General features: G+C 42.3%; 1 protein-coding gene across 3 annotated transcripts; it reads right to left on the bottom strand.

Moving 5' to 3' along the window:
• Positions 1-15,160: 15,160 nt before the first annotated feature.
• Positions 15,161-71,220, bottom strand: OCRL (OCRL inositol polyphosphate-5-phosphatase). Of its 3 annotated transcripts, none has more exons than XM_036840444.1 (24): positions 70,992-71,220; positions 70,646-70,716; positions 65,341-65,420; positions 62,633-62,671; positions 48,911-49,021; positions 48,412-48,501; positions 47,590-47,710; positions 47,333-47,494; positions 46,034-46,135; positions 45,394-45,508; positions 44,163-44,279; positions 43,871-44,058; positions 41,046-41,157; positions 39,308-39,417; positions 37,637-37,772; positions 32,662-32,772; positions 31,865-32,030; positions 31,377-31,612; positions 23,358-23,381; positions 20,425-20,541; positions 19,412-19,496; positions 18,693-18,820; positions 17,827-17,938; positions 15,161-17,613 (listed from the first exon to the last, which is right to left on the bottom strand). In XM_036840444.1, the coding sequence occupies exons 1-24, from the start codon at positions 71,028-71,030 to the stop codon at positions 17,489-17,491; spliced, it is 2,697 nt and encodes an 898-aa protein (XP_036696339.1). In that variant the 5' UTR covers positions 71,031-71,220; the 3' UTR covers positions 15,161-17,488. The 3 variants fall into 3 exon arrangements, with proteins under 3 accessions (XP_036696339.1, XP_036696341.1, XP_036696340.1); XM_036840446.1 differs by having other exon boundaries at positions 48,412-48,477; XM_036840445.1 differs by lacking the exon at positions 23,358-23,381.
• Between the last annotated feature and the right edge of the window lie 869 nt (positions 71,221-72,089).

The following is a 72,089-nucleotide window of genomic DNA, read 5'->3' as shown; positions in this document are numbered from 1 at the left end:
AAAGCTGGTTGTTTGCTGAACGCGCGTCAGCCATGACATTCTGGGTGCAAAGGTTCACGGTTGTTTTGGATTCCGTTGGGCTCTCATTAAAAAAGTTTTTCTGCGCGGGTCTGATGCGTGGGAAGTAAGGGGCTCGTTTGCGGCCTGGAAGCACTTTGCGTGCCACCACCATGATTCGGTGTAAGTGGAACTGAAAAGAAACCTGGCAAGAAGTTAACAGGGACTTAGAAGTTAGAGCGACACGTTTCTACTGGAAGCGCCGCGGGTTTCACCTAGGGTTCGCGAGGTGCACTTCTTTTTCTGCTTATGGGGTGTTTTATGTGGTGTTTGGAGAAGTGGTTTTTTTTAACTCTGCAGCCGTAGTACTGGTTTTCGTGGTTCTTGACGTCCGGGATTTGATTTTTCGTATGAGGTCGTTTGCTTGGCGTGTAAGACTATGTAGATAGGTGTACTGGTTTTTTTGTTATTTTCCGCAAGATGTAATGATCGCGAGACCCACAGATGTTCTCGCGTTACTGTGGGTGCTGTTGTTCGGTGTGCTCTTCGGCTCATCACGGACTGTTGTATTTCCGTTTTCCGTTAAGAAACGTTCGGCTTCAGTGCAGCCTGAGGTCCTCTGATCGCTATTGTTCTTGCACGTCCCACCTAGCTGGATGTGGGACATGACCTTCGATTCACCTCTCATTTTACTACGTAATGGTGATTTTCTTCCTAAGTAGTCATATCATTTTAGACTCCCTATGAGAAAAATTGATCAAAGTGTATATAGTTCACGTTTCATTTCCGTAATGCCAATTTTTGCTTTTTTGTCCAAAGTGATTGTAGCAGCGTTCACTCGCCAGCACTATCACATGCTGAGCAGCTCCTGTTTTCAGGCTTTTACAGTTTAAAAAAAAAATAAATTTATATATTTGCTTATTTGTGGCTGCGTTGGGTCTTCGTTGCGGTACGCGATATTCTCATTCCGGTGGCTTCTCTTGTTGCGGAGCTGGGGCTCTCAGCGCGGGGGCTTCAGTAGTTGTGGCTCACGGGCTCTAGAGCGTGGGCTCAGTAGTTGTGGCGCACAGGCTTAGTTGCTTCAGGGCATGAGGGCTCTTCCCTGACCAGGGCACGAACCTGTGTCCCTTGCATTGCCAGGTGGATTTCTAAGCACTGCGCAACCGGGGAAGTCCCTCGGGCTTTTTACAAGTTTTGACCATCTGGTAGGTATGAAATCCGTCGTTTAAAGCACCGGCATAGAATTGCACTGTGTGGATTGAGCCATCACTTGTTCAAATCAAGGTTCCGGTCCAGGGCATGTAGATAGTTTTCCAATTTTTACATTTCATAACCAAAGCAGTGGTTGTCCAGTTACTTCCTTAGAATAAGTTCCAGGAGTGGAACTACGACTGAATGTTCCCACACATTAAAATTTTTGATCCGTATTACCCAGCTGCCATTCGGCAAGCTTTTACAAGTTTATATTCCCATCTACAGTATTTGCATGCCTTTCCCCCCATACCCGTTTCAAAAGCAGCTTTAAAAAAAAAATCTAAGTGATGTATATACCTAATTTTAAAGGTCAAATGACACAAGGCTTTCAGAGGAGCAAAACTCCGAACTGCTTTTCCCTATCCCAATGCCCACTTCCCAGAAACCACCGTTTTACAGCCTTAGCAGTTTCAACTGTTTGCTTCTCTATCTCATAATACGCTTATACTGCTCTTTCTTCATTTTGTTATAAACTGTGGCAGACTCAGCTAGTTGCCCACCCTGATACCAATTTCTTCCTCAGCCTTCAGAGGTAGCTCAGAATTCCTGAGCCTTCCCAGGGTTCTGAAGCATTAAAATGTCCTGGTAATCACCTGGCTGCTGTTAGCTGCTCTCCTGTTTTGGGGTTTTTTTTGTTTTTTAATAAATTTTATTTATCTATCTATCTATCTATCTATCTATTCATTTTTGGCTGCATTGGGTCTTCGTTGCTGTGCGCGGACTGTCTCTAGTTGCGGTGAGCGGGGGCTACTCTTCGTTGCGGCGCGCGGGCTTCTCACTGCAGTGGCTTCTCTTGTTGCGTGCAGAGCAGAGACCGTAGGCGCGCGGGCTTCAGTAGTCGTGGCACGCGGGCTCAGTAGTTGTGGCTCGCGGGCTCTAGAGCACAGGCTCAGTAGTTGTGGCGCACGGGCTTACTTGCTCCAGGGCCTGTGGGATCTTCCCGGACCAGGGCTGGAACCTGTGTTCCCTGCATTGGCAGGCGGATCCTTAACCACTGCGCCACCAGGGAAGCCCTGCTCTCCCCCTTTTGTCAATATGAATTTATCATTTTTCTTTTTATTCCTTTACTGTCATTTAGTGGGGTTTTGTGGATGCCGTGGAGATAAATGGATGTATTTAATCTACCATTTTCAACCTGAAATCCCAAGATCCTGTAGATTTCATTTCTTAGTTTATTGTTATGATTTTTTTTTTTTTTTGGCCGCGCCGCACAACTTGCGGGATCTCAGTTCCCCGACGACGGATGGAACCCGTGCCCCCTGAAGTGGAAGCTCAGAGTCCCAACCACCGGACGGCCAGGGAATTCCCGATACTGTAGATTTTAGAAAATTGAAAAGAAACCCTCTGAAAACGATTAGAATAGTATGCATTTTACAAAGGCCCCTCTGAAAATAGGATAACATTTGGGACACGGCATGGACCTTAAACAACATGCAATCCCACCCTTTTATTTTTCTAAGGACGCAGCCGAGCGCCCCCTCGTGGAGTATGTCGCCCAAGCCAGTCTGACTTGTCCCTCGGGCCTCTTTGCCCTGGGCCCAGAGCCTCACAATCCTGGCGGTCCACCAAGGGACTCGGGGAGTTTCTAAAAATCCCATGCCCAGGACTCCACCCTGGGCCAATTAAATTATTCTCTCACGGTGTGGGGATTGGGCATCAGCGTTTTTTAAGCTCTCAAGTGGTTCTCAAGTGCAGGATCACTGCCCTAGGCCAAGAAACTCACTGATTTAGCCCATTTGTAACAGCACGGTAATAATTGGGCAGTAAGACGTCCAGCCCGTGCTCTTGTTATGCAATTACTTTTGTGTGTTGTCCAGATTCTGAATGGTGTCTATTTTCATGCCTTAACTTCACAAGCCTGTATTCTGTTAATTTGATTAACACAGAACACTTTACGCTAACTTTGCTGGCGGCATTAATATCGCATTCTCGTGTGCCACACTCCTCTAGTAGAGGCATACGATTTAGCTTAGTCCTCACATCACATTTGTACCCTGCGGTAAGACTTCATGAGAGAGTGAAAATTGTCGAGTGATGCGGCCACTTTTCTGTATCTGGAGTTTTGCATTGTCGGAGTGCAGCAATGGCAGAGAATATTATGCACTTAATGGCTATTATTGTGATTATAATGTGGATACTGCAGTCGTAGTCACCAAAATCTGCCATTATGATGAACTGATCTAATATCTCTATTTAAAGTCACAGGCTGGGCTCCATTCCCCCCGCCCCACCTCCAGCGTGATTGAGAACAGGCTTAATTCCTAGAGGGGCTCGTCAGCCTTGCTGAGGTTTAGCTCTAGCCCGCAGATAGCATAGTCATCACTCATCAGGGTTATCAGAGGAAAACAAGATGGATCAATATATATCATCACTACTGGAGGAGGGGAAAATCCAACAGGTTTAGAGTAAACGATGTGCTGAAGGGATTCCCTGACGGTCCAGTGGTTCGGACTCCTTGCTTTCACTGCAAGGGGCATGGGTTCAATCCCTGGTCGGGGAACTACGATCCCACATGCCAAGCGGCATGGCCAAAAAGTAAAAATAAATAAATTCTGCAGAAAAAAAAAAAGAAGAAATCTTGCCATTTGCGACAACATGGATGAACCTTGACAGTATTACACTAAGTGAAATAAGTCAGACAGAGAAAGACAATACCGTATGATTTTACTCATATATGGAATATAAGAAACAAACAAACAAAATGAGAGAAATGGACAGACCAATCCAAACAAAAACAGACGCGTGGATACAGAGAACAGAGTAGTGGTTACCAGAGGGGAAGTAGGAGGAGGGCAGAATAGGTAAAGGGGATCAACTGTATGGTGATGATTGGAAACTAAAGTTTTGGTGGTGAGCACGCTGTAGTGTGTACAGAAGTTGAAATATACTGTTGTCGATGTGAAACTTATATAATGTTATAAGCCAGTGTTATCTCAATGAAAAATACAATACAACAACCCCTCGAGGGAGCCGAGGACTGGAGGGAGCCTGAGTCCCTGGCTGCTTCTTGGAGCACGCGCCTCGCTCACCTTCCTCTGGACTTCATCGACGTGAAACAGAATAAGTGTCCAGTTTAGACCACTGTAACTTTGGGTTTTCTGTCACATGCCATCCAACTTATTCCTGAAACATAGACATTATATATAGCTTTGCTTCTAGGGAAGAAGAGGGTCTGCTGGTCTGATGCTTTTTCACCCGCCCTCCCACACCCCAGGGACAAGAGGAGAATCCTCAAAGCTTCCGGAGAGAAAAGGCAGGAAACATACCAAGATCCAAGAGTCAGAATTGCATGAGTTCCCCAACAGCGACACTAAAAGGTAGAAGGCAATACAGCAATGCATTCAAAATGCTGAAGGAAAACTTCCTCCAAACCAGAATTTTATACCCAACCGAAGTTTAGATATGGAATGAACTTAAGAGTTCATTGGCTACATGACCTGCTTTGGTCATTGGAATGCGGGCAGAAGAGACACGTGTCACTTTGGAGCAGGAGCATGAGGGTCATCTCTGGTGAGCCGCATCCTCTTCTCCTCTGGCTTGAGACTGGTGATGTTCCAGACAAAAGCTGCTCCATCCCCTGGGTCCTGGGGAAAGGACGAGGCACAGCACAGAGCTACAGGCAACCCATGAGGGACATGTAACAGGCCGGAGAAATGTTTCTTGTTGGAAGCCAGCGAGGTGTTGGGGCCATATGTTACCACACCGTAACTTAACCTCGGGTGACATACAAAGGGGTGACCTAGAAAAGAGAAAAATATGAGATAAAGGAAAAGGGACCCAACAGAGGAAAAAGAAGGAAGATCCCGGCGCAAGAGAACAGATGGTCCATATTGGAGCAGGAGGGCGTAGGATTCCTGGAGGGATGTTTAATGAAGTAGATAAAATGACTCAGTTACCTGAGGTGCTGGAATATATTGAGAGTAGAGTAACATTTCTAGCAGAGACTCTGGAAAAGACATGGGTAATAGGTGTATAGATAATCGAGCAAATAAAGACTAAGACAATTATCAACTCAGAGACAAAAGAAAAGTTGAAGCAAAGTAATGTATTCATAGGACACTGGATGGCTAGGTTGTGAAAAATATTCTCATGGAAATAATGTAAATATAGATTAAATTAACAAAATTAAAACAACTATATCAGGGGAAATGCTTCCGTGCGTGTGTGTGCGTGTGTGTGTGTGCATGTGTGTGTGTGTGCTGGAAAAGTTTCTGTAATTTTTTTTTAACATCTTCATTGGAGTATAATTGCTTTACAATGGTGTGTTAGTTTCTGCTTTATAACAAAGTGAATCAGCTGTACGTATACATACATCCCCATATCTCCTCCCTCTTGCGTCTCCCTCCCACCCCTCCCTATCCCACCCCTCTAGGTGGTCACAAAGCACCGAGCTGATCTCCCTGTGCTATGCGGCTGCTTCCCACTAGCTATCTATTTTGCACCCTAATTCTTTCCTAATTTTCTCCTTTCCATTTTGTTTTCGCTTTCTGGACTCCCTTTAGTTAGGTGTAGTACGTTCTGGAACGAACCCCTAACTTTTCTCTTTTCGCTCCCATTTTTCTACCTCCTGTTTGGCTCTGTTTTCTAGAAGATGGTCTCGACTGTATCTTCCAATACTTCTAAGGAAGGTTTGACCTATGACCTCACGTTGCTGCCCCTTATAATGCAGACACTCAGTAGGGAGGAAGGAGAGAAATGGTACTGGATATGGAGCCTGCCTGGCGGGCCGCACTTTTGTATCTTTGCTTACATCCCATATCTCACTCCTAGTGTTATTCGCACCTTCCTCTTTTCCTTGATGAAATCTTTAAAAAAAAAATCATTTGCGGGGGATGTGTTGGCAGATTGCGGTGGACATATACACACTACTATATATAAAACAGATAACTAACGAAGACCTACTGTATAGCACAGGGCACTCTACTCCATACTCTGTCATGGCCTATATGGGAAAAGAATCTAAAAAAGAGTGGATATATGTATATGTATAACTGACTCACTTTGCTGTACCCCTGAAACTAACGCAACATTGGACATCAACTATAGTCCCATAAAAATGGTTTAAAACTCATTTTGGCTTCCTTGATTCTTTGTCTTGTATTTCTGCTATGCTTATTATTCTTTCCTTCTAATTCCTTTATCTTTGCTTACTATGAAATCTTTTTTATTGATTTTCCTTATTTTTTCTCCATACGTCAAGCACAGAAATTTCTGAAAACATAGACAAAAATAGAGAGTTAACAAAAGGCATGACGGCCAGTAATATTTTAGTGTAAGCATAATTTTGGTGTAAGCACTCTTCTGTGCATACACATGCCCAACGCACACACAGACATCTCTTTTTGGAAGAAAAAGTGTAATGTTAAATATAGTTTTGTAGTTGTCTTTTACCTTTCATTTGATATTATGTTGTGAACCGTGTCTCGTGTCAAATGCAGAGCCCCGACGTTTTCTTAAGCAGTCAGCAAAATCCTTTACCCCAAAGAAATCACACTCAGAGCCTCGAGGAGCAGAAGACACGTAGTCAGGGTCCCGGGTAGACGCCACTGCAAGCGGCTTCGGCCGACGCTGGGCGTGAATCTCGGGGGCGGGGACTCAGCGTTCATTTGCATAAGCAGAATGAAATGCAAACAATATATGTTCAAGTAAAGGCATAGTTTTCCTTTAAGCCTATTATTTCAAAGAATGAGACTCCAGTCACTTAACTGGAAAGAACTGTTGCAAGCTCTTGACCCGAGTTTACGTTCACCCTCACTGTACAAGGTGTCCCAATCTCCTTGGCATTGTCTCCCAAGACCCCTTGCGTTAGATACCGCTATCTGCTTCTCAGCATGGGTGAATCTTTTGAGTTTTTCAGAAGATTTACCGGCTGAGGAGCAGACCGGGTTGCAAGTTGCCTAATTTTTGGAAGCCTTGCGTTAGTAAGCAAGGCTGATCTGCGTGTAAAAAGAATAGACTCAAAGAGAAAGCTGGTTGTTTGCTGAACGCGCGTCACCCATGACATTCTGGGTGCAAAAGTTCACGGTTGTTTTGGATTCCGTTGGGCTCTCATTAAAAAAGTTTTTCTGCGCGGGTCTGATGCGTGGGAAGTAAGGGGCTCGTTTGCGGCCTGGAAGCACTTTGCGTGCCACCACCATGATTCGGTGTAAGTGGAACTGAAAAGAAACCTGGCAAGAAGTTAACAGGGACTTAGAAGTTAGAGCGACACGTTTCTACTGGAAGCGCCGCCGGTTTCACCTAGGGTTCGCGAGGTGCACTTCTTTTTCTGCTTATGGGGTGTTTTATGTGGTGTTTGGAGAAGTGGTTTTTTTTAACTCTGCAGCCGTAGTACTGGTTTTCGTGGTTCTTGACGTCCGGGGTTTGATTTTTCGTATGAGGTCGTTTGCTTGGCGTGTAAGGCTATGTAGATAGGTGTACTGGTTTTTTTTGTTATTTTCCGCAAGATGTAATGATCGCGAGACCCACAGATGTTCTCGCGTTACTGTGGGTGCTGTTGTTCGGTGTGCTCTTCGGCTCATCACGGACTGTTGTATTTCCGTTTTCCGTTAAGAAACGTTCGGCTTCAGTGCAGCCTGAGGTCCTCTGATCGCTATTGTTCTTGCACGTCCCACCTAGCTGGATGTGGGACATGACCTTCGATTCACCTCTCATTTTACTACGTAATGGTGATTTTCTTCCTAAGTAGTCATATCATTTTAGACTCCCTATGAGAAAAATTGATCAAAGTGTATATAGTTCACGTTTCATTTCCGTAATGCCAATTTTTGCTTTTTTGTCCAAAGTGATTGTAGCAGCGTTCACTCGCCAGCACTATCACATGCTGAGCAGCTCCTGTTTTCAGGCTTTTACAGTTTAAAAAAAAATAAATTTATATATTTGCTTATTTGTGGCTGCGTTGGGTCTTCGTTGCGGTACGCGATATTCTCATTCCGGTGGCTTCTCTTGTTGCGGAGCTGGGGCTCTCAGCGCGGGGGCTTCAGTAGTTGTGGCTCACGGGCTCTAGAGCGTGGGCTCAGTAGTTGTGGCGCACAGGCTTAGTTGCTTCAGGGCATGAGGGCTCTTCCCTGACCAGGGCACGAACCTGTGTCCCTTGCATTGCCAGGTGGATTTCTAAGCACTGCGCAACCGGGGAAGTCCCTCGGGCTTTTTACAAGTTTTGACCATCTGGTAGGTATGAAATCCGTCGTTTAAAGCACCGGCATAGAATTGCACTGTGTGGATTGAGCCATCACTTGTTCAAATCAAGGTTCCGGTCCAGGGCATGTAGATAGTTTTCCAATTTTTACATTTCATAACCAAAGCAGTGGTTGTCCAGTTACTTCCTTAGAATAAGTTCCAGGAGTGGAACTACGACTGAATGTTCCCACACATTAAAATTTTTGATCCGTATTACCCAGCTGCCATTCGGCAAGCTTTTACAAGTTTATATTCCCATCTACAGTATTTGCATGCCTTTCCCCCCATACCCGTTTCAAAAGCAGCTTTAAAAAAAAAATCTAAGTGATGTATATACCTAATTTTAAAGGTCAAATGACACAAGGCTTTCAGAGGAGCAAAACTCCGAACTGCTTTTCCCTATCCCAATGCCCACTTCCCAGAAACCACCGTTTTACAGCCTTAGCAGTTTCAACTGTTTGCTTCTCTATCTCATAATACGCTTATACTGCTCTTTCTTCATTTTGTTATAAACTGTGGCAGACTCAGCTAGTTGCCCACCCTGATACCAATTTCTTCCTCAGCCTTCAGAGGTAGCTCAGAATTCCTGAGCCTTCCCAGGGTTCTGAAGCATTAAAATGTCCTGGTAATCACCTGGCTGCTGTTAGCTGCTCTCCTGTTTTGGGGTTTTTTTTGTTTTTTAATAAATTTTATTTATCTATCTATCTATCTATCTATCTATTCATTTTTGGCTGCATTGGGTCTTCGTTGCTGTGCGCGGACTGTCTCTAGTTGCGGTGAGCGGGGGCTACTCTTCGTTGCGGCGCGCGGGCTTCTCACTGCAGTGGCTTCTCTTGTTGCGTGCAGAGCAGAGACCGTAGGCGCGCGGGCTTCAGTAGTCGTGGCACGCGGGCTCAGTAGTTGTGGCTCGCGGGCTCTAGAGCACAGGCTCAGTAGTTGTGGCGCACGGGCTTACTTGCTCCAGGGCCTGTGGGATCTTCCCGGACCAGGGCTGGAACCTGTGTTCCCTGCATTGGCAGGCGGATCCTTAACCACTGCGCCACCAGGGAAGCCCTGCTCTCCCCCTTTTGTCAATATGAATTTATCATTTTTCTTTTTATTCCTTTACTGTCATTTAGTGGGGTTTTGTGGATGCCGTGGAGATAAATGGATGTATTTAATCTACCATTTTCAACCTGAAATCCCAAGATCCTGTAGATTTCATTTCTTAGTTTATTGTTATGATTTTTTTTTTTTTTGGCCGCGCCGCACAACTTGCGGGATCTCAGTTCCCCGACGACGGATGGAACCCGTGCCCCCTGAAGTGGAAGCTCAGAGTCCCAACCACCGGACGGCCAGGGAATTCCCGATACTGTAGATTTTAGAAAATTGAAAAGAAACCCTCTGAAAACGATTAGAATAGTATGCATTTTACAAAGGCCCCTCTGAAAATAGGATAACATTTGGGACACGGCATGGACCTTAAACAACATGCAATCCCACCCTTTTATTTTTCTAAGGACGCAGCCGAGCGCCCCCTCGTGGAGTATGTCGCCCAAGCCAGTCTGACTTGTCCCTCGGGCCTCTTTGCCCTGGGCCCAGAGCCTCACAATCCTGGCGGTCCACCAAGGGACTCGGGGAGTTTCTAAAAATCCCATGCCCAGGACTCCACCCTGGGCCAATTAAATTATTCTCTCACGGTGTGGGGATTGGGCATCAGCGTTTTTTAAGCTCTCAAGTGGTTCTCAAGTGCAGGATCACTGCCCTAGGCCAAGAAACTCACTGATTTAGCCCATTTGTAACAGCACGGTAATAATTGGGCAGTAAGACGTCCAGCCCGTGCTCTTGTTATGCAATTACTTTTGTGTGTTGTCCAGATTCTGAATGGTGTCTATTTTCATGCCTTAACTTCACAAGCCTGTATTCTGTTAATTTGATTAACACAGAACACTTTACGCTAACTTTGCTGGCGGCATTAATATCGCATTCTCGTGTGCCACACTCCTCTAGTAGAGGCATACGATTTAGCTTAGTCCTCACATCACATTTGTACCCTGCGGTAAGACTTCATGAGAGAGTGAAAATTGTCGAGTGATGCGGCCACTTTTCTGTATCTGGAGTTTTGCATTGTCGGAGTGCAGCAATGGCAGAGAATATTATGCACTTAATGGCTATTATTGTGATTATAATGTGGATACTGCAGTCGTAGTCACCAAAATCTGCCATTATGATGAACTGATCTAATATCTCTATTTAAAGTCACAGGCTGGGCTCCATTCCCCCCCGCCCCACCTCCAGCGTGATTGAGAACAGGCTTAATTCCTAGAGGGGCTCGTCAGCCTTGCTGAGGTTTAGCTCTAGCCCGCAGATAGCATAGTCATCACTCATCAGGGTTATCAGAGGAAAACAAGATGGATCAATATATATCATCACTACTGGAGGAGGGGAAAATCCAACAGGTTTAGAGTAAAGGATGTGCTGAGGGGATTCCCTGATGGTCACGCCCCGGTGGCTGTGTTTCAGAACACAAATTTTGGTCTCGGGTCATATTCTGGTCTGCCACTAGCCAAGTACCAAGTTAGGTAGGCTCTCTGAGCCTCAGTTTTTTTCACCTGTGAAAGTGGGATAACGTGGTACCCTATAAGGTGGTTGTCAAGGCTAAAGGTGAGGTTAAGTGTTTTCGTACAGCATCTGGGATGAATGATAGCTATAGTTATTAGTTATTATTACTGTTATTAAGATTTGGAGAGGGAGCATAAATCATATGACTCCCGAATAAAGCCATGAATCATGCCTTCCTGCTGCACGGCGAATAAAAGGCAGCCTCCTTCCCCGGGCTCTGTACGTGATCAGCTCCCTGCCTGCCTCTTGCCCAGCACGCCTCGTACCCCAAACTGTGTTTTGCCTGGCTGTTCCCTGAACTCGGCAAGCTCCTTTGCTGCCTTAGGACCTTTGCATTTGCTCTTTCCTTTGTTTGGAAGGTTTTTTGCCAGATCTTGTGCAGCTAGCTTTTTTGTGGGACAGGTGGGTGTATATACTGTGTAATCTTCATTCAAATCAATATATGGGATCTTTTGGCTTCCTGAGATTTAGGTCTCAGCTCAAACATCACCACCTCAAAGCAACCATCCCTGACCAAGTCACCTTGCCGTGCCCTCTGGCACATCACCCTGCTTTATTCTCTCCAGAGCTCTCATCATGATCTCCAGTTACCTTGTGCACGGTTTATTTTTATGTCTGTCTACCCCATCCCGCCCCACCCTCCTAGAGAAAGCACCGAGAGAGCAGCCACTTTACTGTGTTTACTTCTATATCCTCAGCACCTTGAACAGCATCTGGCGCACAGGAGACACTCAACAAATACTTGAATGAATAGTTGATGTAGAAGATGCAAAAGGAGGGGTGATGGTGACAGGAGCACGGCCAGTAAGGGTGGGAGGAGGTGGGGTGGAGGAGCTGGCCTTGGCAGGGAGGACCACTTACTTCCAAGACAGGCGGGAAGGGGGAGGGATGAGGGGAAGCTGGAGACATTTTGATATGCAGCGCAGGGCTTCGAGAGGGCTGCTTCGGCTGACCGCTTTGACATTTTCACAGACGAAAGGGTGCAGTCACCTGCTGGGAGCTGAAGGGCAGCGGAAGAGGGGTCTGGCCTTTGAGGCGAGTAGAGGGTTTTGGAATAATTATACTAGCTGCCATTTATTTAGCACTTATGCACCAGGCACTGTTCCAAGCCGTTTAAACATATTAGCTGATTTCATCTCTTGACAATTCTATGAGGAGAGGCACTATCATTACTTCCATTTTAAGATGTGGAAATTGAGGTCCAGGGAAGTCAATTAACTTTTTCCCAAGGTCAGACATCTAAGATGTAGCAGAGCTGGGATTTGAACCCAGGCTGTCTGGCTGTTGGAGCCTGTGTGAAAAACCACTACAATTCCCTGCCTCCCTGGTCCCTGAGGTGCGGGTCTATGAAGGGTCAGCTAGAGATGAAGAGGAGGACTGTGGAGTGAATGGTACATGGCAGGCCCGGGGGCAGCCAGCCAGCCAGCCAGCATGCTGTGCCAGGAACCCAGGAATGGGAGCAAAGAGAGTGAATGGGTCGGGAGAGGGGGGTGGTGGTGACTCAGGGTTAAGCATGGCAAAGACGGAGGCTGAGGCATTCTGAAGTGCGCGAGGGAAGGGGTTTCTGGGGAGAGAAAACAGTATGTGCAAAGGCCCTGAGGTGGGAAAGAGCTTAGCCCATTGGGAGGAGTGAAAGGACAGCATCAGAGTACAGTGGCAGGGGGCAGGGGAGGGTGGCTGGGAGGCATTCCAACAGTCCACGGTGGAGCCGAGGCATTGGTACTTTGTAAAGTACCCCAGGTTATGCAGCCAGAGTTGAGAACCACTGATTTAGACCTATTTCCAGGTGATGCTGGTTTGGGGCGCACATTTTGAGAAACATGCTCTAGATGATTCTAATGAGTAGCCAAGGTTGAGAACCATTCACTGAACAGCACAGAGCCATGGCTTCAAAGTGTGACTGAGGAACAGGCAAGGCCCTGGTCTCCTCTCAGGGAACCGGGGCATGGGAGTAGCTTCCACAGGACCGAGGCGAGGGAGAACGGAGCATTGGTTGGGAAAGAATGAACTTGGGTGAGGAGCAGCAAAGGTGGAAACTAAAGGGGGGCTTTATCCAAGGGGCAGGCGAAGGAAGAAGGGCTAGAAACCAGGCACTGAGGCCAGGGCACAGTGGCGCAGGAAGGAGCAAAAGGAGGCTGATGGGGAGAGGGGGGGACGGGCAGAACTGCAGGTGGGGTTCCCGAGGTTCAAGGCTCACAGCAGCCAGCTGTCCCATGCTGGTGATGGCAGCTCATTATTCATCGTTTAGTTTACACTTCACCCCCACTCTCCAAAAGATGGGTGGCCAAACTCTGAAATACGGAAGTATGGAAGGTGACGCGATGGCGTGTGGTGGGGGAAGGGGGACAGGCTGAGCACGGGGTCAGAATTTACTGAGCTGACAAGGTTGTCAACATCAAGTGAGATCCCGAAAGCCTAAGGCAGTGCGGCAGAGCCAGGGTCATACAGTATGGTGCGGAGCTAGGGGCAGCGGGGACTGGTTAACGTCTCCCCAGCACCCACTACGTGCCGGGTAGCATGCTTGCCACTTCCTTTCTTTCTCATTTAATAATGCAAGGCCTGGTGGGCCATGGGAAAGTTTGGATTTTCTTCTTAAATGCACTGGGAAGTCACTGGAGGGTTTTTAAGAGGGAAGTGGTGAGACTGACGTAGCTAAGTCATATAAGATCAGTACTACGCCCACTCCATCTGACAGGCCAGGAAACTAGAAGTTAGCTAGTCCAGGATCATGCGTAAGGAGGCGGCGGCAGAACCCAGATTGAAACCAGGCCCCTCTGAGATAAAGCAATTCGGGTAAAGTGTTAACAGTTGGTGAGCACAGGTTAGAGGTCTAGGGTGTTCACTGTTCCCTTCTTTCAATTTTTCTATATGTTTGAAAAATTTTGTAAAAAAAGTAGAAAAAAGAACCAGGTCTAACTCCAAAGCTGAAGCTCTTTTTTCCCACTATGCCATGCCATGTCACTAACCTAAGTGACATTAAGTCACTCATTGTCCCCTCTGAGCCTGACTTTGCCCATCAGAACAACGAGATTGGATCAGATCACCACCAAGTTTCTCTCCCTAACATTTCATGGTGATCTCGCCATGGCAGCATGTGGCTTTAGATCATTAGGCTACACTAAGAGCCAGGTCTTCAACCTGCCCTGTGGTCAGGAAGGCCCTCCCGGGTCTCCTGTAACAGCAGCCAGGGACGCGGTTTCTAACCTCTGGGAAGGCAGTCACTGGGGCTGCTCTGCCACACCGCCCGCTGCTGTGTACAAACTGCTGGCCGTCAGTCTCCGTCCACTGGGGGGAATCACTCACAAAAGGAAACACCTTCTTCTGCCAAGGCTTCGGGTGGGGCTAGAAAAACCGTTCATGACAACACTGAATCAGCACATGCATCAGGGTCAAGTTCACAGTCAGAGGGGACTGGAAAAGGGCCCTGGTTGACAAGCAGCCTCCAGCTGAGGCCCCTTCAGTCTCGAAGGGAAAGGAATCAGAACGCCCAAATCCATACTAGAGACCGGCGGCGGCAGGGGAATAAGCACCGTGCTCCAATTAGGGATCTCCTCTTAAAGTCTCAGAGTTCAGATTAGAGCCAAAAAAGAAAAAGCACAATTAAATTTATGGACTTTGTCACCCCAAGAGGTAATATAAGTTCAAAACTGATTTTTCAAAAGTTGCAAAATGAATTACGTGAAAACAGGCTCTTCGGGAGGCATGTCTACACTACGGAGGCTATGTTGCCAAGGCCAACTGGGTTCTCCCAAAATGTGGACAGCGAAGTTTGTCAGATTCCTGGGGCTGGCGCGATCATGGATCTGACCCAGTGTGACATTTATGGGCATTAAGAATCAACATCTTTTCTCCTAACAGTGTTATTTTGTTGCCTGAATCCCCAGGGTCAAAACAAGAATCCTTGGCTGGCCTCTGAAAGCACTGTGACTGCTTTATTAATCTCTGAAAATATGTGGCTTCTTCTCCTCTCCAAGGGCAAATATACTGAGAATTCTTACGGTATTTCCCTGTAAGACAGGAAATGACAGTCCAGGCGTAGCGGTGGGGACTGCAGCAGTCGAGTGGGACCCAGTGACATAAGCCTCCCTCCTCAGTTCTTCCTAAGATCACATTTAGGTTTTTCACACAACATATATTTATTCAGAAAAAAAAATTTGCAATAAATTATAATAAAAAAGATGACATGAAATACAGAATCCCACTAGCAGCTTTGCCTAGTGACCAAGACATTTGGGGGAAATACAACAAACAATTACAGAGTAAGAATCAGGAAACAGTGAAAGGGAGACTAATAGCAACATCACCACGTGGGGTTGAACTGCTTCTTCCCTAAAACGATAGATGCAGAGTCCTTCCCTACCAGCTGGATCTAAACTCCTTACTTCAGAGGCGCTAGGAAATAGTACATGAGAGGTACTTAGGAATTAGAGGATGGGGCTGGAGTAGGCACAGCAGGGAAGCAGATTTCTTATGTCTGTGCTCTATTTCTTGTCCCCCCTCCCTAGAGATTGTCTAAAATCCTCAACCCTGTGTACATCCCGGGACCAGAGCTGGAAGGAAGGTTGAGGCAGGAAAGCAACTGAGTGCATCTGCCTTCTGGAGAGTGAGCCGGATGCCGCACACAGCCCCACTAACCACATCCCTGACCACCTGAAGGCCCCAGGTGGCAGCAGACTGGAAATGTGTCTAGGACAGGCGTTTCCCTGTCTGTGTGCTACGACCTTGCCCCAGCTTCTACCATCTGCCTCTCCAGCGACCCCTTTCTGGACTAATGGAGATGACAACGCTGTTCTGCTCAGTCTGCCATTAACTAAGCTCAACACCCAGCCCCTGGCCTAACAGATCTGCAGCTATTTGGCAACCAGTAACTTGACTCCTACTTCTGTAATTCCCAATCAGGAGAGGGTTTAGCCAGAATATCACAGGATACATACCTTTTCTTCCCCCAAAGGACTCAACGCATAAGAGATGGGGGAATTGGAGAACCACTCATGGCGGTGCTTCCGCGGCTCTCTCCTTTGATGCTCTAGAAGAGTCAATGCCCAAGACCACACACAGAGCCTATACATGAGGCTCCTGGGATTTCATGTGAACATGTGACAGTGAGTCAACTCAGGGTGGTTTTAATGAAAGAAAACCAGGAGGAAGCTAACTGCATCAGGCAGTTTTGCAGTCAGTGGCTGGTGGCTGGTTTGCCAACCAACATAGATTAATTTTTTTTAAAAAGGGCTGCCCCGCAGGAGCTTGAGTAAATGACAAGCTCAGAGGGTTGTCTTGGGCGGGAGAGAAGGTGCTTGGTTCATCCTACTGCACAGTCTCTTTTACACAGCACTGGAGAAGGTGACTGGGAGCTAAGGGCAGCTGGTTGTAGAGCCCAGAGTCAGTCCTGATGAGGGAGCGGGTGCCATCTGCCCCTGGTACTTCAGAAGACCGGAGAGGGGGGTTCTAAGGGTTATCCTCAATGCCCCTGCTGGGGGAAGGAGCAGTTTCCACAGAGAGGCCCACTTGACGTGCAGCCTCCCTTTTTGACTGTGGTACAAGTGTTGCTCTGGAGGTGGATTTCTAAGTGGGGGATGGGCCCCACAGACACCCAGGATCGGTTCTCGTGTAAAATTTGAATAAGAACCAAAATGGATGGTAGGAAGCAGGACCTGTTGAGCATGAATATTCTCACTCTTGAAACACTCAAAGTGCTTCCACTCTGACTGTGATTCTCTCACATCAATGAGATGTCATCTCTAACAGTCCCTAACATTCTGCTACTAAGTGTGGTCTGAGACAAGAGAATATGGTTCCACCCATTGCACATCCATAATAGGCCAATGTTAGAGAAATGTACAGATGCCATTGTAGTAGAGATGCACAAATGCATGTAACAACTACATGGAGATGGTTATCTCACTTTTGGAGACACCCAAGGAGTCACTAGCCTCACCCAGACTTCTTTTGACATGATAGTATTAGCAGAGTAGAGGGCAAAGGGGTGATAAGGGGAGGGGGTGGGGCCAAAGTGCTTTAGACGAAGGACTACAGACAAGTCTGAGCTACAGCAAGTAGTGCTTGTAGGCCTAGAATGGGAACATCTCAGAGTTTAGGCCTCGGGTGCTAAGGACAATCATGACAGCTGGGCAGGAGGGCAACAAACACATCCCCAGGTAAAGGAGTGTAAATACAGATTTCTTTGCCTTACAAAGAGGGAACACAAAAACACCAAAATATGGTAACTTTGGCTTGGCAATATAAGTCTAAAAGTATCTTGCTGCGTAGGATATGGTAAGGGAGGGATTAGGAAAATCGCTTCCTTTCGCACTAGAAACAGAACTTTTTCATGCCAACAGCCTCAAAATTCTGCAACAGACCCTTCCTGTGGCGTATCTTTTCAAAACATTCTGAAATACTTGGTGCCCAAGATCTTCCGCCTCTAGAATCTTGGAGAGTAGTAAGAGGAAAAGGCTTATTATTAGTCTTCATCACTCCCAAGCAGAAAACTCAGAAGGAACTGGGTAGCACGCTGGCGGTCACTTGGAGTCTGTCTTGCCATAAGGTTGGGTGGAGGCCTTAGGAGGAGACTAGTGAAGAGAGTAGCTAGAGGGCGAGAGAAAGAAAAGGGGAAAACCCTTGGTCAGACACAACCTAAGCGAAGCCTCAGGGATGGGGGCTGGGGGGCCAGGGAATGAGGGCAGTGGGAGGAAGTGACTGGCGCGGGCCTGGACACTAGGGAGGGAATACACGTGTGCACCGTACACGGACCGTCCCGACCAACGCCCCCGTGTGGCTGTTCTTGGGAAGTGCTCTTACCGATCATGTTGGCGCTGACGTTGTTGTACTCAGAGAATTTTAACAGTTCTCGAAGGAATGCCATCAAGTAACGAAAAACATTTCTGTGGCATCCTGGAAGCTGGGAAATCACCTGTTTTTTAAAAAAGGGGGTGGGCAGTGAGGATAACAGGTGGAGGAAGGGAGTAAGAAGAGCTCACAGCTGCCATAAAAGTAGTTTATAATCCAACCCTTACAGGACTCCTCCTTTATTTACTCATGACCAATATAGTACCTGTCAAATGATAACTCCTGAGGCAGAATGCTCATACTGTTTGGCCCCTGTCCACTCAATGAGCAGGTCACGCAGTTATCACACATTCGCATGCACGCCCTACCTCAGGAGCAGATGGGTGTTAGCCTAGTCTTTTCCCATCTCCCTAGGCAGGTGGCTGTGGTTTTCTCTGCAATGCCATTTAGCATGGGTGGCAGCACCTCCCAATACTCACTAGTCTGATTCAGAGGTATTCTCAGCTATTGTGCATCAATATCATTTCAAGATTAAAAACAAACACCAAGAAGACAAAAAGAAAGGCTCACAAGTGTCACCCACCCTTCCTGGTCATGTCATCCAGAATCCCATGTACGATCTGTTTCACTAATCTTACCCCAGAGTAGAGGTATCCACCCTACTCAATAGGTCAACAGGAAAAGGGTGGCAAATATAATAGGAAATAACACAACCTAAAATTTAAGGGTCCCAACTCTCAGTGCTGGTGCCCTGCCATGAACAACAGAGCCAGACCCACCCTATCACACAGCTGGCTGCCCGGCTGGTTTGGTAAAACTCAATGATTTCTCTGTGGGGGAACATGCCTCAAACACATTCTCGGAGCAATAAAGTTCACCTGTCGGCAGATCCGGGGATCCTGAGCAGAGTCGAGGCATCGCTGATAGAGCTCATAACAGATGACAGGCTCTGGCAGGGCTTCCAGGAAAATGAGCAGCGCCTCAGCCACTGAGTGATTACTGCCAGCTGGATTGACTCCCATCAAGGGAAAGAGGCTCCAAGGAAAAGGCCACACTTAGACCCGATTTGCTCCCTTCCTCAAGCTCCCTCAGGGATGGTTTCCTTCCTCTTATTCAGAGCGCCCTGATCCTAATTGGGGTTTGATATTTTATTGGTCCAGGTATGCTGCAGCTGAGTTGTTACAGAATTGATCAAAGACTCTTGGGAGGTTTGGCCCAACTTGAAGGTCAAGGGAATGTGGCCTGCAGAATGACAGTTCACACTAGAAACTAGTCACCAACGTTTCCCATCCTCCTCCCTGTCCTGGTGACAGGAGTGATCATTGGCTTAAAGCAGAACAGCACCATGGCTGTGGGCCCTATGTCCCATGCCAATTAAAAGTCGTCATTATCTAACCCTTGATTCCTTTTAGTAAGAGTCTGATAAGGAGAGAGGTCGAAAGTTTCTGAGAGGAATTAACTGTATAGTCAATGATTACCTTATAATAAAAGAGAGCTACAAAGAAAATAAAGATGGAAAAAAAAATCAAATGTAGGTGGGAAGAAGAGTTTGGGCAAGTACACATCCAGCTTCCTAAGCCTTTGTCGAAAAGGATACGGATTGTCTTGGGAATGCTGGTATCCAGACAATCAATGATCTGCTGTAACTCCTCCTGCATTCCAGGGGTTTGGAACAGGTCCTCCTACCAAAGAGGTCACAATGAATGGAACATGGCAAAATGATCAGCACTAAGGTTCTGACGATCACCCAGGGCTCAGGAGAGCAGCAGGAAGCAAAGGGCAGGGTGAGGTGCATATTCGTGATTAGGAACACGAATATGTTCCTAATACATAAAAGGTGTGACAATGGCCCCTTTTCCCTTTATCATCTCTATAATCTGTCTGAAATTTTATTTCAAACTAGAAAATTATCTTCAAAGGTTTCAGCCTGCACCTGATGTGGCAGGGGCTAGAGGACTCCATGGGGAGACCGGGTGCTCCCGCTTCTAGCCTCCTGACAAGTAGAAGGCACAGTCCAAACATGGAACCACATTCGAATACCGATACACAGAATGCTAGGGCAGGAGTAAAAGGGCATGTCCATACCAAACCTTGCCTTCAAGTTCTTCACTTTTCCATAGGTAAGACAACATTATCTTTCAACTTAGTCCCAAGAAAGTTTTCTTTTTTGGAAGAATGGGTTAGGGGTGGCAGGTATTTTTAGATAGGATTGAAAAGTGAGGACCAAATTAAAGAAATGGGCTTGAAGTTTGCTTTGGACTTTGAAATCTGCAATGCCTCCATGACAGCTAAAGCAGGCGTTACAGATTCAGGTGCTCAGCAGTCCAGGGGAAAGCATGTGTAGCCAGGAGACAGGGGAGGAGTTCGGCCCTGCTCCGCCATTACTCTTATGCCGTGGTCTTAGGTAAATCACCTAGCTTGCATGCTTCAGCTCTCACATCTGTAAACGGGGATACTTCCATCTGCCCAGGCAATCTGATATGACAGTGCTGCTCTGCGGAGGTGGCTTGGGAAAGTTAAAAGCACTGTATATACTGACGTGAGGTATTATCATTTCCCACTGGACTCACACACCTTCCAAAGTTGCAGGGCAGGCCCACTCTCACTCACCTGGTGACAGGCGTGTCTGAATAAGTGATCTACCAGGAGCCAGATCTCCTTGGGGACCTTAAGAGGTTTCTCACTGGCACCTTCATCCAAGGGAACCATCTGCAGCAGGGATTTCTCCTAATAGATAAAAAGGGGTGAGAATCCAAAGGGTCTCAATGAAAACTTCTGTGTGTAACAATCTCCCTCAAATTCTGCTTATGTGGGTATAATCTCATCTTCACCTCTTAAGACTTTTCATATTTTCTCACTGGGACACTCCTGGTCAGAAGGCATTCGATACGGATTCCCACAGTTAAATGATCTCCTTTTCTAGATGTTTCACTTAACCGTTAAGCATTCCACTTGGGTTTATTATGTTTATCACATGGATGCATTGTGTGCTGTAAATCCTTTCAAGGGTGACACTGAGAACCAGCAATACAGTCACGGTAGAGCCCACACACCACCGGAGACTCATGGACCATTAAATTACAATTGTCAACAGAGCACTTTGAGAGAGAGCAGCATCTACTTAGGTTTTTGTTGACTTTTTTTTGTTGTTGACTTTTAAACTATTCTTCTTTCAGGTCTTACCACAAATATCAGAGCTTGCATTGTTGATTTAAATGAGGTTCTCTGGTCCTCAGGAATGAAAGACAATTCACATTAGACCTACATACATGAATATTTCAGGCTTGATAGAAGGTCTAATCTTAAGGCACTAAAACTCAAAGTCTTAAGATCCAAAAATAGTAAACTGAATACAGCATACCAAGAGCCAGAAATACCACGAAAAGTCTAGGCTCTGAGTCCAGAAGTTATTCTTTATAGTAATAGCTCAGCAAAGATTTCTTGGGGCTTTGACTCCTTTCACCTAACTTTCTACTCTATGTTAGATTCTCCTGAAAGAATCTCAGAGGAAAACCCAGAAGTGACATAAATTAGATCACTAACTAAATCTGAACTTGAAAATGGGGAATAAATTCAATTATCTTATGTTTATATAGTCAAATATAAATTATACCAAAAAGATATCTGAAATAGTTTAAAAGGCATCTGAAGGCAGCCTTCATAAAAAATCTAGTGGAGAAAATGGTGACGAATTTTTGGCATCTTCCCCCTCCTACACCTCCGGCTTAAGGTCATATATGATATATGTTCAAATTTAGGAAATGCTGTAAATTCGATCCACAACCCTTATTTAGCCGTGTCACTTTAAGGGAAAGAAGAGAAGCATTTCATTACTTCCAGATAGTGTGTACGCTAGAACAGAGCAGAGGGTTCTTCTTGACGTTCTGTTCTTCAGTACGCACTGGTGACCTTTTAAAGCCACTGTGCGCCTTTCTAAGGGAATAAGGAAGAGAAGGCAGCATGACAGTTGGTTATCATTTAAAATCTATCTTCTTCACATTCGTTTTGCTTCCTTTCTTTCCTTCCCTGGGAATCTATCACTTGATATTCACGTTTCCTATAGTTGCCAGACCTTCTATCAGTGGCTCACCCACTAACTTCTTTCCAGTTGCTAGTATTAAATCCAGGCATCCAGATGATATCTGAGCCAAGACACTGTCCATAATGCACTCTGCTCACTTTCTGGACCAAGTGCAACACAGGTACAGATTCCTTAGCAGACACCTTCAAGCTTACCATATATAAATTATTCAGCACTGATTCATGTACTTTTTAAAAATCTGACATCCAATTAGCACTTTTCCTGTACTAAGGCATTAAGGCAACACAAGGCACTGTTCAAGATGAAAAGACACATGGCCTGCTATTAACAGGGAAGGGCTGGGAAGCAGAGCCGTCTCAATCCTCAGTGGTTTCAAAAGGTTAATAATATGCCAGTAGGTTATATACACCATCCACTATCCATTTTCAAATTCATGTGTGATAATATGAAATGTCATACTTGTATCTCTGAAGTCTAGAGAAAGATTATGCACAAGAAACAATACTTTTTAAAAAGTCCACAAATTATCCTGAACTCTAATTTTCAAAGGGAAACCAGGCATGCTTTGTCTTCTTCTTTCAATGGGACACATTTAGTGCCTGATAAGCTCACACTCTGTAACGTTAGCGCTATTAACTGAAGCACAAAAACAGTACACCATCTCCACCAACAAACTGCATTAAACTCCACCAAGTGGGGAGGTCACGTTAGATACTGTGTGAAAGTGCTTTAGGAATGTTTTCAAGCCCACGTTTCTCTACCGGATGGCCCTGTGCGGAGCCAGGCAGCCTCCAGCCTGAAGATGGAGAGGTGGCAAAGCACCGCAGAAGGAGCGTTCGCTCGGTTCCTTCACTGGGTATTCAGAAGACCCGGGTTCTAGTCCCCTCTGCCTCATGCCCCTGATGTCAGGAGCAGTATAACTTCAGCGAGGTTTTGAACCTTCTTGGGCCTTGGTTGTCTATTAGAATGGAGAAGACACCTTACCCTGTCTGAAGGCAGGGAGCTCTACCAGATGATCCCTTATGATCTCATTCAGCTCTAGGATTCTAGTCTATGATCTATTTCTTGATCGTACCTGTGTATTCTTTCAGTAATTAATCACTATTATCACTTCCCCCAAATTACTCTTAATGCAACAGAAATTCACTTCTGCTTTTACTATCATCGGAAATGGAAAATGGCAAACGGTACCCTCCTCCATCTCACAAGCTTTCACATACATCAAGACAGCTCTTTAGTTACTTCTTATTTCAAAAATACAAATCTGGAACCTTGAGTCCTATTGCTTTTATGTACTGGGTCTCAATGACTTGACTGGTGCAGTAAAATAAATATCTTTCCTGTACTTCAGACACACTTAAAGACAGCTGGCAGGACTTTGGGGGATTCTCATGGAGTCAGAGGTGTCTGATGTGGGAAAGCCTCGGGATAAATTCCAGGGACCATGGCTAAATGTTAATCAAGCACAGGGAAACACAGAACCGCCAATGGATTGCATTACCTTTTCTAGGAAGCTGTCTTCTTCCTGAGAGCAAAGCAGGAAAAGAAAGTCATTGACAGATAGAAAATGATTAGAATTAATTAACAGAATTAGAAACAGATCAGTATTATTAGAACGCACTACCTCACTAGATACATATACTTTAAACAGCTTTAAATTCTTCAAATAAATCATGATTGTTGAAAATGGAACATATTCTCATATGCAAAGTTCTCTATCATGCATATTCAAATTTTGTGCAGCATATTGAGACTATCACTCCAGAAACATACATGTCCAGTCCTAGACTTTTGTGTCCTTTGGCAGCTGCCAGCTGAGCCAGCCAAACACCCACTGATATTTCCTTTTCCCGTGCTGCCTGGAGGCAGGCCCTACCGCTGTGCTGTGTGGCACCTCGCTCACCCTGACACCACTTCAGTGGAAGAATTTGGTTGTGAGCCCGACAGCGGTCATTCAGGAGATGGTAAGCTTCTCTCCTCTCCACTGCCATACCTCTCACCCTAGCTAGCCTCCCAAGCAGTATCTCACACTCCTTTCCATCGCCCGGTACCCTCTCCCCTCCTCAAGGGCCCCTAGAGTCCTCAAATATGGAAGTCCCTCTGAAATGCAAATTCATTTCATTTCAGACCTTTGTGGACCATAAGATCCATCATTATCCCCTACTGTGTTTTCCTATAGAGTATAAGAGAAAAAAGAGAAGCAGGGGAGAGGGAAGAAGGTACCTTTTTAATCGCCTCTGTCTTTTGTGCTATTATTACAATGTAACAATGACAACAGTGACAGTAACTACTGCCACCACTTAGGGGGCATCTGCCATGGAGCAGTAACTGCAATGTCATTTAGTCTGCACATATGCACAAAGTAGATATTATTCCCGTTTTACAGATGAGGAAACTGAGGCTCTGGGAGATTAAATCATTTGCCCACAGTCACACTATTATGTATTAAGTGGCAGAATCAGGATTAGAACTCAGGTCTGACTGACTCCACAGTCATTACCACTATGCTCCCTTAGATAACTCAAAACGGATAAACTGACTGCTTCTTAAACAGAGAGGCAGGGGAAAGCTTGGAGAATGTATTCTACTCCCAGCAGGCTAAAGACAGTTATAAAGCAGCAGGGTTAGTGGAAAGAGTACAGGCATGGGTGTCAGACGGTCCTGGGTACAAATCTTCATGCTACCTCTTATTATTTCATACAGACTGCAGGCAAGTTAGTAAACTTCATAGAGCCTCAGTTTCTTCATCTCTAAAACAGGGATAATAACATTTACCTCACAGGGACAGGGAAGCAGTCTAAAACACAGGGGGTGTGGGGCAGTGGTGGCGCAGTATGCCAGCAGCAGGCCTGGTCTCTCAAAGCTCCCTGCACCTCCCCAGCAACTCCCAATCCCGCCATGGGCCGCCAAGAACTTGGATATAAATCCCACGTCTCGGTCTGAGAGTAAAAGGAAAAATCCTGATCTTACCGTCACAGATGTGCAGGAGGTTGGAGGTGGGGAAATATGTGTTCCCTGATACTCCAAGTAGTAACGCTGAATGCATTTGTCCCAAATGACTGTTATATATGCTGGGTAGGGTTTTTAGTATTATTAGGTACATTATGAATTAAACATGCTTTTGTAGGTTTACCTAGACTTTTAAATACCATATATAGAATGAAATAAAAATAATCAGAGTAACAGTGCTTTAAAAAGTATACAATATTCATAGTATTGTAATTATAACACTTTTTAATGTGGAAGTTAATTCTGAGTGCCAAACACCTAATTTAACTAAATTTTGGAGCACAACCTTTTTTAAAATTTAGAACTACTTATTAACAAATAGAGAATCTGCTTGTCTGACAGACTTCTCTATTTTCCCTCCTATGAATATGTGCCACATGATATGATGAGTAAAACCAGGCAGAGTTTTTATATACTAACCTGTCAAACCAAGCCCTCCAAAAGGTTTTCTTCAGGCATTGACTATCTACCAGTGCAAGGCATTGAGCTAAATGTCTTTGAGGGGTAGGGGGGGTATGAAAAGTGAGGCTACAGAGAGGGGAAAGACACGGTCCCTGACTCGGGTTTACAATTGAATTGGGGTAAGGATTCCCAGAATTTATGGCCTGGCACTACTGTAATTCACCAATATGAGTTCTCAATAAATGGTTAAAACAAACAAACAAACAAAAAAACAGGGGTTCAAAGGAAAGAGAGATGGCTTTCAACTGGGGCTGTCAGGGGACTTTTTCACAATGGTGATGCAACCTAACTAGCCCTTGAAAGATTCACAGGATTTTAAAGCGCAGAAATGGGGTGGGGACATTACAAGTGGGAGGGGACAGAAATAAACAAAGGTGCAGAGAAGGTAGATCACAAGGTGAGATTAGGGAAGAGTTAGTCATCTGGTTCGTGGGGAGCAGGAGGGAATAATGAGAAAAATAGTAGGAAATAAATCTAAAAAGGTGTGTTGAAGTCAGACTTTGCTGGACCTTGAATGACAGGTAAAGCAATTTGGATTGTATTCAGCAGGCATGGGGGAGCCACATGTCTAACTTTAAGCAAGGAAGTGATAGGCCTCAAAGCTGTATTACAGAAAGATCAGTCCGACAGCCCTGAAGAGGGAAAATAGAAGGCTAGGGAAATAGAGGTGAAGGGAATCGTTAAAAGGCTATCGAGGTAGGTCAAGCAGGAGAGAGCAAGCACCTCAACTAATAATGGGAACATAATATCTTTTAAAAAACGAATGGGGCTTCCCTGGTGGCGCAGTTGTTAAGAATTTGCCTGCCAATGCAGGGGACACGGGTTCGAGCCCTGGTCCGGGAAGATCCCACATGCCGTGGAGCAACTAAGCCCTCAACTAAGTTGTGCGCCACAACTACTGAGCCTGCACTCTAGAGCCTGCGAGCCACAACTACTGAGCCTGTGTGCCACAACTACTGGAGCCTGCGTGCTTAGGGCCTATGCTCCGCAGCAAGAGAAGCCACCGCAATGAGAAGCTCGCGCACTGCAATGAAGAGCAGCCCCCTGCTCGCCGCAACTAGAGAAAAGCCCGTGTGCAGCAACGAAGACCCAACGCAGCCAAAAATAAAATACAATTAAAAATAATACAATAAAGAATTATTTAAAGAAATGAATGGATACAAGAGAAAACTCTGAAATCAAAAGGACTTTGATACTGGTTGGAGGGGCAGCAGATTTACACTGAGAGTTTACTTCTCTGGTTTCAGGCATAAAGTAGGCGTAAATTATATTTATTTCAAGTCTAGGTTCAACTCTGAAAATAGAAACACCACTTAGCTCCCACTAATAAAGAGCATTCTCTTAAGGTAGTCCTAAGGTTGCTGCTAATCACTTAGTTCAACTGACTTGCCCACTCTCTGCAAAAGGCTACGTGTTGATCACATTAAAAGGGAAAAGCGTTCAGGAGTCCCCAGTGGGGCAACACTGGCATACTACAAATGCACTGCAAATCATTCTTCATCCCAGCATTCACCCTTAGAGGAATTTTCCCAGTAGTAAATGCAGCTAAAATCATGTAAAAAGAGTCATTTAGAGGCAGATTCAAATTTAAAAATAAAAAGCAGAAAACTGAATGGATACTGAAGTTCTAGAAAGGATTCGTTCATGTGAAATATAAAAAGAAACACAAACCATACACTTAACAGGATAAGAAATGGGTCGTTAGATCAGTAAGACAAAGTAAACACCTACTTGGAGAGATCACTGGGGACAATTAATCACCAAGTTGTTATTCATGTTATTTCAAATTTTTGATATTGTTCTCCTAATAGACATGTCCCCACGCAAATACAGCTGGTTCCCCCATCCCTCAACTTTTTTCACCTCTGTATTTACAAGCCAAACCTTTAACTGGTGGGTTCAAGCCTGGCCTCCTCTCTACTAGTCCAGTCTACATGCAAACCAGAATGTTCCTCCAAATGTGTCCATTTACAGCCACATACAACTCATTAAAGACTTCTGGTGGATCTAGATGCCCTCTGGCTCCAGTATAAACTCATCTGCTGACTTCAAGATTCTCTATCCCCTGGGACTTCCCTGGTGGCCCAGTGGGTAAGACTCCACACTCCCAACGCAGGGGGCCTGGGTTCGATCCCTGGACAGGGAATTAGGTCCCGCCTGCATGCCACAACTAAGAAGCCCACATGCTGCAAGTGAAGATCCCACATGCCACAACTAACACCCGGTGCAGCCAAAATAAATAAATAAATAATAAATACTAAAAAAAAGAGCAAAAGTGTTAATTTAAAAAGAAAAAAAGGGACTTCCCTGGTGGCGCAGTGGTTAAGAATCCACCTGCCAACGCAGGGGACACGGGTTCGATCCCCGGTCCGGGAAGATCCCATATGCCATGAAGCAACTAAGCCCATGTGCCACAACTACAGAGCTTGCACTCTAAAGCTCGCGAGCCACAACTACTGAGCCTGCGCGCCACAACTACTGAAGCCTGTACACCCTACAGCCCGCGCACAGCAACTACTGAGTCCATGCACCGCAACTACCGAAGCCCACATGCCTAGAGCCCGTGCTCCACAAGAGAAGCCACTGCAGTGAGAAGCCCGTGCACCGCAACGAAGAGTAACCCCTGCTCACCACAACTAGAGAAAGCCCGCGTGCAGCAACGAAGACCCAATGCAGCCAAAAATAAAATATAATAAAATAAGTTTAAAAAATAACATAAAACAGAGTAATAACATATTTAAATATTTTAAAAAACCTCTCTATCCACTGCTCCCACCCTACTTAACCAGCTTCACACACCAAAACAGGCTGAATCTGAGACTGATTTTCACAGAGATTAGCTGGTCAATCAATAAGCTTTTATAGCATATAAGGGCTTGAGTAAACAGCACAGGAAAGGAATCTATTGTTGATACAAATTACAAGCTCCACAACTCTCATTCTAAGTGACTTTCCAAAATATTGACTCACTAAACACACTGGACATGAGCCAATAAAGGTAGTTAATGTTTAGATTATCTGTAACCAAACTCTCTACTAACCTCGATTTAGAATTTAGCCATATTGTGCACACAAGTAAATTTTCTTAAATTATAAGAACCCACATAAACTCCATAATATTTTGCATCCAATGTATAATGAATAAATATTGACGATTATATGCTACTTAATATGCTAATTAATAAACCAGAAAAATCTATCTTAATTCTGGAAAAGAATAAGGATAATTACAAACAGATTCTCCTCTGTTTGCCACCTGTGCTAATCCCAACAGTTCTAGTAGCGGCAAAGTCACTATCAGGCAGAATGAAAAGGACTTTCGCCAGTTACTTTATTCTGCATTTGGGGGGAAGAGCATGTGGCACAAGAATCTTTGTGAAAACAGTACAGGGAGAGTCAACACAGGCACTGAACTCATTTCTGGTTTCACTCAAATTTTAGAGTAAATAATACAAAAAAGGACAACAGGTATCATTATTAATAGCCTTGTCTCATGGGATTTGAAATATCATCTTGGGTCTTGGAACAAGCATGAATAAACAAACCTAAGAAAGCATTTCAGAAGGTCAAAATCAAGCCAAAACAGAGTGGGAAGGTACTACAAATGGGGTACAGATAATCTTAGATTTCTTGTTTACTGCCCCACACTAATATGGATAATTTCCTCATCAATGAGATCCAGGAATTTATTAAATGCAACAGGCTGTGAAAAGAATCAGAACCCTAAATCCTACAAAATAAAAGCTTTAACAGAATAAATGGTGACCACACACATACAATTTAAAAAGAACTCAGCAATTTTGTAATGAAAAATGATCCGGGTTCTATTTTTTAAAACTTTGAATCATGTGTGCACAAGAAGAAGAAAAAAGGCTTCCTACAGAGCCATTAACTCCACTAAAGATTTTGACTACTTCCTATTCATGGTCAAATGTGGTTGAATTACTTGATAATATTTTAAATAAAATAAACATTTTTAATGCTGGTTGAGTCTCCTTCTTGTCACTTTAATTAATATGGGACAATTGCAGTAAAGGGTAGTATAATGTGTCTGCCAACTCTGACCAAATAGTTCCAGTTTATAGGAAATAAGGTGGGAGGAGGGAGTACAAAAAGACAGGTTTAAAAATTACCAAGAGGAAACAATCAGACAAATTTAGGAAATGGCAGACCCCTGACTGGACAACTGTCCTGGACTCTTAAAAGGCAAAGTCATTAAAGAAAAATGGAAAGGACTGTTCTACTCTAAAAGAGACTGCAGAGACCTCACCAAATGTACTGCATGAACCCAGATCGGATCTTGGCTTTACAAAAGCTATGAAAGAAATTATTGGGACAACTGGAGAAATCTGAATACCGAGTAGCTAGTTTTCTTAGGTGCCATAATGGCATTGTGCTGATATAGAAGTTGTTCTTTTTCTTAAGAGAGGCAGGACAAAGTGTTCACTGGTGAAGTGACACATCACCACTTAATTTCAAATGGTAGAGCAAAAAAAAGTATATGTCAGTATATGTGTATAAGGCATGTGGGTGTTGTTCACTGTACTGTTCTTTCAATTCTTCTGCACATTTGCCATTTTCATAATAAAAGTTGGGAAAAAGAAAGCTGGGAAATGGTGTCTGGGATGGAGGCAAGGGGTAGGAAAAAGAAAGGGAGACAACTTCATTTGGAACATATCCTAAAAGGTGAAATAATACATTCAAAAGATAGGAATATGGTGGTAGAAGAAAAAATAAGTATCATGAAAAATAACAGAATGTCAGGATATGAATTTCTGGAAAAAAAAATGGTTGTCTCTCAACCAGGGCTAATACACTCAGTCATGAGGGCTCTAGGGAAACAAGCATAATTCCAAGAAAGAATGCTGGGACTGAACTCAAGGGTTTTAATCTGCCATCTGAGTCATCGCTAAAACAATTCCATGGCAACAGAACAGATCACACTCCGACAAGCCAGCAGCCTGCCCGCCGGTCTAGCCCTCCCCGCTAGATGATACAATCACTGCTCCGGCTAGGCCAAAAGGATCAATGTGAATACTAATGGTAATGATAACATACGGCTGTCACGCCATCTAATTTTCTTTGGTAAAAGACCAAGAGTATACTTTCATAGCCCAAAGATGTCTGCACACAAATCCAACAATATTTTCACTTAGAAGAAAGGTTCTTAACAGAATGAACTTGTTACTAAATTAATTTACGTTCCTGAAGATAATAAGCATTTCCTCCATAAGGACATTGATATTATAGCTTGGTGTCAGGAAAGAGAAATCCTCCTCCTTTCTTTTCTTGAGTGAGTCACATTAAACTTGTATCAAACTTCAGTGCATATTATAATCATCCAGGATGCTGATAAAATGCAGATCCCCAGGCCTCGCACCCTGAGATTCTGATTCCGTTGCCAGAGGTGAGTGGGGGGAGGGGCCTGCACTTGTGTAAGGACCCCTGGGGGTTCTGAGGCAGGTACTCTGAGGTTCACTTATGGCCTGGGCTCCAACAAGCAGCTGAGTCTGACTTGGATTAGATACGATGATATAGTGAGGGGCTCTGGACTGGGAGTCAGAAAATCTGGGCGACAGATTTGTCACTATTTGGGCAAGTTATTGTCTCTGTGCCTCAGTTTTCTCATATATTTAATGAGGATAATACCACTCCCCCCCCCCCCGCCCCGTTACTGGACCTCACATACATGCTAATTTATATAAAAATGACTTGAAAGTATGAAGAGCATAACAAGTAAGCATATCTTTATAACTCAAAGATATAAATCTTTGAGAAGGGAGGCTTTAATCTAATTCAGTGAACTTCGTATTATCTCATATTCCTGACAAGAGCCAATTACATATTACCTTCTCCTCTTTCCTTTTAGGCTTAATCCAATGAAAGGCGTGTTAAAGTGACATTCTTATTCTTATTTATCACTTGCCATCCACCCCCCACTTCCCCTGCCAGCCCTGACAAAACAGGCAGCACAGAGAGAAGGAGGACATCAGTTAAGCACTGCGAAAATTCTATCTAAAGGAGATGCATGTCTTAGGATGCCTCTTACCAAGTCTATGAGTTTGGTAACAGGAACTTCTCGGATTGGTCTTTTCATTCGGCACAAAGCCTCTAAGGATGTACCAAAACAACTTGGGAAGTAATTTCCACTGATGGTCAAGAAGTAATCTTTGCCTCGATCCAGGTGAAGGACAAGAATATCTTCAATCTTATCTTCCCCTGAGTTCAGGATGGTCACAGAGTCTTTGCTGACATACACATCAAGGGAAATGTCCACGGTCTCATCTGAAATGTAAGAGATGGTACATGATAACAGAAACTTCCAGTGGAAAAGCAAAAAGGGGATGAGAACCAACAGAAGAAGTGTCCTCTAAAAAAATCATTAAGTGATGAAGGAGAGATGGGACAAACGGAAGAGGGAGGAGCCCCAATACAATGACAGTGAAGGTGAGAGACGTATGGTTAGAAAACAAGAAGTTAATCAAAGGGAGGGGATGGTACATCGCGAGCAGAGACTATGGTAAAGGGAAAACTCACTTGGCTCCAAGTAGCCCTCACAAGGTTCAGCCCGAAGCCATGGTTTGCAGTACTGGCTGTCATTAAGCTTAGGGATGAAAGAAAAATGGCAGGGAACCTGTCCATTGTTGCTGATCTGGAACTTCTCCTTTTGTAGTTGCCGAAACTTCACATTCTCAAACACAAACTGGGGAATAACAGACAGACACAAACATGCATCACTAGTAGGGGAAGACAGTCAGTTGGATTATTCCATAGAGAATATGAATAAAGAATGAGGTCATTATTAACCATTATTAACTGCCGGGTGCACTCGCCAAGCGAGCCAGCTACCCACTGTCCCCTCTCACAACAGCAGAGAAGGAGCCAGGCAGCTCTTGCTACTTCTCTAGGCTACTCTGATTGTTCCTAGGATCCTAAGAGTATAACCCCACCTTGGGTCAGGGCATGCATCCCATGACCAAGTCCTGGTTCCTGAGATATGAATTGGCCAGCAACTCTGAAATATTAAATAAGAGCAGCTAACATCTGAGGGCTTACTTTGTGCCCGGCGCTGTTTTAAGGGCTTTGCATGTATTAACTCGGGTAATCCTCACAACCTCCCCTTTATCCAAAAAAGGAAACTGTGGCTCTGAGAGGGTAAGACGCTCGCCCACGGCCACACGTCTACTAGATGGCAGTGCTGGGACTGGAGTGGAGGCAGTCTGCCTTCAGCTCACAGTCTTCATGACTTTGCTGTGTTGCCTTCTCCTAGTAACATGGTTTCCCCTGTGCGACCACGATGGGCAGCAGATGGGCAGGCGTGTGTGTTTGCTCACCTCCCTCCGGCTGAGTTCTAAGGAAGGAAGGAAGTCATTTTCCATTCTGTCCATGATGCGTACAATATCTTCAAACACTTTCCGGTACCTCCGTTCATCCACAACCTTCACCTGAAAGAAAACGAACCCTCTTTTCAGTCTTACATGCGCGTAGCTCATCTTCCTTTCAGATTACCTAACAGTTTAAAACCAGTCATTATAGCAACCATTTCGAATAAACTGTGGTGCAAACAACATCCTCAAACACTTTCTGAAATCTCGCTCCATCCACAACTTTTACCTGAGAAAAACAGACAGATCCTTATTTTAGTCTTATGTGCTCTCAACTTATATATCTCTAAGAGTCTAACCATCTTTAAAAAGGCCACTAAAACAAACATAAATTATGGGATCACACACTGTAAGGTAAAGGTGAGGTTAATTGGTTAACTTCTTGGAAAAGTTAAACCTCTGTGCTACGAAGCTTGGCAATAATAAATATTTGGGAAGAATATTTTCTTGCTCCATTGTTAAGTAATTTGGTGGTGGAGAAAATGTGATGATTGTGCTAAAACTTTTTTCCTGCACTATACAAACTGACAGTGTCAAAACATACCTATCACTATTTCTAACAATGATCATAAAGTGCTGAAACAGCAGAAAAAATGACTAAAGCATTTAACTCTATTAGCTGTTATGCACAATGCCAAGAATCATAATACCAATATAATATAATATCAATGCTCAGATTATATGATGATAAAAGTATGTTAGTAAATAGATCCTATGGCCATTTTAGAAAACGGCTGATACAAAATGTCCCAGATCAGAGTAAAAGCATGACGATAAACAAATCATCTTGCCTAATAGATCGAAAAAACTCCCATCTGACACAGCACTTTCGGCTTCCTGACACAGCTGTGCTTTTTTTTTTTACTATTAAAACTTTATACAAATCGATGCCCAAAACAAACATAATTAACATAGCATTTTCACTTATTAAGGCCCCAGTTTCTTTTTAGAATAGAAAACTTCACAAATTCAATTTAAAAAAAAAGATTGATGTATGCAGTAGAGGCTGTAAAGAAAGTGTGGAAAATAAGAACATCAAAGCTGAGTCTCAAAGACTGTGGAGGTTTTTATGTATCTGAACCATAATGATTAGAGAACTTAGGAGTAAGCAATCACTAGCGTCACCAGGGTGCCTACTACAGTGTTATATTAAGAGGAATTTTTGGGCTTCCCTGGTGGCGCAGTGGTTGGGAGTCTGCCTGCCAATGCAGGGGACGCAGGTTCGAGCCCTGGTCTGGGAGGATCCCACATGCCGCGGAGCGACTAGGCCCGTGAGCCACAACTACTGAGCCTGCGCATCTGGAGCCTGTGCTCCGCAACAAGAGAGGCCGCGACAGTGAGAGGCCCGCGCACCGCGATGAAGAGTGGCCCCCGCTTGCCGCAACTGGAGAAAGCCCTCGCACAGAAACGAAGACCCAAGACAGCCAAAAAATAAATAAGTAAAATAAAGAATTATTAAAACAAACAAACAAACAAACAAAAAAAACAAATATAATTAACATAGCATTTTCACTTATTAAGGCCCCAGTTTCTTTTTAGAATAGAAAACTTCACAAATTCAATTTAAAAAAAAAGATTGATGTATGCAGTAGAGGCTGTAAAGAAAGTGTGGAAAATAAGAACATCAAAGCTGAGTCTCAAAGACTGTGGAGGTTTTTACGTATCTGAACCATAATGATTAGAGAACTTAGGAGTAAGCAATCACTAGCGTCACCAGGGTGCCTACTACAGTGTTATATTAAGAGGAATTTTATACTTTTTAAATTCTTTTTCAACATTTTGCAACTTAAAAAAATTTATTTATTTATTTATTTTGGCTGTACCGCACAGCATGTGGGATCTTAGTTCCCGCAGGGATCGAACCCGCGCCCCTGCATTGGAGGCGCGGCATCTTAACCACTGGAGCACCAGGTAAGTCCCTTTGCAACTTTTTATTTCAAAAAGTATTTTACATATGTCATCTTATTTTCACAACAACCTGTGAGGCTACCAAAGCAAGGATTATTCTTCTCACAGTTGAGAATATCAAGGTACAAAAAGATCAATTAAGTTGCTCACTGCCACAGTTAACAGCAGAGGTGATATCTGGACCTCTAGCGTAAGACCCTTTCCAAAATACTGGATATGTGACAGGACCAACTTGGGTATGTCTTTTTTTTGGGGGGGGGTCGTAGGTCTTAAAAACACAGATGCCCCAGCTCACTGATTGCAATCTCCAGGGGGCGGGGTCCATGCATTTTGAAGCTCTTTAGGCAATTCCGATGTCCACCAAAGTCTAAGAACCAATGCAACAGATCCCATTACCAAGTGCAGGGGTGGGAACCCCATCTCAGCTTAATCTCAGCCAGCCCACAGCAAGTCTTCTGAAATTAATTGGCCCCTTAGCACTTGGTCCCTTTGTTAACAGTCACTGATGTGAATGGTGGTAAGAAATACAATGTGGTTCTTAAAGCCTCTAATCATAGCATGCCCAAGAGTCCAAAGTATGGGGTGGTTACCCAATAAAATCAAAGCTCTTCTCAGTGGGTTATCATGATCATAACCCTTAATGCACAGTAAGGATAATGAAGGGGAAAATGTTACCACAGAATGTCACCACTTGATACATCCACTTTAGAAAAGGAAATTACCAATAAAATTAGGAATTAAGAAATATGTACAATGAGCTAGATCTTTATGTAATAACACGGATAGCTCTCCAAGATACACCACTGAATTAAAAAAAAAAGTTGCAGACCAACACATATAGTATGAGACCATTTATGATATATACACACCAACACACAAAGCACCACCATATTGTGTATGGGTAAACAGAAAAGGTCTAGAACTGTGCTGTCCAATATTATAGCCAGTAGCCACATAAGGACATTCAAATTTAAATTACTTCAAATTAAATAAAATTGAAAGTTCAGTTCTCTCAGTCACACTTCAAGTGATCAATAGCTGCCTGCAGGTAATAGCTACTGGATGGGACAGGATAGATCTAGAACATTTCCATCATCACAGAAAATCTATTGGACAGTGCTGGTCTAGAAAGAAATAAATTCATAAGGGTAGTTGGCCTGGCTAGGGAGTGGGGTTTAGCGCAAAAGTGGGAGTAGGGGATAGAAGAGGCATTGAAGACCTTCAGCCTTATCTGTGAATTTTGCTTACTTTTATTTTTATTTTAAAGAGAAAACCCATTTTAATTCCTGTGTGATTTTAAAAGTATTAAAAACTAGAAAGGTAGACCTTTATTAAAGATACACAAAAATACACAGAAAGCATGGAAAAATTGTAAATATCCTGCTAGGAGCTCTGAATTAATATGTATGGAGTATTACAAATATTCTGAGGTTCTGAAAAGAAATACAAACAGAAAAGCTAAGCATAGCTGATGAAACCAAAAAGGTTAGTGTCTGGGGGAAAGGCATCCTTTTAAAAATGGATTAAGAGAACTCAAATGAAGAAAACAGGGTAGTCCACAAGCACAAGCTAGAAATTAGGTGGGTTAAAAGTAGTATCTGAAGGTATATCTAGTCAGTAAGTTCTCTGGAACTCTGCAGGCATTGTGGGGGTAGGAGAAAGAACACCTATAAGTTTGGGAATTAAACAGGCTTAAGATTTGAATCTCAGCTCTCCTTCTAATTGCATGCTCTTAAAGAAGTTTATTTAAACTCACTGGTTCTCCACTTGCTCATCTGTTAAATGAGAAATATTTAACTCAAAGCATTGTTGTGAGGAGTAAATGAGATGGGTGTAAATTGCTAGTACAGTCTCTGGCACGTACTAGCTACTTTTTGAGGAACACATACTATTATTATTCATTATTATTTTAAAATTTCAAAATGGATAAAAGTCAAGACATGATTGCCTCAATAAAATTTAGAATCTATTCTAAGATGAAGAACAGATTCTGTACATAAAGGAAATGCCCCAAAGTCATTCCCCTCTAAGACAGGAGCAGGATAAGACATATTGGTGAGAACCTATCTCAGAAGCCAAAAAAAATCAACATACACACAGAGGAAAGAAATCTACCCTACTGTGCTCTTCGCATGTCTTACCTCATTAATCCTCTTAAGTAGGTACCATTGTTATTCCCATTTTATAGAGGAGGAAACTGAGGCAGAGGGGTGTTACATAAATTTTCCATTGTTACAGTTAGAAAGTGCTCGTTGAGCTGGGAGGCAAATTTAAGCAGTCTAGCTATAACATCCATTCTATCAAGCACTGCCCGATATAGATTCTGCCAGATTACATGACTGCAGGTCTGGAAAAACTACAAGAAATAATCTAAATGTACTAGCTGTAATAAATTAAGTCAACAAGATCCCAAGATATAACTTGCATGCTAATAACACACAGCTAGAAAACAAAAACTTTACTCACAACAGAGACAAAAAATTAAACAACTGGCCATTAATCCAGCCCAGGATGCAATAGAGTTAAAGAGAAATTTAAAACCTGTGCTCCTGGACGGGAAGACTTCACTATCTTAGTTAGTAGAACTAACAATATGCCTCTTAACATTATATACAGATTATGTTGTATTCTGACCGGTCTGTGCCTTTGTTCCTGCTGTCCCCAGCCCTCTACCTGGAACCTCTCTCCCGGTGCTTCCACTCCTTACTATTTATCTGATGAGGACCTACTCATCCTTTAAAACCTAGCTTTGAACTCTTCTTTATGTATAATGACTTTAGGAGGTGAAGGGTGCTACCCAGCCATTATGCAGCATGAGAAACATCTGTGTCACTAAAAGGCCATATGGACAGCATTTAGGAGGGTCAAGGGCACTAACTTCTCAATGCTGCAAATGATTATTTGGTTATGAAAACATTTATGGCTCACTGAATTACTGATCCGTTCTGAGTCTAAATGATGCTCTAAGAATAGATACTTAACACACAAACGACTGCATGAACAAACAAGTGTTTACCCCAATGTGGAAGAGAGCGCTAACAGGCTTGTGGTCACTGGTTTTCAGTTCCATGTGACTCCGGTAATGAAGCTGATTAACATTAATTCCTCTCCAGAGAATTCGGTCACACCAGGCTGGAACCCGACATTTCCCACTGCAAAAAAAGTAAGGAATTAGAATAACATACCACACAAGAACGGAATACCTACTACACTGGTTCAGACCTGAGTTAGGCCCTCTTGTTATCTGCTTCTCCTTCCCTAACGACTCCAACTGTTATCTTCCCTACTATATACTGCAAGCTCTGTGAAGGGACTGTGTCTGCTTGTTTGTCACTGCATTCTCAGCCCCTAGCACAGTATCTGATGTAAAGTAGGTGCTCAATGAATAGTTATCTAATGAATGAATAAACGGTGCTCCTAAGATTAGGATTATATCTTCAATAATGTTGCCCCAGGGGAAAACAGAATAGCACCTTCTTAAAATACCCTCAGAAGGACAGGATTATATTCAGAACACTTCCTCTTCGTTTGCTCTATCAACTGCAATGATGCTTCACAACAGATAGACAACTAATAAAATCTAAAAATCCAATCCTATATTCCTAGACTGGGCTTAATCACTGGAGATGGGTAATAGTAGAGATTTCTTTAAACCTGGACTTTTATGGATAAGTCGAGCTTCTTCTAATAAAGATGAACTAACACCTAAGCATGCAAGTCTGAACAAATAACAGCCCATAAGAATACCAAGGGGAGGGAAAAAGCCTATTCATCATTCTATTAAAATAAGCAACACCTGTACACCTGATCCAGACAGTGACACAAATAAAGTTCTTATCAGTAGCTCTTCAGTTGACTCTCAAGTCAGGTGAGTGGAATAAACAAGGCAATGTGCACAAGATGTGTGAGAGTCACTTTCCACTTGCTGAGCAGCTCCCTCGGAGGACGGAGGACGGAGGACGCAGAGACAGGCTCCTCCCCACCCCGCCCTGGCGCTCTCGGAGTCTAAAGAAGCTGACTATACCCAGGCATTCTTTTTTCTTTCAAACTTCTGGGCTCAGCCAGGTAGGAAACCATAGGAAACGAAGAAATAGTAGGTAGAAGACAAACAGTCACCAGGCACATACTGACAGGGGCACTTTACTAGGGGTGATCGGGAAATCAACGGGCCCCCTAGACAGTGATTCTCAGCTTTCTCCAGCAGTCGTGGAGGTCGGGCCCAGGCACTGGTATTTTTAAAAGTCCGGCAACAGAGTCTAATGTGAACTCAGGATCGAGAACCACCGTGCTGGAAGAACCTTTCATGGCTCTTTGTTTTCACCTCTGGTATCCTGAGTTAAAGAGTTGAAAAAGAGTTTTGGAAAAGAGCCAGAACAGGGCAACAGGTAAGGAAATAGGGGTAAGATCAGAAGGGCAAAAATCTAATAAGCAAGTCTGCTGAGGTGAGAGAAATAAGGCATCGCAGGCAGCTCGTAAAACTTCGACAGCCTGACAGAGCAGTTCACACTCTAAGGTGAGCTCACCTGTGAGCACACACAAATTGAAACCTCTTCTGTAATAGCACTGAGCCATTAGGTTTCTCTGTTTCTGGCAAGAACTAAAAATTTCCCAGCCCTTCATCAATTCAGAGAGACAGAAATAAGATCAGGGCTTAACCTATTCCATGAGGAGGTTCTTGTTATTTTACCTGGAATCCCATCGGTCTGTTTTAGAATCATACTTATACGTGGGGATAAACTTGATTTCCCCTTCCATGAAGTCAGCAAAAGCTTTTTTCTGTGTGCGCTGAATATTTAGCTAGAGGTAGAAAAACGTATCACATAAGCAGGGTAACACCATCTTAACAGAAGTGATAATCGGGTTGATCAGCCATTTCTAAGTATCTAAGTTCCGCATCTTTTGCAACTGTCGGAGCACATACATAAAATTTCTGTGCCTTATGAATGAAATTTTGACATTCCAACAGCATCTAAGCTCACCCACAGACAGGATGCTCATATGAGCATGTCACTAATTTTTTATTGCTAATGGTGGTCAGGGTAAAATGGAAAAATGAAACCTGAATAATCATAAGTTCCCTGATGTTAGCCCAGGTTTTTTTAAAATGAAGTGTAGTTGATTTACAATGTTGTGTTAATTTCTGCTGTATAGCAAAGTGACTCAATTATACGTATATATATTCTTTTCCTTATTCTTTTCCATTATGGCTTATCACAGGATATTGAATATAGTTCTCTGTGCTATACAGTAGGACCTTGTTGTTTATCCATCCTATACATAACAGTTTGAGCACAGTTTTAATTTTTTAAAAAAGCGCACAAATTTTGATTGGATAATTCCAAAAGCCAAATTCAGTGAATAGTTATATTGGGTTGGCCAGAAAGTTCATTCAGGTTTTTCTGTAACAACTTGCGGAAAACCCGAACGAACTTTTCGGCCAAGCCAATAGATCGTTTTGAAAGTTACCCTCACTCAAATATTTTACCAGAATTACATAAGATTCAGAACTTATTCCAACTGTACCCCCTTTGGAGGCAGGACAAAGGAAGAAATGCAAAGTTAGCCAGCCAACCTCAATGTGAAGGTAGACACAGCCAAGAAAGGCTCACTGTAAAAACCATTCTGCTGCAAAACACCGGAATTTTGACTATGTCTGAAGGTCAAAAGTCTCACGTTAGGATTGAAAGACATTCAAATCAAGTTGAAACATTTTCTTCCCTCAGTAAGAAGCATTCACTTTTAGCAGCCAGTATCCATATGCTAAAGTAAAAATTCAAGTCCTGTGCCAGGTTCCAAGGCAAATTTACAGAAAACTAGGTTCCTCAATATCATTTTATATAAATGTTACCATATCAATGCTTCTCACACAGGTTTTAACATCTATAAACTAGCAAGCCCCAACTTCTCAATCAGTTCCCATTAGACCACAGTCTGTGCTATTTGTCCCAGACAAACTTCTCTTTTGTGCCTCCCAATCCCCTCACAGGGCCTCCCTCTTTTACCTCCAAGCTGTTGCTGAGCCTGCCAAGTAATCATAGAGCAGCTTTCCCTGTTCCATCTGCCAAACCACATCAACATAGCTGAAGGCCCACTTCCTCCAGGAAGTGTTCTCCAATTAACCCCACCCATTCTCCAACTCATTTATACAAATCTCTGAAATCCCTTCTTGATAAAGACTTAATGAATAAATGTTATATTGACTTTTTATCACTAACGTTATCTCCTCTCCTCCCATGCAAGCACTTAATAAAAGCACTACAAACCTTGTGTGTATTCACTGCATCAGTAGTCACAATGTTTTCCCCAGACAATGAGACCTTTCCATCTACTTCTAGAGTAAGACACAACTCCCATGGGTCTAACTCATAAACCTAACAATTTCATCTGCTGTCTAGGAAAGTACCTATGAAATAAAATTTTATTACCTGGTCCAATTTCAAGAGTCTCTGAAGGTCATTCTTATTAATAAGACTCTTCACTTCATTGGCATCAGGCATGCAAAGTCTGTAGTTCAAATCTCCCAACCAGATGACAACACTGAGGATAAAGAAATACATGAACAGAAATAGTGGTAATTAGCATAAAAATCAATCAGAGGAGAATGGAGAGAAGGAAAATGGGGAGATTATTGATAAGCATTCATTTATCACTATCTGACTAGGGGTTTAAGCTATAACTATCCTTTGGGGGCGAGTACTATCAACACCTGAGAGGGCTGAGGGATTACAAATTAGGTGGGAGGACGGGCACTGCACACATGAGGAACAAAGACAGGGAAATACGGTGTATGTGTGGGACTCAGAAACCAAGGAGTTAACTCCCTGAGAGAAGCATGTAGTTTATTTGCTGGACTAGCTTCAAAATTTCACCTGGCTACTTGCCAGGTCTCTAGGGGCAGAGAGTCTGAACGTTTTCTGCCTCTCTGAGCCCTGATGTTCTGCAGGCTCTCCACTAGGGTCTGCATGGTCTGAATGACAGCTCTCTCCGGCAGGGCCCACTAGCAAACGTAGGTCCAGGACTTTCTGCTGTAGCCAGTCTGTCTACCCCTGCCCCAGAACCGCAGTCCAAGTCCCAGGCAGGAAGGAGAATGGCAGGCCACGGAAGCCTCAGGCTCCCAATCACAGCAACAGACCCCCAGGTGTGCTGAGAGCCGCCCAGGGGAGACCCTGAAATTCCCACACCAAAATGGGTTCTCTTGTGAGCTATCTCAAGTTCCAAATGGGTCTCTTTGCCAATCTTTAAGGTCCCGGGTAAATAAATTTATGGAATTTCGGGGCAATTTTATGATTACTGATGTCAAGGCCTTGTTTTACCACTGTGAAACAGAATTCTATATGATCTTAATTGTTGAGACAATATGGAAAGAGGCCAACATCACTACCTTTCCCTACTCTTTCCTCAATTACCCCACTCTCTACTGATCCTAATACCCCCAAATTATCTTTTGTTTTCCTACTAATTCACATCTCAAACCACTATTCCAAATCTCATCACCCTCTCAGAATTTCAGTTACTAGTATTAATTTCCTTACAACTAACCATTTTCTACTAACAATCCATTCCTCAACTGATTTTTGTTTCTATCCTTATTAAGTCCCATTCTTCACTAACCTTCCACATTATCCATTGGTGTCTTTAAATCTCCACAGCCCCTTTTCTTAATGATTCACAGCCAGTAAAAAGAATAATGTAGATCTATATTTACTGGCTTGGAAAGAGATTCACAATAAATAGGATAATACAATCCTATATAATGAGTATGTGTGTGTTTGTATGTGCATAGAGAAAAAGTCTATAACAGCACTATTCAGAAGAGATAGGGACTTCCCTGGTGGCGCAGTGGTTAAGAATCTGCCTGCCAATGGAGGGGACTCGGGTTTGATCCCTGTCTGGGAAGATCCCACATGCCGCGGAGCAACTAAGCCTGTGCGCCACAACTGCTGAGCCTGCGCTCTAGAGCCTGCAAGCCACAACTACTGAGCCCACGTGCCACAACTACTGAAGCCTGTGTGCCTAAAGCCCGTGCTCTGCAACAAGAGAAGCCACCGCAATGAGAAGCCCGTGCACCACAATGAAGAGTAGCCCCTGCTCGCTGCAACTAGAGAAAGCCTGCATGCAGCAATGAAGACCCAACACAGCCAAAAATAAAACTAAATTAAATAATTAATTTAAAAAACAAACAGAAGACATAGGACGCACATCACAAATGTAATTTTCAATTGTCTAGTAGCTGAATGTAAAAAGTAAAAGAAACAAGTGAAAATAACTTTAACAACAAATTCCAGGGCTTCCCTGGTGGCGCAGTGGTTTAGAATCCACCTGCCAATGAAGGGGACACGGGTTCAAGCCCTGGTCCAGGAAGATCCCACATGCTGCAGAGCAACTAAGCCCGTGTGCCACAACTACTGAGCCTGCGCTCTAAAGCCTGTGAGCCACAACTACTGAGCCCGTGTGCCACAACTACTGAGGCTCGTGCGCCTAGAGCTCGTGCTCCGCAACAAGAGAAGCCACCACAATGAGAAGCCCATGCGCCACAACGAAGAGTAGCCCCCGCTCGCCGCAACTAGAGAAAGCCCGTGCGCAGCAACGAAGACCCAACTCAGCCAAAAATTAAAAAAAAAAAACCCAATGCCTTCTTTAAAAAAAAAACAAATTCCATTTAACTCAATATATGCAAACTTTTGTCATTTCAACATGTAATCAACACTTAAAAAGTTGAGATATTTTACATTTTTTCCCTCCTAAATTCAGTGTATATGCTCACAGCACATCTCAATTTGGACTAGCTACTTTCAAGTGCCCAACAGCCACCTATGGCTACTGGCTGTCATAATAGACAGCACAGATCTGGAAGGATACACACTGAATTGTCCACAGTGTTTTTCTTCGGAAGGAGGGACTGGCTGGGGAGAGCAGAGGTAAGAAATGAGGGATTTTTTACTTTTACCTTTTATTACATTCACAATGAACATTTCTATTTTATAATAAAAAATAATAAAAACTGATGTCAATTGACAGACCCCCTCTACCATTACCCTAGATGCCCACTAACAGAACTAACCTTTCCTCTGATAGCAAATCTAATTCCTCTGACTCAATGCATCTGCTATTCCTCAAACCCGCCCCCTTCTTTGTGACCCCAATCCCTAAACAATAATCTCTTCACTCTTCACATTTCTATAGCTTCTCACCACGTTTAGTCTCTTCTCACCTCCACTATTCAAAGGCTAAGGAAGACTTAACCACTCACTCATGTTTCATGATGTTCAGCTGCGGGAGGGTCTGATTTGGGACCACAAAACTCATTCGTGCGCAGATGTCCTTATAATCTTGATTCCTTCTCTCAAAGTCCTCCACGTGGGCAGCCAAGTGGGAATTGACAACGCAAAAGGTAGTGTTGTGAAATACAAATCTCACAGCTACCCCACCTTTGTTTCCCTGTTAGCAAGAGTTATTATTCACAGTTAGTACAAAGACGCAACTAGCACCTGAACTTCACATGGGCATAAATCATAATTGAGCTCATTTCCAAAGTAACTCACCATCTTCCCCATGATTCCAGTCCCAACTGTTTCTGTAGCAACATCACGGATATATCGCCACTGATCCTTTCTGGCAAATATCAGGAGCATCATCCCAACAAGGCGGACCAGTTGAACCTATGAGTTGCAGGGAATTAGAAGAGGTTCATGTTAATACCACTCTTTGCCACATATCGAATTCCCACAACTAATTTTCCACCAAGAAGATATAACCATGCCCTAATCTGAATCCAAATCCTCTAATTTCCCAGTGGACCTCATAAAGAGAAAACAAAATTTCTCTGGGAAAGCTCTAATCTGGCTCTGACCAGTAGGAGTTAAAAGTCTTTGGAGACAACGAGTACACTCAGATCTAGATTCATTATTTTAATCACTTTTTAGCCTACCATGAGTAGGCAGCATTAAAAATTCGAATAATAATGACAAAGCCTCTATCCCAGCTTGTTCCTTTTGCCTCTTCTTCCTAGTTTCTGATTTACAATTTCCTAAGAAATTAAAATGTATAAAATAACAATCCTTTTTACTTTTAAGTCTGTGAACTAGAAATATGTCTGAAATGTGTATTAGTCTATATGAGAGGAATAACATCTTCAGGAGTCTCATCACCTACATCAGCTGTTAGAAGATGCGGATGAAAATTACTTAGACAAATGACTCCTTTTAAAGGGCTTGGTATGGTAGCCCCATAATTAAAATAACTCTTCTGGTAGCCTCTACCATGTGCCTTCTAGAGACCAACAAATTGGGCCACCTTGCTAAAGTCAACTCTATTCTTGACTTACAACCAAGTTTCGAGCTCATTTAAATTCCACAACACTCCTGTTCTTGCTCCAATTCCAAAGCTTACCCTATGCACCCACATGCTTCAAACTGCTTTTCTGTAAAGCATCCAGTTCTGACCATGTCAGCGAACAATTTCAATCTTAAACTCTCATTGCAAAAATCACTTACCTTATGTGTCATCATTTGAGTTAATTATTGCTATGAGAACAATAAAATTCTTCTTTTCTCCTAAAAACTACCTAAGCAATGAAACTATAAGATCGGGAAACTTAGGGAATTTTTTTTCTAGGAAATAGGAATAAAAAGGATTAGTCTGCCCTATTCCAGTATTACACATGGGGAAGAATTCAATTAAACCACTCTTTTGGAACAAGTTATAGATAACAGAGTAACTTCTAGTGAGTTCTATTTAGTTGTATACTAAAAAAGATAATTAAATGCGGCTTACTTTCTTATACTTGGCTTTGGAATGCAAACCCCTCTCCACAGCCAAGGACCACTCTTGTTCCTTCACAGATTCAAAGTAGAAAAAGGCTTCTGTGCTCAAGTCCAGCTCTTGGAATCTGAGAAAACAAGAGGATGTGAAATCTACACACATCCCGTAATTATCTCTGACTACCTCCTGTCCCATTTTCTGAGACATTAGATGAAAAAATGGGGAAGAGATAAATCTTAGAGAACTGCTCTATTGACTCAGGTGCTCAGTAAGGACAAGTAGTTTTCTTTTCAAAAGACTCCCTGCCACAAGTATATGCACAGGCTATGCAAAACACAAACAAAAAAACCTCCATAAGGGATAACAGTAGAGCTTTGCTTATATATCCTAGAAATAGTCACTGTTAGAATTAACCTCAAATCTCAGTTTCTATGAAGTATATAGTTTTCTATGGGTTTTGAGAGGATTAGATGCTTCCTTACACAAATTTAGGTATCTGTTCCTTTATGATCTCACAAATTTGACCCACAAGTTAACTCTCACATATAGTCTACAGTAGGTTTTTACAAATGGTGGGGGAAAAAAAAGTAAAATGTCACATAAACTAACACCAAACATACAGCCAAAATGAAATTCCAGACGTGTATTTTACCCAATGCAGTAGATATCAGGAGGATTCGGATCACAGTTCAGCCAAGGTTCTAACCCACTATCTGGAGACTGGCCATTCACGTTCCATGTTCCAACAAAGAATCTAATACATGATACCAAAAAATAATTTAAAAACAAAGGTCCAGTGTGAATGTTCACAATAAGCAACATAATTTCTCAAACTGTTTTGCCACACACACACACAAAACCCTCCTGCATGTAGAAGACAAAGGCAGTGGGCTTATTCTCTCCAAATTTTACATCAGGTAAACCTACAGAAAGGAACCAAGTCTCTATTTAAAAAACACAAATTTAATTGCTCTACCACATTTCCTTTCTATTACATTCCATCCAAACTCATATTTGAAGGGAGAGCTTATGGATGGGAAAGAGGTATCTTCATGCTATAAGGATGTCTAATATGGATAACTATTCCATAAGGAGTTGTAGTTAAATCCAAAAACTCACTTCCTGAAGGATTACAAGGACATCTGTGTAGGAAATTCTGTTGAGACAGATATAGTATTAAGGGGGAAAGCAGAAGGGAAAACTCATGACTGTCTTAACTGTTTACATACAAATATAAGCATCACGGAAAATCTGAAGATCTGGAGGTTTCAGCATAGGGATATAGTCATGACTGAATTAGAATAAATGAGGCATAATGGGATAGCAGATGGGACTGGAATCTTGGACTAAAAGGGTACACGCTGTTCGAAAATAACAAAGAAAAGTGTTGCTGCTTTGAACATCGGGATACAAGACACACACCACACATAGTGAGTCCAGAAAAGAGGATATCACCAAGATGAAATGAAAAATATAATAGAGGAAAGAATCCAAGATAGACCTCCCAATCAAGATGATTGGGCGAAACTTCCTTCAGTTAACTTCCCAAAGTAGGTAAATTAAAGTCTAGTGGTAATGGCGGACTTAATTTTCCAATATTGGCAAGAAGAAATTCAGCAGGTCAGATAAACACACTTGCTTATGGAATGTACTAGGAGACAATTCTCTAGTACTTGTGAACTTGACTTGGTTCTCTAAGAGTGGATAGAAAGATTAGTAGATGTGGTATCATTAGTAATTAGAAAATCCAAGGGAAATTGTAGCATTTGCATTATTTTGGATATGTATGTTATTGACCAGCATAAAGACAGGGGCTTGAATCAGCTCACCATTCTTTTCTTTATGCTTTTATTCTGAATTAAGCTAATTAAACTAATACCTTAAATACCAAAAGACCATTTTTCCCTATACCTACTAACGTTTAGCCTCAGTAAGAAGAAGAGAGACTAACCTGAAAGTCTGAATGTTGACATATTCTTTCTCTCGCTTTGCCAGGATGTGTTTGATGAGACCCTCCCGCTGCCCAGACTGGGTGTTTGGTACAAAGAGCTTCCGCATGGTATTGGTCACTTTGGGCTGTTCCTTGTTAGAAGCTTCTTTTTCACGTGGAAGCCTAGCAAATAAATGAGGAATTCAAAAGTGAAATTGCCTTAAACAATTCCCATGTGTGTCTCACACATGGGAAATCTGTTTCAACATAGGACTTACATTCTATTCACTGAAGACGGTGGGGGTGGCGGTTCCCGATGAACCCCTGTAGGCTGATTCTGCAAATTTATTTTCTTGTCCAAATTCAAAGATGAAAAATTATCCTCAAATCCAAGAAGCCCTGAAGGACACAGAACCCAGAGTGGAAGGGGGGAAAAGATAACATCCAACTTATCCAGGATTGATAGGACTTTGCTTTGATCAGCGGTTTTGGTTTGATCACTATTTGCTCAGTGGCATTACCAAACAGAAAGGTATAAGAGTAGTGATAACGTAGATTGGGGGAAGAAGCACATCTGTCCCTGAAGCACTGACATATTAACTAGAATGACAGTAAGTTACGTTAACTTAGAACGTGAATAATAAGAGCTAGTATTTATAGAAGACTTTTAGCACAATGCCTGGTTGATAGTAAGAAATTATATCATTATCTCACTTAATTGTCACAAAGACCTCATGACGTAGGTGCTATTAAAAATCTTCCTATGTTACAGAAAAAGAAACAGAAGCTCAGAGTTGTCAAAGTAATTTGACCAAGATCATATAACTAGTAAGTCAGAGAACTGGGATTCAAACCCAGGTAGTCTGGCCCCAGAGCCTGCACTTTTTACCCCTCTGCTAAGCTGGCACTGAAAGAGCTAATGTGCCACAGAAAGGATCAGGAGTGAACATGAGTCAGTGGGTACGGACTTGATAAAACCACTCCATAGGAGAAGGTATCTGACACTGACATTAATCCACATTATCTTATCTGCCCAGATAAAATCTATTGACTCTGCAATAATCATAGCAACCAAGGAAAAAAAAGAATCTTTTCAGTACCTGAAAAAACAGAAGAGTTGTCCTTAGTGTCTAATTTCTGGTACCAGCTGGATGAGTCCTTTTGCTCTGTAACAAGAAGTTGTGACTGCGCTGGAGAGATAAGGGTCATAGTCAGAATGGAATGACTATTCCATTGAATGGAATATACCATAACCAAAGGCCATTCACTCAGCACTCAAGTGCAGGGGCCAGCGCCATTCTTGAATACAAAGGAAGAGACTAAGAAAATGAGGGCAGCTCTGGGATCATCTGGGACCAGAGGAGGATTACAGTCTGCAGTAAGCTGTCCAAGGAATGAAACTGAAGATTCTGGAAATTGACTCAGTGTCCTTAAAGCTGAATAGACTTATTCCCTAACCTATCCCTGGGGCCATTCCTGAAGGAAAAAAAAATCGCCTATCAAGGCTCTAAGGGTGAGGTACTTTGCTAATGGCCACTTGCCTCTGTACAGCATGTCCCATGCAAATAGTAGAAAGAAAACTGCTGAGGCTTGAGTTACCTTCCTGAGCAGCAAGGACCTCTGAGAGGAACTTCAGACAGTGTTCCTCATCAGGGATTTCAAAGCGGCGCTCTCTGGTCCAGTCCCCCTGAATCCGAATTTTGCAGCCACCTAAAAAGAATGGAAATCCATGTACATATAGCTATGGAAAATAATGTTTTCTTGGGATATTTTCAACTTACCAATTTAATAGGAGAAGGTCCAGATTGCAAATATTCCAGACCTCTAACGTGTGAAGCATGCCTATAAGATCAAGGGATTCGGTGTGGTGGTGGTGCTGGGGGTGATGCACAGAGGAAAATCTAATGAAGGCTGATAAACTGTGTAAATGAGCAGCCCAATATAGTGATATGATACATACTGAAATCACAGTTTCCTACATTCTGATATATCGCTCAAATGTCACTGTAGGAACCTCCAAAATCTAGCAGAAGATCAATTCCTCAACCACCCTCCTCCCATCTCCTAGCTGGAAATTCCTACCATTTCAAATCCAAATCATATAGTAAGAGTCTCTGAAGTGTGAAGGGAAAAAAGGAAATATGATGGTTTGTTCCTAGGTACAGATTGTACCCTGGCAATTGAATTTATAAGCTAATTAAAAAAGAAAAGCATAATGGGATTGGTTTGAATTATTCTGAAAAGAAGCATCTATACCTCATTTACCTCAAGTGAAAAATGTATGTCTTGAATAAACTCACAAAAACAATATAATGACCCATGTCCAGGAGTGGTCTGGTTCAAGTACAGTCAATTGGAAACCAGTATAATTAGAAGCAAAGTTATCTGGGACTTTAGTTTCTTATGTATATAACATACTGTCTCCCCTTTTCTAATGCCCTCTATTTACCATCAACTGTCTGGATATGGTGACCCAGGAAACCCATGTCCTTGTTTACATTCTTATTTTAACTGATTTATTACATTTATTGCTTTCTCATGGCCCTGGAAACTATAAGCTCCTTAAGGGCAAGAGGAGCTTGTATGCAGGCTGCACATACCGGTTATCCAACACAACACTCTCAATGGTCTCCCGGGGTTGTTTGGGACAGAGGGGCTTCTCAGGACTCAAGACTTCCAAAGCTAAGACAGGGAAAGTCCCAGGCAAACTGGGCTCATCGGTCACTTTATTGATAACAATGACATCAGACTTCACAGACAGAAGAAGGCATTTAATGACTACCAAACTGGACTCTTTCACACTTGTAAATAACAAAGAGATGAGAAAATAAAATGAAAATCGTAGTTTCTTATGGTAGAAATCCACTTCTGAACCTTTGACTCTCTCTTTCTTTGCATTTCTTTAAGTTTCTGTATTCACAGATTTAGTGATCAGAAGACAAGAGATAAACATAGAGGAAAAAAATGAAAAAGAAAGCACCCAAGAGGACCAGCAATAAGAAAATTAATGAGGGTGCCACTGTAAGGTGGAGAAAAAAAGAGGGGGCATGAATAAGGACTGTCAATTAGAGCAGCCTTGAAGATACGATGGGAAAACCTCCTTCAGGGCACAAGTAGTCCTCTCTTTCTCAGATAATTTATATTAAAAGTAGAAAAAAAATTAAAAAAGAGCAGTTTCTACCTGATACAGACTTAGAACAAGAACACATATTCTCTCTGTCCCACAGTCCTTGAAAGATATATTTTAGCAAATATAAAAAATAAACTGACCCATTTAACGGACAGAAGATTCCAGAAATTGCTTACAAAATAACACTAGATGCTCTCTCACCATGTTGCATGGGAAAGAGGACAAATTACCCCCACCACCCAACCTTCTACTCTCCTCCCTTCCAGCCCCTATGGCCTCTTTGTGATCAGCAAACACTCCTCTATCTTCAACTTCTCCTCTGAATACTCCCTGCATCTCTCAGTAGTTCTCAACTAAGCATGCATTAGAATTACCAGAGGCGCTTTTAGGAAATACTGACACTTGGGGCCCCATCCCAGGCCAAGGAAACAGAATCTCTGGGGGTGAAGCCCAGGCACTGGGAGTTTCTAAAACACTCCTCCAGGTGATCTAGTGCATCCAGACTGAAAATCAGAGTCACCTGCAAACTGGCTGGCCCCTGAGACTAGCTCCCCCTGCGGCCCTCTGAACTAGAGGCTATTTATAGTCTTTCACACCCTATGTAATTTAAGACTGATGTCCTTATTTGTCCTAATGCCATCTCCAGACCATTCCCTCTCCTCCTCCCTCATGAAAAATACCTTCTCCTTTGAGGCTCACCCACTGGGCTATGCCAGCTTCTTCCCTTCCCTCCTCTAGGAAATCATGTACCAACTTCCCAGAAACTTCCAAATCCAGGCCTGATTAAGACTTCCTCTCCACTCACACCCCTGCTTTAATTTTGCGTCCCTGCAAAATTAGCACAGAAAGCTCAGTCAACACCTTCAACTTCCTCATCCAACGACCTTGCCCCTCCACCTCAGCCACCTACTCCCTCAGTCCCTACTGGGACTGCCTCAGTTATACCCTGAACCTTTCATCACAGAAACACCATCACCTCATAAATCTCTAATTCAGATATCCCACTCTGAACTGTTACTCCTTCCAGCTTACCTGCTCTTATGGGAACCTCCAGCGCACTGATCCCTCCACTTTCTCAGTATCCATTCACTTCCTCCTGCTTTCACTTCCCTTTTTATCAAACAGATGCTATCATTTCACTCTGTTGCAAAAACCCAGAACTGCCTTACCACTCTGTTCTGGCTAACACCTACATGGCTAACTCCCAACCCTCAGAAATCCAACTAACTGGCTTCTCTGTACTTATGTCTGAGGGAGTAAAACCACACACACACACACACACACACACACACACACACACACACACACACGCACGCACGCACGCACGCACACACACACACACACACACACACACCATTATAAATTGACTGCTAAGCTCAACGGGGCCCTATATGGTAGGAAGCAATCTAAGTTTCCATAGTCAACTTGTCTCCCACTACTATTTGGAACCACTATTCACACCTTCTCATTTATCCTCAATCTTTGGATCCCCCTCTTCTCAAGCTCTCTTCTTCATACTTTATGAGCTTTACCTCATACTTCAGAGGAAACAGAAGCCATCACATGGAAACCTACCTGTATCTGTACTCATCTTCTCCTTTCTCTTCTGATGCAAGGAAGAAGAGTCCTCCTATCAAAGGCCATCTTCTTTCTGAATTGCAACCCCTCAGGTTCTCTCAGGAATCTCACAATGATTCTCTAGACACCTCCCCCAAGTATCTTTAACCTCTTCCTCACACAGGCTCCTTCTCATCAGCATTAAAATAAATCATGTTCTAAATCCTCCTCATTTAAAAAACAAAAAACCTTCCTGGACCCCATATCTCCCTCCAACTCCGGTCCACCTCTACATTCCCCCTTTGCAGTCAAGCTTTAAAAGACACACAGTTGCTACTTGCTCACCTCCCATTTCTCGCTTTAATCCACTCCAATATGACTTTGGCTCCTACCACCCCTCTGAAATTGCTTTGTTAAGGTCACCAATAATCTTCATATTACTAAATCCAATGGATACTCTTCAGTCATCTTATCAGACCTAGCAGCAGAAATCAACACTTGACCCCTCCTTGAAATAGTCTCTTCCAAAGGCTTCTATGACACCATGCTCATCTATTTTATCTCTCTCTTTGGTCACTAATTTTTAGTGCCCTTTGAAGCATCTCCTCCTCTATGTGAACTTTAAAAAGTAGAGTGAGTTCAATCTTAAACCTTTTTCTCACTGTGTATCAGCACTGTCCAATAGGACTTTCTGTGATGATGGACACGTTCTTTAACTGCACTGTCCAATATGGTAACTAGTGACCTCATGTGGCTAAGGAGTATGTGAAATGTGATTAGTGCTGAGGAACTGAGAAACCGATTTTCTAATTTCGTTCTAATTAATTTAAATAGGCACATACGACTAGTGGCTATGGTATCTGAGAGCACAGCTCTATATACAGTCATATCATCTCTCATGGTTTCAAATACCCTCTATGTGCTAGAGACCCAGACTTTACTTCTGAGCTTCAGATGCATACATTCAACTGCCAATTTATCACCTACACTCAGATGTCTCAAAGAAATCTCAAAGTAAACATAGCTAAAACTGAATTCATGACCCCTACCCCAGGAAAACTCATTCCTCCTGCAATGTTCTTATTTCTGCAAATGGTATCACCATCCACATTCATGCCAGAAATCTGGGATTCATCCTTGACACTTCAGCTCACCCCCTACACCCACACCAACCTCTGTTGATTTAACCTCCAAAAACATTTACCAATCTGTCCACTTCTCTCCATTCTTACTGCCACCACACTCTCTAGCTTAAACTACTGAAGGAGCCTCCTAACTGGCACCCCAACATAGGCATAAAATCCTTCATATTCTTTCAATTTTTAAAAATCTGAAAATCCAGATTCCTTATCATGGCTTACAAGACCCTACTGGATCTGGTCCTAGCCTGTCCTACCTTGGTGTCTGAGCCTTATTTCAGGCATCCTGGCCTTCTTTCATTTCAAAGAAAGTGTCAAGCTACTTCCAATTTGGGGCCTTTACACATGCGGTTCCTTTTACCTGGAACACTCTTCCCCATTTTCACCTGTCTCTTACTTATCCCCTCTGGTCTCAATTTAAATATCACTTCTTCAAAGAGGCCTTCCCTGAGTACCCTGCCTAATTTAGTTAGCACTCTTATAAACTCTCTGTATTTCTCCTTGATAGCATTTATCAAAACTGCAATTATGGGGAATTCCCTGGCGGTCCAGTGGTTAGGATCCTGGGCTTCCACTGCAGAGGGCCTGGGTTTGATCCCTGGTCAGGGAACTGAAATCCCACAAACCACGCGATGTGGCCAAAAAAAAAAAAAAAACCCCAAAACAAACCAAAAAAAACCCCTGCAATTATATGACTATACCTTATCAGTTTAAATTCTGTTTCCTTCACTAAGTTTCATGAAGTATCATGACTATATTGCTTTCTGCTATATCCCCAGAACACAGTGCCTGGCACATGGAAGGTATTCACATGTTTATGGAATGCACTAATGGATTATAGGCATCTACGTGACACTAGTATCAAACAGCACAGAAGCAAGAACCAAAGCTGGAGGAGCAACCTTATCTATGTTGTTCTCTACTGATTGTGCAGCACTTAGAATAGTGCCTGGCAAATAGAAGGCACTCAACAAATACTTGTTGAATAATGAATAAAAGAGGGTTTAATATTAGGGAATTAGTGTAATACAGTCCATCAATAGGTCAAATAAGGAAGAACAATATAACCATCTCTATAAATACAAAAGACGTTTGATAAAATTCAATATACATTCACCATTTTAAAAACCACACAAACTTGAAATAAATGCAGTTTCTTAACATGGTTTTAAAAAACACTATCAAATCAACAGGCAATAACATCCTCAACAATGAAGCACCACTTGAGGCATTCTCACTGAAATCAGGACCTAAACATAAATCATCATTATTTAACATTGATCTCCAAATTCTTATTGGTGTAATGAGACATAAAGCAAAACTAATAGTTATAGCTACTAGAAAGAAACAAAACTACTATTTGCAGATGACTAGGGCTGTCTATCAAAACCAAAAAAGAAAATAAACAGCCCCCCAAAAATAAAAATAAATTTCTGTAAAGTGGCTGGATAAAAGATAAATATCTAAAACTCAACAGCTGCTCTGTATACTAGTAATAAGCAATTAGAAGATAAGAGAAAAAAGGTTCCACTGACAATAGCAGCAAACAAATAAAATCCATCAAAAAATAGTTAACCTACAAATGTATGATAGCTATGAAGAAACCGCAAAATGTTACTGAGAGATATAAAGAGAAACTGAGTAAGTAGAGAGAGATATACCATGTTCCTTGACAGTGACTTAATTTTATAAAGGAGTTAATTTAATAAAATTTGGTGCATAACTATGGTGAAATATTAGCCATTAAAAATCATGTCTTTGGAGGAAACAAGATGGCGGAGTAGAAGGACGTGCTCTCACTCCCTCTTGCGAGAACACCAGAATCACAACTAGCTGCTGGACAATCATCGACAGGAAGACACTGGAACTCACCAAAAAAGATACCCCACATCCAAAGACAAAGGAGAAGCCACAATGAGATGGTAGGAGGGGTGCAATCACAGTAAAATCAAATCCCATAACTGGTGGGTGGGTGACTCACAGACTGGCGAACAATTATACCACAGAAGTCCACCCACTGGAGTGAAAGTTCTGAGCCCCACGTCAGGCTTCCCAACCTGGGGGTCTGGCAATGGGAGGAGGAATTCCTAGAGAATCAGACTTTGAAGCCTAGTGGGAATTGATTGCAGGACTTCGACAGGACTGGGGGAAACAGAGACTCCACTCTTGGAGGGCACACAAAGTAGTGTGCGCATCAGGACCCAGGGGAAGGAGCAGTGACCCCAAGGGAGACTGAACCAGACCTACCTGCTAGTGTTGGAGGGTCTCCTGCGGAGGCGGGGGGTGGCTCTGTTTCACTGTGGGGACAAGGACACTGGCAGCAGAAGTACTAGGAAGTACTCCTTGGCATGAGCCCTCCCAGAGTCCACCATTAGCCCAACCAAAGAGCCCAGGTAGGCTCCAGTGTTGGGTTGCCTCAGGCCAATCAACCAATAGGGAGGGAACCCAGCCTCAGCCATCAACAGTCAAGTGGATTAAAGTTTTACTGAGCTCTTCCCACCAGAGCAACAGTCAGCTCTACCCACCACCAGTCCCTCTCATCAAGCCTCTTAGACAGCCTCTTCCACCAGACGGCAGACAGCAGAAGCAAGAAGAACTACAATCCTGCAGCCTGTGGAACAAAAACCACATTCACAGAAAGATAGACAAGATGAAAAGGCAGAGGGCTATATATCAGATGAAGGAACAAGATAAAACCCCAGAAAAATGACTAAATGAAGTGGAGATAGGCAACCTTCCAGAAAAAGAATTCAGAATAATGATAGTGAAGATGATCCAGGACCTCGGAAAAAGAATGGAGGCAAAGATCGAAAAGATGCAAGAAATGCTTAACAAAGACCTAGAAGAATTAAAGAACAAACAAACAGAGATGAACAATACAATAACTGAAATGAAAACTCACTAGAAGGAATCAATAGCAGAATAACTGAGGCAGAAGAACGGATAAGTGACCTGGAAGACAGAATGGTGGAATTCACTGCTGCGGAACAGACTAAAGAAAAAAGAATGAAAAAAAATGAAGACAGCCTAAGAGATCTCTGGGACAACATTAAACCGCAACAACATTTGCATTATAGGGGTCCCAGAAGGAGAAGAGGGAGAGAAAGGACCCGAGAAAATATCTGAAGAGATTATAGTCAAAAACTTCCCTAACATGGGAAAGGAAATAGCCACCCAAGTCCAGGAAGCACAGCGAGTCCCATACAGGATAAACCCAAGGAGAAACACGCCGAGACACACAGTATTCAAATTGGCAAAAATTAAAGACAAAGAAAAATTATTGAAAGCAGCAAGGGAAAAACGACAAATAACATACAAGGGAACTCCCATAAGGCAAACAGCTGATTTCTCAGCAGAAACTCTACAAGCCAGAAGGGAGTGGCATGATATACTTAAAGCGATGAAAGGGAAGAACTACAACCAAGGTTACTCTACCCGGCAGGGATCTCATTCAGATTCGATGGAGAAATCAAAAGCTTTACAGACAAGCAAAAGCTAAGAGAATTCAGCACCACCAAACCAGCTCTACAACAAATGCTAAAGGAACTTCTCTAAGTGGGAAACACAAGAGAAGAAAAGGACCTACAAAAACAAACCCAAAACAATTAAGAAAATGGTAATAGGAACATACATATCGATAATTACCTTAAATGTGAATGGATTAAATGCTCCAACCAAAAGACACAGGCTTGCTGAATGGATACAAAAACAAGACCCATATATATGCTGTCTACAAGAGACCCACTTCAAACCTAGGGACACATACAGACTGAAAGTGAGGGGATGGAAAAAGATATTCCATGCAAATGGAAATCAAAAGAAAGCTGGAGTAGCGATACTCATATCAGATAGACTTTAAAATAAAGAACGTTACAAGAGACAAGGAAGGACACTACATAATGATCAAGGGATCAATCCAAGAAGAAGATATAACAATTATAAATATATATGCACCCAACATAGGAGCACCTCAATACATAAGGCAACTGCTAACAGCTGTAAAAGAGGAAATCGACAGTAACACAATAATAGTGGGGGACTTTAACACCTCACTTACACCAATGGACAGATCATCCAAAATGAAGATAAATAAGGAAACAGAAGCTTTAAATGACACAATAGACCAGAGAGATTTAATTGATATTTATAGGACGTTCCATCCAAAAACAGCAGATTACACTTTCTTCTCAAGTACGCACGGAACATTCTCCAGGACAGATCACATCTTGGGTCACAAATCAAGCCTCAGTAAATTTAAGAAAATTGAAATCATATCAAGGATCTTTTCTGACCACAACGCTATGAGATTAGAAATGAATTACAGAGAAAAAAACGTAAAAAACACAAACACATGGAGGCTAAACTACGTTACTAAATAACCAAGAGATCACTGAAGAAATCAAAGAGGAAATCAAAAACTACCTAGAGACAAATGACAATGAAAACACGACGATCCAAAACCTATGGGATGCACCAAAAGCAGTTCGAAGAGGGAAGTTTATAGCTATACAAGCGTACCTCAAGAAACAAGAAAAATCTCAAGTAAACAATCTAACCTTACACCTAAAGGAACTAGAGAAAGAAGAACAAACAAAACCCAAAGTTAGCAGAAGGAAAGAAATCATAAAGATCAGAGCAGAAATAAATGAAATAGAAACAAAGAAAACAATAGCAAAGATCAATAAAACTAAAAGCTGGTTTTTTGAGAAGATAAACAAAATTGATAAACCATTAGCCAGACTCATCAAGAAAAAGAGGGAGAGGACTCAAATCAATAAAATTAGAAATAAAAAAGGAGAAGTTACAACAGACACCGCAGAAATACAAAGCATCCTAAGAGACTACTACAAGCAACGCTATGCCAATAAAATGGATAACCTGGAAGAAATGGACAAATTCTTAGAAAGGTATAACCATCCAAGACTGAACCAGGAAGAAACAGAAAATATGAGCAGACCAATCACAAGTAATGAAATTGAACCTGTGATTGAGAATCTTCCAACAAACAAAAGTCCAGGACCAGATGGCTTCACAGATGAATTCTATCAAACATTTAGAGAAGAGCTAACACCCATCCTTCTCAAACTCTTCCAAAAAATTGCAGAGGAAGGGACACTCCCAAACTCATTCTATGAGGCCACCATCACCCTGATACCAGACAAAGATACTACAAAAAAAGAAAATTACACACCAATATCACTGATGAATATAGATGCAAAAATCCTCAACAAAATACTAGCAAACAGAATCCAACAACACATTAAAAGGGTCATACACCACAGTCAAGTGGGATTTATCCCAGGGATGCAAGGATTCTTCAATATATGCAAATCAATCAATGTGATACACCATATTAACAAACTGAAGAATAAAAACCATATGATCATCTCAATAGATGCAGAAAAAGCTTTTGACAAAATTCAACACCCATTTATGATAAAAGCTCTCCAGAAAGTGGGCATAGAGGGAACCTACCTCAACATAATAAAGGCCATATACGACAAACCCACAGCAAACTTCATTCTCAATGGTGAAAAACTGAAAGCATTTCCTCTAAGATCAGGAACAAGACAAGGATGTCCACTCTCACCACTATTATTCAACATGGTTTTGGAAGTCCTAGCCATGGCAATCAGAGAAGAAAAAGAAATAAAAGGAATACAAATTGGAAAAGGAGAAGTAAAACTGTCACTCTTTGCTGATGACATGATACTATACATAGAGAATATCCTAAAATGCCACCAGAAAACTACTAGAGCTAATCTATGAATTTGGTAAAGTTGCAGGATACAAAATTAATGCACAGAAATCTCTTGCATTCCTATACACTAATGATGAAAAATCTGAAAGAGAAATTAAGGAAACACTCCCATTTACCATTGCAACAAAAAGAATAAAACACCTAGAAGTAAACCTACCTAGGGAGACAAAAGACCTGTATGCAGAAAACTATAAGACACTGATGAAAGAAATTAAAGATACCAACAGATGGAGAGATATACCATGTTCTTGGATTGGAAGAATCAATACTGTGAAAATGACTATACTACCCAAAGCAATCTACAGATTCAATGCAATCCCTATCAAATTACCAATGGCATTTTTTACAGAACTAGAACAAATCATCTTAAAATTTGTATGGAGACACAAAAGATCCCGAATAGCCAAAGCAGTCTTGAGGGAAAAAAACAGAGCTGGAGGAATCAGACTCCCTGACTTCAGACTATACTACAAAGTTACAGTAATCAAGACAATATGGTACTGGCACAAAAACAGAAATATAGATCAATGGAACAGGATAGAAAGCCCAGAGATAAATCCACACACCTATGGTCAACTAATCTATGACAAAGGAGGCAAGGATATACAATGGAGAAAAGACAGTCTCTTCAGTAAGGGGTGCTGGGAAAACTGGACAGCTACAGGTAAAAGAATGAAATTAGAACACTCTCTAACACCATATACAAAAATAAACTCAAAATGGATTAGAGACCTAAATGTAAGACCGGACACTATAAAACTCCTAGAGGAAAACATAGGAAGAACACTCTTTGACATAAATCACAGCAAGATATTTTTTGATCCACCTCCTAGAGTAATGGAAATACAAACAAAAATAAACAAATGGGACCTAATGAAACTTCAAAGCTTTTGCACAGCAAAGGAAACCATAAACAAGACGAAAAGACAACCATCAGAATGGGAGAAAATATTTGCGAACCAATCAACGGACAAAGGATTAATCTCCAAAATATATAAACAGCTCATGCAGTTCAATATTAAAGAAACAAACAACCCAATCCAAAATGGACAGAAGACCTAAATAGACATTTCTCCAAAGGAGACATACAGATGGCCAAGAAGCACATGGAAAGCTGCTCAACATCACTAATTATTAGAGAAATGCAAATCAAAACTACAATGAGGTATCACCTCACACCAGTTAGAATGGGCATCATCAGAAAATCTACAAACAACAAATGCTGGAGAGGGTGCGGAGAAAAGGGAACCCTCTTGCACTGTTGGTGGGAATGTAAACTGATACAGCCACTGTGGAGAACAGTATGGAGGTTCCTTAAAAAACTAAAAATAGAATTACCATATGATCCAGCAATCCCACTACTGGGCATATACCCAGAGAAAACCGTAATTCAAAAAGACACATGCACCCCAATGTTCATTGCAGCACTATTTACAACAGCCAGGTCATGGAAGCAACCTAAATGCCCATCGACAGACGAATGGATAAAGAAGATGTGGTACATGTATACAATGGAATATTACTCAGCCATAAAAAGGAACGAAATTGAGTCATTTGTTGAGACATGGACGGATCTAGAGACTGTCATACAGAGTGAAGTAAGTCAGAAAGAGAAAAACAAATATCGTATATTAACGCATGTATGTGGAACCTAGAAAAATGGTACGGATGAGCTGGTTTGCAGAGCAGAAGTTGAGACACAGAGGCAGAGAACGGACATATGGACACCAAGGGGGGAAAACCATGGTGGGGTGGGGTGGTGGTGTGCTGAATTGGGCGATTGGGATTGACATGTATACACTGATGTGTATAAAATTGATGACTAATAAGAACCTGCAGTATAAAAAACCAAACAAACAAACAAATAAAACAACTAATACTAAAAAAAACAAACAAACCATGTTTTTAAATAATTTTAAATGACATGGGAAAAGGTCACAATATAATGTTAAATGAAAATGCAGGATAAAAACTACATATGAGGATTCCAATTATGTAAAAATATAAATAAAAGACTGGAAGGAGATACATGAAAATGTTAATTACAGTGGTGATCTCTAAGTTGCAGGAGCATAATTTTAATTTGATACTTCAAACTTTTCTGAATTTTCCAAATTGTACATAATGAGGATGTATTACCTGTATAATCAGAAAAAAATTTTTTAAATGTTTAATACTAACATCCAGACAGTGGGAAAATACATAGTTACAGTAAAATCAGGCCTGCTTAACAAACCCAAGGTCTCCCTCCAGCAACATACTGTGTACTCTAAAGGTTTATATATGAAGCCTAAGGATCAAGATAAAAATCTAGTTTCAGGGCAAATATTAATAAATGGGCAGAAATAACAAAGGATTTTATTCAAGTGGTTACTTAACTACTTCCCATATGATCCAGTGACTTGAACTCTGGACAGAGCAACACATGGTTAATTTCTATGTAGGAGAGACCAACAAAACGAATGCTATAAATTAGGTGTTTGTAAGAGAAAAGGCACAGCTCAGTTTAACTTTTCAGCTTTGGATCAAATACCTATTTCCACACTAAGAACAGGACATTTAGGTATCTAATTTCAGCAGATTTCAGCAGCAATGTCACTCACTGCTGAACAAACTTTGCTCAAATTTTGCTTTATTAGTGTTGTTCTTGCCTTCTGCTTTTTCTGTACAATAAGACATAGCTATTAAGTTATTTGCTCTCTTGGATATCTGCAGTAGAAGCTAGAAGCTGGAAGTGCTCAGCCTTTCAGGATCAACCCTTAAGACTTCCAAAATCTATGACCAAAAGAAAGAATTAATAAAACCCAAACCAGAAAAAGTCTATCTAAACTTTGCAATACAAAATAATAGTGCCAAGGACAGGGACTGTGTCTAGGCAAAATTATGTATAAACTGATAGTCCCAAGCTAAGGGCCAAGCCCCACTCATCCAAGGACTCAGCCAAGAGATAAGGTAACCCATTTGATTTAGATTCATGTGGTCATATACTCTTTCCCACAGCAAACACAGAGTAGATACAGTAGCTTTCAAGTGCCCATTTTCTCCTCCCCATGTTATCAGAGTACAATTTTAGATGATAAATGGAGAACAGCTTGCACAGAAAGTCAGTGATGATTTGCTTCAAACAGATAAAAATGAGAGAACAGAAACAGTGAGAAGGAAGACCATGTTCTCGCTGATAAAGAAATGCCTTGAGAGGATGGGCTTAAATAAAAGACCAAAATTATTTTAAGAAAAAAAAAGGTATCCCTGGTACAAGAGGGACTCTGTAGTCTCCCCAAATAATATAACAAACAAAGGAAAACATTATGATTTAAAATGCAAAAATAAAAAATGGATGAGGGGAGAAAAGCTTAAAACATAACAGCAGTTAAAAAAAACACTCATAAACCTTATGTGCTTTAAACACTTTCTGGCCCTTCCTACAATTTTCAGTTCCACAGCAATGACTTAACTGATAGCAACAATACTGGTAGTTCAAAGAAGTTCAGCATTAGAAAAGCAGATCATACTTTCAACTTTTTAAAGATTCTTGCCAGCCACCTGCTTTTTCTTAAGCTTAGGCTAAATGTTTTTGGGAGGTAATGCTAATTTGTATGGCTGCCTTAAGAAAATGGAGAATACAGGATAAAATGGTAAGATAAAAGTTGTGCAAAAAAGGTGTCTTAAATACAGTGGGTATTCAAGTAAATATTTGTTGAATGAAAATCAACTCCATTCAGAAAGATACTCACTGTTTGAAGCTATGTCAATCAAAAGAGTTTCTTCCGCTTCTGAAGGAAAAGAAGAAAGAACAGAATCAGGGAAGAGAAAACCATTCATTACAACCAAAAGAAGTATACACCTAACTAAATAACTACTTCTCTCAATCACCACTCCTAGGTTTTAGAACACATGAAAAAAATCCTTTGCTTTTTTGTTTAGCATTTTTCAAAGGGGATTTTAATAGCACTGCGTTCTAAAGACTGTGAGCAATTCAACTAAAAGAAAAATTAACAAGTAACCACATGGAATGCCTCAAAGCAAATCAAGCAATGACCATAGTAGGGAATATAACATGTGAATCCAAGTGAAGGTGTTTAATTCCCCTCAACTATAACACACTAATTTAATATAATCTAACTGTATCACTTAGGTAATTCTTATAAAAAGCCAAGAAAGTGACCCCAAAGGCCTCAAGGTGAATTACCTTCTTAACTCAAATCTAGTCTCTGAAAATTTCCCAGGGACCTCATTACCTCCACCCCTGTCCCATATAGGAGCAGAGAATACTTGAAGTCCTTTATCTTCAGTCTCCCATTAACACTTGTGGATCCAAGGCTTACCACACCCAACAAGCAAGTATAAAATGGGCCAAAGCACAGTCTCCAAGTTCAGAGTTCTCCTTTCTCTCTATGGCTCACCTGGACTTCCTTCCTTACCTCTAGTGTCTAGACCCAACCCATCTCTTCCTCTCTGACTTTCCTGGATTTGGCCAACGGCACCTGCCAGACCCTCCTGGCTAGTTAAACTCTGGGTACTGACTCCTTGGGATTCGTTTGGATCTACCTTGGCCAAATGGAGTAGGCTCAGCCTTTTCTAGTTCTCTCACTAGCCTGGACTGTATATTTGGCTCCATTACACAGGTGCAACAGAAGCAACTGATAATTACCTAAGTTGTCTAATATTAGAGAATAGTCTAGATACTTTTACTAGCATGATGAATGAAGCAAGGGACAACAGTGCATCAGGGCATAGGTATTACATGTTCACAACTGCTATTTGATAACTTTAATTCTTTAAAACCGAAGTACTTAGAGACTTTTCAAAATAGATGTACAGGTTGGGAAACAAAGGATGTGAAAACTCAAGGAGGTAACCGTTCCTTTTGTCATGGGGAACTACCGTGTGTGTGCACACATATTTTCCTAGATTCCAATCTAGCAACCTGCCATCTATTTCTTATTAAAAATAAGACTAAGAGAAACAGGGTAAACAAGACTCTAGAAGTATTGATAGCACAAAAAGGTATAGAGTTAATAGGATACTAACGTCATGTTCTTTGGCTTTTCTCCTCCTTAAAGGGCTGAGCATGTAACAAAGAGTACTACACTATGAAAAGTGAGGTGACCACAGTAACTTACTATAGCATGCAGGTGCCTCGTTCAATATGTCTCTCTCACACAGGGCAGGCTAAATGGCTAAATAAAAGACTTCATTCTTCTATACAATGTGGATTCTATTCACTGTGGGTATTTTTAATTCTTAATACATGCTCTCTTAAAAAGTCATGCCCACTTAGTATTTCTACTTACAGAGATAAATCCTAAGGAAATAAGAGACATGCAGGAAGATTCATTACTTATTTATACTAACAAAAAATAACCTGAATGTCAAACACAGGGAATAACTACAATATAGGCCATTCATAAAATGGAATAGTATACAGCTATTAATAGCATGTAAAAGCACTTATAATATGATGGCATGTGGAACAGACAAAAAACTACATACAGTATGAGTCCCACCTACCCTAAAAGTTACAGGTGTAGAAAAAAGGAAAATGTTAGGTGTTTATCTCTGAAGGATGTGAATTTACTTATTTCCTTTATAATTTTCTGTTCTTTCCAAACTTTTTACAGTATATATATATTAGTTTTGTGATAAAAAAAAGTTGAATGTAGTTTAAGAAAGAAGCCATGCAAGGTAGGATTCAAGTTTTCCAAGAAGCTACAGCTGACACAGAATGCCTGTCTGATGAAGGCAATGAACCCACTGGCAACACAATGCACTTGTTCTCTAATAATCAATTTCCTTTCTAGAGCAATGTGAAATGACAGAAGCAACACCTCCTACACAAACCTCCCAATTTTTGAGTCTCATTGTAGCAGATGAAACAACAGATTTTCTGTTCTCTTTCCCCAAATTTGAAGGCAGGAAGCCAAATATTTCCTCCCCAGAGTCGATTTTCTTATGATTCACCAATGCAAAGGTTTGAGAATCAGCACAATTGAGTGTAAGGTATTACAATCTGGCAAGGCTTGTTGCCAAATGTTTTAATTTCAGATAGTGTGGGGAGAAAGTGCTGAACGCATGTGAATTCAAGTGACCTTGATACTTTACAATGAGCAGTGTATCAGTTAAACCCAAGAATGTGATTTAAATCCACATATAGGTTCATCAGCATAAAAGACTACCTACATAGGTAACAGACTACATACATCTCTAACCCCAGCCAGGGTAGCAGGTAAGAATACATATATTTCAATATAATCCTTCAGGGCTCTTAAACAAAGCATTTATCATCTTCTCAATGGTAGATTAGTAATGTTATCTTTTTGCACAAAGTGTAATACATTTCATTTTATGTGCAGTGACAAATTTAAATATGTATGGTATTACACAAAGCAATAATGACCAAGGAAAAACATTATAAAACTAGCTAAGCAATTAAAGCTAGTACCTTGAACACATCTAAAGTGGCTATTTATAGGAATGATATCTTGAACATGCTGTTCCTTCTTGTGCAACCGGATTATTAGCCTAGGAAACAGAAGAATGCATCAACGAATAGCTACTGAAAAACTCAAACATTTAACAACAAAATACATTGCTGTGTTGTATACAAATCTAGTCTGTATTTATTAGACTTGCTGTATCTTGTTCCCTAGATCTGAGCATCATGATAGATATTGCTTTAGGTCTAAAAGCATATTAGTGGTGATCAGTATCTGAATACCCACAATTCTATGCCATAGAGAACATAAAATAGTCTATGTCCTAAAAACAGTTTACAAACTTAAGAGCATGAATTACAGTGCACACACCTTCAGATTACGCATACCAGAGAGAAGAACTAATAGCTAGGTGTGAAGTCCATGAGGGCAGGGACTATGGCTGTCTTTTCACCACAGTATTTCTAGCACCTAGTACAGTACCTGGCACATAGTAGTCACTCAAGTTTGTTGAATAAATGTATTATAAATTTCATCAATTAGCTTTCTGGTTATATTCCCATGGCTTTTATCAAAGAATGATTCTATCTCTTCAAACAAATATACAGGTTCATGGAGAAGTAAGAGGAGGTGCCCAGCCAGCTGAATCAGTCAAAATAATCCCAGTGACCAATAAGGTAGCAGATATCACAACCAGATTGCCTTTACATCCCTTGTGTTTTTACCATGGTTTCTAATTTCATGCTAGTACTTCTGGTAAGCATGACTGAACTTGGCCCCCCAGTATGAAATGCAAGATTTCTAAATTCCTATGTACTCCTGAAATACTAATTTTCATTTACTACTTATTCTTAGTGGCCCACAGTCAAGGTATAACCTACTGGTAAATGGCCATTCTGAACATCTCCTACCTTCCCCCCAAATCACTCTTCAGGTGGTTCTTTTTGCCAGGAACACTCTTCTTTTCTTCCTGAGATCTAGCTCAACTATCACCTCCTCTGTGAAACTTGGCCTCATGCCCTTTGCCTGCCCCTCAAATAGAGCACCTTAACACACTCTGTTATAGTTACATTTATTTCCCTCAGATTTGAGCTCCTTGAAAGCAAAGACCCTATCATATTCAGTTTTGTCACCTACTTAATAGATGCTCAATAAATATTGGTTGAATAAACAAACATTTAATTAAGCTATAAACAGAGATGAATTTCTAAATACACCTGTTCAACATGTGATATTAGAAGTCATTGTTCTGAAAGGTTTGATTTCCATTTTGTTGTCTTTTGGGGAGGCTTATCGTTTTAGCTTTTTGAAATTTTTTTCAAATGTGTTAACTTTGAAGGAGTTAACTTGGGGAAAGGAACTGCTTAGGCAGGACTAAGGGAAATAAAAGTATTAATGCTGTCTTTCTGCTCTGATCCTGCTTGCCTAATTTGCAGGGGTTTAATATTTTAAGATGACTACAAGAATATGGGGCAGGCCCTTTTCAAACTGCAAAGTTCATGAGTCAAGCAGAGAATCCTATAAACCCAGATGGAGACCAGAAAGTAGATAAGACTGACAAAGCAAGGGTCAAGGAGGAAGAGCTTACTTTGAGGAAAATGAACACAAACCAATATAATTCCCAAGTAACATAGTACAGAAATGGTGTTGAACATCAGCAGTAAAGATTCAACTGGATTGTATTGTTAAAAACCATCACAAAACAGACAATGACATGGATGGACCTTGAGGGCATTATGCTAAGTGAAATAAGTCAGACAGAGAAAGACAAATACCATATGATCTCACTTATGTGTGAAATCGAAAAACAAAAACCAAAAATACTGAACTCATAGACACAGAGAACAGATTGGTGGTTGTCAGAGGCAGGGGGTGGGGGGGATGAAATGGGTGAAGGGGGTCAAAAGGTACAAATTTCCAGTTATAAAATAGATAAGTCATGGGGATGTAATGTACAGCGTGATGACTATACTTAATAACAGTGTACTGTATATTTAAAAGTTTTTAAGAGAATAAATCTTATGGACCTAGTTGCAGGGCAGGAATAAAGAGGTAGACATAGAAAATGGACTTGAGGACACGGGGTGGGAGGGCGAAGCTGGGGTGAAGTGAGAGTATCATCGATATACATATACTACCCAACGTAAAATAGTTGGCTGGTGGGAACCAGCAGCATAGCACAGGGAGATCGGCTCCGGTGCTTTGCGATGACCTAGAGGGGTGGGGTAGGGGGGATGGGAGGGAGGCTCAAGAGGGAGGGGCTATGGGGACATGTGTATGCATATGGCTGATTCGCTTTGTTGTGCAACAGAAGCTAACATGGTATTGTGAAGCAATTATACTCCAATAAAGATCTATTTAAAAAAAAAGAGAGTAAATCTTAAAAGTTCTCATCACAACAGGGCTGCCCTGGTAGCGCAGTGGTCAAGAATCCGCCTTCCAATGCAGGGGACACGGGTTCGAGCCCTGGGCCAGGAAGATCCCACATGCCGCGGAGCAACTAAGCCCATGTGCCACAACTACTGAGCCCATGTGCCACAACTACTAAAGCCTGCGTGCCTAGAGCCCATGCTCTACAACAAGCGAAGCCACCGCAATGAGAAGCCTGCGCACCACAATGAAGAGTAGCCCCCGCTCGCCGCAACTAGAGAAAGTCTGTGCGCAGCAACGAAGACCCAATGCAGTCAAAGATATAAATAAATAAATAAATAAATTTATTTAAAAAAAAGTTCTCATCACAAGAAAAAAATTGTTAACTATGTGTGGTGATGAATGTTAACAAGAATTATTGTGGTGATCATTTCACAATATATACAAATATCAAGTAATTATGTTATACACCTGAAACTAATACAATGTTATACATCAATTATTTCTCAATTTAAAAAAGAAATGCAACCTCCCCCCAAAACAACCCATCACAAAACATAAACTGGGAATTTAAGTCAATTCCACAAATATTTATTTAATATGTACTACATGTTAGTCACTAAATAAATTGTAACAAGAGAGTAGGGCTAAGAATAAGAATAAAAATTCTACCTAAATCTAATCATTCCTTTCAACACAGAAAGGTGAAAAATAATAGGTATATGGCAAAAAAATGGAAATCAGGATTTGGTAGTTGGAAACAGAAAAGAGTAAAAAATTGTGAATGCAGACCCAGCATTATCCCTAGGAAATACTTTGATTTGTTCAAGGAAGGTTAAAGATGAAACAACAGGTGGCATCATAATCCATTTGCCTTGAAAAAATGAATGTTAGTGTTTGATTCCTTGTGTGCAAAAAAGCCTTACCTTTAATTGTAATTTTAGTCTCTCAAGTAAATTTCTCCTATGGTTGATAGCAGGAACTACAGAACTAAAGAATGCAATAGGCTTCAAGTTCTAGGATAAAAAGGCCCAAAGTAAAAAAGTTCTGGACACTCAAGTCAGAGAAGGCACCCAAGAGACAAGGATTTGAGGGTTATATATGGTTTGACAGTATCAGGTGTCTCCAATAAATGATTTCAAAAGAAACTTCTCAGACAATGTAATGACTCAGACAAATGACTTAACCTCTCTGTACCTCAACTTCTATATCTAGAAAAGGGGGATGATGATGATGATATTACAATTTCACAGTAACCCTCACATGAGGGTTAAATGAACTAATTCATGAAATGCTTAGAAGAGTACCTGATACACATCAAGCCATTGAGTGTTAGTTGTGCTATACCCTTAACTTTTATATAACTGGAATACAGAATTTGATTTCTCTATGGGGAGGACACAAATAATCAGGAGAGCTACCACTGCAAGTTTAAAAGTTCTTCCAGTACAAGAGACCAGATAGAATAAGGCATTTACCTCAAGGCCAGCTGCTCACTCCCTTATCAGCTGAATATAGTTCCAAACCTACCAAACCAAGGGACCAGATCCTGGGATGTGGTCATCTCAACAATGTAGTTATTTTATTTAATCCTTATAATTTTGTTTTTAAGAAGAGGAAACCGAGGCGCAAAAAATTTACTGATTTGCCCAAGGCTTACATCTTCCCACCCTATTCTTGCCTTTGGAAGTGGCAGTGGTGTTCCACTTTTCAATTCACTTTTCTGTTGAATTTACTTTCATTAAACTGGTCTTCCAGGGTTTGATGAAATCTGGGAAAAATAAAATGAATTTATCACTTCAACAGAACTGACCAAGCAGGATCTAGGGAAGAGCTACCTCCATAGAACCAGTAGACGTCCAGTTGAGAGTGACGCCAAGAGCCTCAGAAAAGGGCAGGCTAGGCCAGTGTGAATTTCTTCTCTGTAAACTGGACAGCACAGATAAAGATTGAGTCTGGACAATCTAAAAGCAGGGACTGAGAAAAATTGTTTTTAAGCAGAATCCAATGTTGGGGGATGGCAGGATTTAAATGATCAACAATTAAAAAATTTTCAGCGATCAACAATTCTTCACTGATGTCAAGAAACCAGTGAACAACCAGGGGAGGTGGCTTGGACACACGGCGATAGGGACCTACCTATGATATGTGATGGTCATCAGGGATACTTTAGATGAGGCATTAGTGGCAAGGGAGATCAGCAGTATAGTGATGGCTTATCAAAATCTTTTGATCAATCAGTCAACAGTCTTTACTGAGCTCCTATGTGCAAGGCAGGGTGGAAGGTAACACACCCTGATGAAATGTCAAATGTCGTTTACATTTCTACACATTTCATTACTTTTTCTAACTGTCAAGTCAGTAAGTGAGGCAGTTACTGGCCTACACAAAACCATTACTGAATTAATGAATATGCCTCCAAGCACATGGAATAAGGGGGTGGTGAGACTGGAGGAACCAGCTGAATGAGGTTAAGAAAAGGCACCTCTGTAAGGTTAACAATGAAGCGTTTCTACAGTACTTATACTTTTTGTAAACCACTTTCGCATTTATTATTCTCCCAGTTAAAACTCCAAAGGCTATAAATTAAAGCAGTTAATGTTTTTATTAAACTGATGAGGACACTAAGGCCCAGAAAGCTTTATTGACTAGCCCAGGATTACACAACCCATGTCAGTTGCAGGGGCAGGAACTAAGAACCCAGGCTTCCTGCTTCCCCGCCCACTGAGTCCTTCCACTGAGCCACACGGACAGGAGCAATCAATCCACCGGCTTGGAAGCTGAGGACAAAGCTCGGTGGTTAGAGCACTGGCACGTCACACCTGGGCCCGAACCTGTTGCCTGCGCGGCCTCAGTGGGAGGAGGGTGGGTGGCTTGTCGCGGTTTGGGGTTGGGAGGTAATGGGAGGCTCCCCTCCTCTGTGGGTATCAGGTGGTTACTTACTCATACTGCCCGTTCCTCTGGACTAGGGTTAGGGCGCAGGGCTCCCGGACAGGACCCTTCATCTCCATACCCTCGATAGTATGCAGGCGCTAGTCAAGGGTCTCTTCTAGAAGCGCTGCCCGGAAGGGGACCCGCGGTGTGGGGTGGAGGGAGGCTCCCGCCCCTCAGCCCACCCTCCCTCCCCAGGGTCGGAGACAGCGCCTCCCGCGCCGGCCCCCCTCCCCCGCTCAGCTCGGCCTCGGGTCCTGACCGCCCCCTAGCCGCCCCTCCGCCGCGATCCGCAGTCCCGCGGACCCCCGCCCCCGCCCCACGCGGCCTCCCCTCCCCCCTTCTCTCAGGCGGATACGGCAAGGGGCTGGACTCCAACCGGGAGCGGCGGCTCCATCCCGGCAGCTTCCAGGCTCGGCGGGGCTGCGGACTGCGGGCGGATCCGACGACACTGCCTCCCGCGTCCTCACACCCCCTCGCCTCGGCTGCGCGTCCTTAGAGAAACGGCTCCGTGCCGGGCACGGGGTGCCGGGCGCGGGGAGCCGGGCGCAGGGAGCCAGGCGCGGGGAGCCGGGAGCCGGGAGCCGGGAGCCTGACCCGAGAGAGAGCGGCGCCTCCCGCCCCCGCCAGTTTTCCAGGCCGCCGCAGATTCCGCCCCCTGCGGCCAACCTGCGGAACTGCAGGGAGAGACCCGTCGGACCGGGGGCGTCTCCCCCACATCCAGCAAGGGATACGCTTTCAATGCTGCCTGTGACAACAGACTTGCTCTGGTGACTTTGAAGATTGCCATAGAAACAAAGCACAGTCATACCAATGAGGAAACTCAGAGGTGTTGGGGCCACTAGGACCTACGTCATCCATTCAAAAAATCCTTGTTATGGTTAATAGAATGCACCGTACTGAGTATCATACCTCTCAGATGTCCCCCCTACTTCTTCCTTCCACCACCTAAATAGGGAAAATCCCCAAAGCTCAGACCTTTGCTTTCTTTGGTCCCCCTCTAGGTCACCTCTAAGCAGGCAAGGACCAAATACATATCTCTGGCCCAGATCCCTTGCCTCATGTAACCCATTGTTACCAAAGCATTGGATGACAAAACTAACTCATCGTTATTTCACACAGTGACCCAGGCTTGAAATTTCAAAGCCATATGCTTGCTTCCTCTCTCCTAATTGCTCTGTAGCCAATCAGCCAACAAATCTTGTTAATATGTTCTTTGGAATTACTTTTAGGTTCCTTGTTTTCTCACCATTCACACTGCCATCACTTTAGTGTAAGCCCTTGTGATATCACCTTTGACCATTTTACTCTGTTGACAGTCATAAGAATATTCTTCCCAGAGTAATGTTTCAATTGTGTTATTCATCTGCTCAAGAATCTACCATGACCTATATTTCAAGACTGATTTAAACCTATAGTAGTTAAGACAGTGTGGTATGGAGGCAGACAGACCAAT

This window comes from Balaenoptera musculus, chromosome X (assembly GCF_009873245.2).
Source record: "Balaenoptera musculus isolate JJ_BM4_2016_0621 chromosome X, mBalMus1.pri.v3, whole genome shotgun sequence".
In the NCBI taxonomy this organism is placed as follows: domain Eukaryota; kingdom Metazoa; phylum Chordata; class Mammalia; order Artiodactyla; family Balaenopteridae; genus Balaenoptera; species Balaenoptera musculus.
Note: the sequence above shows the minus strand (reverse complement) of the source record. Positions and strands in the feature narration are given on the sequence as shown.

What these genes read in the sequence shown, in the direction of transcription:
- OCRL (XM_036840444.1), bottom strand. Translation starts at nt 71,030, where the DNA reads ATGGAGCCGCCGCTCCCGGTTGGAGTCCAGCCCCTTGCC. An exon ending in CAGAGGAACGGGCAGTATGA is followed by an intron (nt 65,421 to 70,645) that starts GTAAGTAACCAC and finishes TCTGTTTCCTAG; the next exon opens with GCTAATAATCCGGTTGCACA. An exon ending in CCAAAGCCAAGTATAAGAAA is followed by an intron (nt 44,280 to 45,393) that starts GTAAGCCGCATT and finishes TGCAACTCATAG; the next exon opens with GTTCAACTGGTCCGCCTTGT.